This window comes from Hakea prostrata, unplaced genomic scaffold, assembly GCF_041222555.1.
Source record: "Hakea prostrata isolate BN-2017 unplaced genomic scaffold, UWA_Hpros_2 contig_12, whole genome shotgun sequence".
Taxonomy (NCBI): Eukaryota; Viridiplantae; Streptophyta; class Magnoliopsida; order Proteales; family Proteaceae; genus Hakea; species Hakea prostrata.
In genome coordinates this window covers 232,823-304,911 of record NW_028291131.1, presented here as the reverse complement: position 1 = coordinate 304,911, position 72,089 = coordinate 232,823, and the positions used below count along the sequence as shown (strand labels likewise).

Here is a 72,089-nt window from a genome sequence, read left to right as displayed (position 1 = left end):
GAAAAAGTCAATTTAAGGACAAATTATCGTTTCTATGACCAGTTTGCCCTTATTCTTTTTTTTTTTAGGCAAATTTCATATGGACCCCTGAGGTTTGGTTTATGTCATTTTAGTCCAAAAAAGCTTAGACTTTGCATTTGGCTCCCCTATACTATAGAAAATGCCAATTTAAGGATAAATTATCACTTTTATGACCAATTTGCCCTTATTCTTTTTCTAATTAAAATTTTTTACATATACATCTTACCTAACATGAAACTTGTGACTCCCTTTTTAGTCCAAAAATAAGGTTTAAGCTAAGGGGTACTTGAGTGATTTTAACATATAAAGGTATTTTGGTCATATTTTAAAATTTATTTGAATTTTAAGAAATTTCTATAATTTTTGAACTAAAAGGGGAGTCACAAGTTTCATGGCAGGTTGGATGTATATGTAAAACATTTAAATTAAAAAAAGAATGAGGGCAAATTGGTCATAAAAGTGATAATTTGTCCTTAAATTGACATTTTCTATAGTATAGGGGAGGCAAATGCAAAATCTCAGTTTTTTTGGACTAAAAATGACATAAACCAAACCTCAGGGGGTCCAAATGAAATTTGCCTTAAAAAAAAAAAGAATAAGGGCAAATTGGTCATAGAAACGATAATTTGTCCTTAAATTGACTTTTCTATAGGACAAGGGAGGCATATGCAAAATCTCAATTTTTTTGGACTAAAAATGACATAGACCAAATCTCAGGGGGTCCATATGAAAATTATCCTATTTTAATTGGATACATTTTCATGTGTTCGTTATTGTTTTGTATTATTTTACCCTAATCTCACATGTAAATGAGCATAAGATGCACTCTCCCCCAATTTAAGTAATTTTGGCCAGTTTACATTTATCTTGGTAAATACTAATTCAAATTCATCTATGTTTGTAGTGAATCATCTTAGTACTTGCATTATTTCAACAACAAGAAAATGCTTGGAGCAACTAGTGGTATATGAAGGTTGATTGAAGAAGGGGAAAAAAGAGTAAAAAGAATTCTATTCAAAGAAGGAAAAAGGAAGAATCCCATTTTTGAGCGTGCTCTATCCAGTTTTGATCAAGTCCTTCATTGGATACTCATCTAGCGTCCAATCGAGCTGATTTTTTGGCCAGGAGCTTCACAACTTCTTGATATTCAAATCCAACGGTAGAATTGTGCATTTGAGCTCTTGTCAATGCGATGAATTTCTTGGTTGAGTCAAATTAGGAACTTAAAGTTTGTTTCAAATTATGTTAAGAATCATATCCCATGTAATCTAGGAAATCACTCTATAAAAAGGGAGCATACTCCAACCAAATATTTCTTTTTAGCTTTGGAGGACTGCAGAGGACGAATTTGGAGAGTTGCAGCTGCTTTGGGATGAATTTTGGAGTTATTGGAGTCTCTTCTTCAACCCTAGAGTGATGTTTCCCTTAACTTTTCTTCTTCTGTAATGTTCTAGGCAGGGAACTATACATCGCCGAATTTCGGTGATATCAGGAGGGGGCGAAACGAAGCCCCCTCCCGAAACGAGATATGCAAGATATCGCCAATTTCTCGGTGATATCTCGCGATATATCGAAAAAATCGATATTATATTATTATTATTTTGCAATTTTTATGTTATTTCTTGCATTTTTTAGACGATTTCTCTCAAGATTCTATCCCAATCTTACCAATTCTATCCCGATGATTCAAGACTCAAAAGTTAATGTACTAAATATAATTAGGAAGAGAATCTACATAGAATAATTTATAGATAGGAAGAAATTTTATAGCAAAATCTTCAAGATTAATGAGCAATCTTACCAACTATATTCTAGTGATTTAGTCCTCAAAAGTCAACATGCCTAATGTGGTTAGGGAGGAGTATATACATGAAATAATTTATGGAAACAATTTAAATTGTGAAGGAATTTTGTAGTAGAATCGTCAATTAATCATTCAAATTATGTCTGCATGATTTAGACCTTAGAAGGTAACATGTTAAATGTGGCTAGACAGGAGATTTAAATGGAAATATTTATAGGAAATAATTTAAATTTACCACATATTTGCATCAAATTAGGATATAGCATCAAATTTACCAAAATTATTGACCAAAATAGCTCCGAAACAGGGGGCGAAATTTTTTGAATTGAGAGGGCGAAATATCGCCGAGATTTCTTTGATATTTCGCCAGTTCACTCGGTTCGCCGGGTAGCGAACCTGGCAAACTTTCGTTCCTTGGTTCTAGGTTTCTATTGCTAGGGTTAGATGGATTTTTACATGAGATAATTATTAATTTTATTCCTCTTTCTTATAATTCAATTCTTCCTTCCTTCTTCTTCTTCTTCTTCTTCTTCTCTCTCTCTCTCTCTCTCTCTCTCTCTCTCTCTCTCTCTCTCTCTCTCTCTCTCTCTCTCTCTCTTTTTCTTTTTCCCCTTAATGTTTGAATACCTAATCAACCTTAATGAATCCCGTGGTGTGTTTTCGATCATGTAACAATGAGGAATGCATGTTAGACTACCATGTTTTTGGCATTGTCGGGGATCAACAAGCGTTAAATTAACATTAGCTGAATTGCACTTAATATCTTATTACTTTCTTCTGCACTGCATGCATTTTAAATTGGGATAATTATTGTTGCCCCCCTATAGTTTGATTTTATTACTAATAAAACCCTGTTCTTTACAAAATTACTGTTGCCTCCCTTATAACGGTGTTAAGTAGCCATTAAATATGAATATGTAATGTCTAATTTTCCCTTCATTAAGATTAAGAAATCAAAAGATGATGTTATCCGCCCATTTATAAAAACCAGATTAATATCAATTTTACCATAAACTTCATTTATTTTGAATTAATGAAATGGGCAAAATCCAAATCCGACTTGGTTTCCCACCTTCACTAGCCTTCATTTGTTTTGAATTCATTTATTTGAATTAAAGAAACGGGCAAAATCCAAATCTGATTTGGTTTCCCGCCTTCACTAAGCTTCATTTATTTTGAATTAAAGAAATGGGCAAAATCCAAATCCGATTTGGTTTCCCACCTTCACTAAACTTCATTTATTTTGAATTAAGAAAATAAACAAAATCCAAATCCGATTTGGTTTTCCCACCTTCACTAAGCTTCATTTATTTTGAAAATATTTTAGATGATATTCAGTTTCCAATTTGAGTTGAATTCGATTTTCTTTCCTCTTCGGTTTGTATTTGAATTTTATTCAATCATTCTTTCTTTATTTGGTGTTTTTTTTTAGAACAAAACGGATTATAATTACTTTTTTCTCCACAGTTAATTAAGGGCACTACTGTAACTTAACAAAAGGGTAAATAAGTAAAGAGATAAGTATAAGGGTATGTTGGGATTTTTGAGAAAATATAAAGATGCCACATCATTAGTAAACTAACGGAACTTAATGGTAATGGGGCAATAGTAATTGTAGATAAAGTTAAAGGTTGGATTAGTAATTTTGAAAAGTACAAGAGATACAATAGTAATAAAATCAAAGTACATGGGGGCAATAGAAATTATCCCTTTTAAATTCTATTTTTTTTGCGGCATTGAGAACAATGGTTATCTTCAAGTTGGGGGTGGATGACTAAGATTACTATCTTTGGGATTAAACTCATTATGCTGAAATTTTTAAGAAATTTTTTTGTTCAAAAGTAGAATTTTTCAGATCTTTTCAAAACCTTCTCGTGGTTGAAGCTTAATTTTCTAGTCAGTGGAGTAAATCTCTAGTCTTATTTGGTATTTCATGTTTTAGTTGTATTCCTCTACAAGGAGTGTAGTGTTGTTATCCATTTTCTGTGATACGGAGTGTAGTGTTGTTAGGAGGGCCAAGTACATGCTTCCATCTACCAGAGTCATCTCACGCATTGTCAGTAGAAACGGCATGCCTAAGGAAGGGCACTAGGACAATATCTCTCTGATGGAGGCCCTTGTCACTTTCACTCTCTGCATCAAGTTTTCCATAGACTTAGCCTACATCATCCAAAATGCCATGATCTAAACTGGGCAGGGCACACTCAAAAATGGGACTTGAGCTCTTTAATCTCTATTTTGGGATTCCTTTCTTTCTTGTTTCCTCCCCCAATGAACAAGTGATTAGTCCCCCTTTGACTTCAAAAGAAAAAAACTAAATTACCCATCCATAAACCACATGGGACAACTCAAGTGATGAGCCATCCTTTGCATGGAGGGAAACCTAAACCAAACAAATTTCTAAAATTTCTATTTAACTAGTTAAAATATTCACTAAAGCAAAATAATAAATTACTGAACATGTGTTGTACCAAAGAAAAAAAAGTACTAAGCATGTGTAAGGCTTCTTCTATACAATAGTTGAGTGATCATCCATTGGACATTCAGGATCTTTCTTCCACGTGTACTGGGGTAATCCCTAGTTGTCGAATTGGTGAGCTACATGGCACAATAGAGGATCCAAGTCCCCAAATTTATCAACAATAACTGAAAATTGAACATTATTATGTGGTGACATCTAAGCACCGTGGAGAATCAAGTCTCTGAATAAAACTTGACCACATAAACTGACATATTACACTTTTTTTCCCTTCATTATTTTTTTTTTATTTAAAAACAGCTTTTTTAGAAGAGGGTAAATAAGATTACAAGGAACAATAAACACTCAAACCTGCAACAACACTAGCTGCAATACACCCATCACTCATGAGGTCCTTATCAAGTGGTATACTCAGTTGGGGGAGAATCCCCCTCCTTGAACCCTATTTAAGAAAACTGATGACCACTCACTCAAAAAGGGAGAAAAGCAAACTACAAAACAGCAGCACCATACTCACAAGCCAAAGAAGACCCACATATTACCTTTTCTTTTCTTTTCTTTCTTTCTTCTTCTTCTTCTTTTTTTCCCCCAAAAGAAAAGGGCAGCCAATCCATATTTGAATGTCAATCTCCTACCGCACAATTAATATCAACAAGAACAGTGAGTTAAGATCTCTCTTGCTAGATGCACTTGTAAAGTAGCCCAAATAAGGATGGGAATTCAGAGTATAAATATCTGTTGAATCAAGTCCACTAGACATCTGTTGGAGTTGGGATCAACCAAGCCTCTTGTCCCAAGCAAGGTCTCTAAGGCTCTTCCTCATCCTAGTTTATGATCACAGCTCATTCGCTTTTCTCACTCGTTTTTTATTTTTAGTCTTCATTTTCTTAGGAGAAATTAATGATGGGTTCAAGCAAGCTTCTTATGTTAATATGTTTACTAGGCTTCCTTGTATGGAAGGCTGAAGGTAGAATTATTGAGATTCAGCTTCTCGAATCAAAACACAAAAAAGGAACATCAGATGGTGAAACTTTAACAGGAACACCATCACCAGCATCGGCACCAAGAGATGGTTCAGCATTAGCATCAAGAGATGCTTCAATGCCGCCACTAGGAAATGCTTTAGGATTGGCACAAGGTGACGATTTACTGGGTACAATGTCTGAGTTATATTTTTTTACATGAACACAATTGGATCCGTAATATTTATTTCCCATTTTGAACTTTCACTTTTGTTGCAGACCTTGTGCTTTTTTGCAATTGCCGGTGGATCATTAAGCGACATCGCTTTAGTCAATAAAAAGGGTTTTCACACAGCTATTGTTGAAAGTGGTGACTTTACTGTCCATGATATCAAGATCCAAGCCCCTGTGATGAGCTGAAACACTGATGATGTGCACATTGGCGACTCATCTAACATCACTATTACTAATATTAATAATGGAACAGATGATGATTGTGTTTCCATTGGAGATGGTAATTCCAGAATTTTAGTCTCCAATGTAAATTGTGGACCAGGCCATGGCATTGGGGAATGACATTTTAATCATGCTTAAATACTTTGATAAATCTCCTAGTAATTAGTACAGCTGATCCAAAACAATAAAGGGGGTGTCAGAGAAAAACTCAACTAGCACAAGCCCCTTGAGAGCAAATAGGATTAGACTGGGCATGTATTTGGAGTTAGGTGTGAGAATGAATTTGTGTAAAAAACATTCAAGTAAGAACTTAAACAAATAGAAGAGAAGATAAAGAACATAAAGAGCATACTAAAGAGCACACAACACACTGGAAATTTCTTAATTTCATCCAAACTTATCCAAACTCTCCAATCACACTCCTTTATCTTCTTTTATAGACAAAGAAGCTAAGATGAAATGCAAATGCATCTCAAACATACATGAAATACAAATTAAAGTCACTCAATAATGCAAGGATGACATCAGCACTTGCATCATTATTACATCACACTTGTACAATATTATGCAATATCCTGTGGGTATATAATACCATAGAAATACACAATACAATACCGTAAAGGTACAGAACATAAATACTCAATTAGAATCTAAGTCCCATTCATAATGTCCATCATCCAGTTGGCTATCCAGGAAGTCTTCATAGTGATCAATCAAATAGTTATGCCATACAGAGAGTATGTATGCAACATTAGGATCATTAACGGCATGGTTTAGTTCCCATGCATCATCAAGGCCTATTAAACGCTCTAGGATACTGGTAAGATCTATGTTGTTGTATCCAATCATATCAACTTGGAATTGATGCTATTCTTCATGATAGTTCCGATCACGCCGGTGTGAGTACAGATCATGGTCTATAATGGCGTAAAGAAAATGGCTAGCATGATAAGCAAAATAATGGTTACAATCGGGGGAATTTGTTTCCATGAAGTTTGGATAAATATGGTCTAGGTCATGATGGAGTACGATGATTGCATTTTTACCATAATGGGACTTGAAGAAGGTAAGCCATTGTTCAAGTGGTTGGAATTCTTCAAGAAGTCCAGAAAGAATACTCTTCTTGAGGTCTCGGAGGAGGTTTGGGAGAAGGAGTTCCATAACACGGAGGACCTTGATAAGCTAGTGGAAAGGGATAAGTATCCTAGAGACAGTATTGGAAGGTAATATGTAACGGCATGGCAAGGGAAGAAAATGGCTATTTTGTGCACAATGAAGATATTTTGAAAGAACACATAATATTCCTTTTGGAATGACCAAGTGTGATAGATAGTGAATAGGGTGAGAAAAGGAAAAGCCGGATGGCACTTGAACCAATCTTCCCTTATGCCATAGTTAGAGATGAGAACTACCAAAGTATCTTGATAAGTGGTTCTGCATCGGTTGATGATAGTATGACAAGAGATTTCACTATAAATGGGTGGAGGTAGGTTAGAGAGATGAGGTGGTCCAATGTCATTATCAGAAGGAGACTTGCCATTTGGGGAATCCGGAGTTGGCCTTGAGGATGAAGTACCAAGAGTGAATGGGAAACAAAGAGGGAGGACAGATTGGATGCCTATCGGTTTGCTCCAAGACCAAGATACCATTCTCTCAAGGTAATAGTAGCATGAGCAAGAAATTTACAAATGGTTGTGCTATTAGTGGAACCTTCATGTAAGCGTCCTACTCTAAGCCAAGCATGGAATTCTCAAAATCTAGCAGGCCATTCAATGAATGGAATATTATCAAGGGTAAAGAAGTGCTTAGGCTCATAATTGCCAAAGGGAGCATAAGCAAATGTATATGGTACTTGCGGAGGAACTTATTCTTCAGCCATAGGATCTTCTATATCATTTACAATAGGAGGATCTAGTATAAAAACATCTAGATTGGCTGTAAAAAGATGTTCTAAAATATAGGTTTCGAACTCAGTGTTAGATTCAGCTCGGATGCTGTTTGATACCAAAGGTTTTGGTGTGGACAAGAGGGGGAGAAGTCAACACATTTTTTGTTGGGCTCGGCCCACGGGGTTAGAGATGTGGGGGGCTTCTTTTCCTGGTTCGGTTGCACATCTTCAACAGAGTAGTGAATCTCTTCTCGAGAGGTCACTGAGTTTGTGTTTGATAATGGGTTTGACAGCTTCTTATTTCCATGTTTGTGCTTAAAGCTTGCTTGTCCTGTGGTGCCTGGTTGGTTCCGTCTAAATGGCGCTGTTGGGGTGATTGGTGGTCGTTGGGAACCCTCTGGGTTGGCGCGTTTTGCTTGGCCCCGGGGGTGCTGGCCGGTCTGTTGTTCAATCCCCGCCCGGGTGCGTGTCTTTTCATTGTTTTCCGTTTTGTTCTTTGTTTGCGCTTGGGGCCTTGGGTGTTTGTGGGGTGGTTTCATTTTGTCTTTTCTTTGGCTCGTCCTGTCCGTACAGTTTGTGGTTTATATTTTGGGTCTTATCTGCATGTGCCCCTCATCTCCGTTTTGTGCTCTGGCCTTGCTTTTCGTGTTCATGCCGCGTTTGTCACTCTTCCCCTTTGTTTCTCTCTTTACTCTTCTGGCCTTGTTGTTGGCCTTTTCTCGTTTGTTGTCTTAGCTCGTTTCTGTTTGAAAATGGTTTTACAAGTTTGAAGAGTGATGCCTCTCTTTTCATATGCAACAAGGTTGATGCGATGATCTATATGTTAATGCATATTGATGATATCATTATCACTACCAATAATGGTGCAGCACTAACCCATTTCAACAGCATCATGGCATCTACCTCCGATAACAAGGACTTGGGGCCTCTACATTATTTCTTGGGAATTAGAGTGCTCCCTGCTTCTCATGGCCTTGTTCTTACATAATGCCAATATGTTCTAGATCTACTAGCCAAGACAAATAAGTCTCATTGCAAACCAATGTATACTCCAATGGCTACATCTGCCCAATTATCCATGTTTTCTAGTACTCCAATAAGTGATCCTACTTTGAATCCTAGTACAGGCGCCTTGCAATATGGCACATTGACTCAGCAAGATATCTAATCTGTAGTTAATCTAGTGTGTTAATTCAGGCATTGCCCAACTCTGGATCATTAGGCGTCCATATAAGCTTTCCTAAGGTAAAGAGATTCTTTTATCGTGAATCATATTTTAATGTGACTTGTAATCAAAGCTTAAAGCACTGATCAAACCTAATTATCATGGACGTAAGTTGAATGCCAAACCATGTTAAAATCTCCGTGTGTTCTTTATCTTTTCTTCTCCCTTTTCATGTACTTTTAGCGATTGGCAACATGCTGCCCTTTTCTCACTCTCTCCTCATTTTCTTTTATTTGACATCCATATGGCATCCCGTGGAGGTCGTTAGGAACCTATGAAGAATCATGCACAAGAGCCCCCAAATGTCATTTCTCTTTAGGTTGGTGGAGGTGGAGGTGGAGCAACTCTATTTTGCCGCTTCGGGCATGCACCCATCGAGTATAGATGATCCCTCACCATTTAGGAGGGAGCGGCATAGGATTGCTGTTGGATTTATGCCTTGGAATGGGGTTGCATGCTTCATCTAACAAAGCCCCCTTGTCGAGAGTTGGTCCAGTATTTCTATAGCAACCTAACTTACCATGAGGAGCTAGATGGTGAAGAGGACTGATGATTGGTGAAAGAGAGCAAGGTGTGGGACATCGACATCCCCTTCTCCACCCCATAGCTAGCACACATACTGGACGTCCCTCATGTCCCAGGTGAGAGGAGATGGATTGCGCTAGGTAGAGAGCTTGTTGACTTACTATACTTGATTGAGCACCACTTGATCTTATCTGTTCTCTATAAAAAGGACTCCATTGGTGTTTTGAGGGCCTAGAGCATGCTTCCATTTGCCACTTGTCAGAGTGATATGGAGAGTTTATGATCAGACCGGGTTCATACCTGGTCCGACCCTCGACCCCGGTCGAGACGGAGAAAACCGAATCGCTCCCGAGCGAACCGGATCCGGAAGATGGCTTGCTGAAGAAGAAGGCTTATTCGGCTGCAAGCGTGCCCTAATCTTACTTATGGATTAGGGTAATCGCCCTGATGACAAAGCAGACTCAAACTGACGGCTGCGGATAATCATCATCAAAGGGATAACTATCGCATAACCTAACGGTTATCTCAGGAGTCCTCTACTAGCCCAAACTAGTAGAAGTCTATCGCTCAACGGATCTCATTGATAAGATCCAACGACTACCCGAAGAAGGCTCAAGTGCATCCAACGAAGGAGTTTCGAAGGTACACTCTATATAAACCTCACTACCATACAAGGTGAGGGAGGGATCAATGGATCAAAAAGAATACTATCTGAGACTCAGGTTCAGATACATACTGATAGACCTAAACTATCAACGTTCTGCTATCTAGATCACCTTTCCCGTTTCTTCATTCATTAGCTCGTGCTTCTAGCGAGCCGTTTGTGATTAAGTTCATCAACTGACTTAGCCTTCGGAGGTGGACTCCCGACCGCAGCGGTCGGGCCACATCTGACGCTTTCGTTTTGCAGGACATCACGTGCAGATCCAAGGGCTGAGCAGATTTTGGACGCATCATTTGGCGCCGTCTGTGGGAAACGACTTGAAAAAGCCATGGTGACTAAATCAGCAGCCGCAGCAGCCGCTGCACAACGCAATTCCGGTGTTCAGATACCTGAGGTGAATAATCCAGATATTCCCCAGGAAAGCCTAAATCCTATCGAGGTGGATGATGGCTGGGGAGGACGTAATCCTCCTCCTAATACAATCCAAGATCAATTGGATCAGGTAAAGATTCAACTCTTGGAGGTGAGCCAAGCACTCCGCGCGCTCACCAGACGAGTGGTTTTACCACAAGAGCCTGATCAACGTGATTCAGGGAGACGTGCATTGCCACGTGACCAGAGAATGGCTGAAGACCGGAATGTTGATCAGAATTTCCGCGAAGGAGACCGAGGACTTCGGAGGATCGATGATCAACCGAGGCGAGGCGATCGGTTCAACAGACCGCAAGAGAGTACAACTGATTCAAATACAAGGTTGGATACTAGGGTAAGAACTCACTCACCCACTATCAGAAGAACCGTTCGTGATGATCGAGCAGTTCGTGACGAGAGGAACGCTCGGGAAGGACGGGCTGTTCGTGATGATCGAGTAGCACGAGATGATCGTGTTAATCGAGGTCGTGATCATATTGCTGAAGATCACCCGACCCAGATTGGTCAAAAATTGGCCAACATCAATGAGAAGTTAGGGCAGTTGGCTAAGGGAAGAATAACTGAGGATATTTACTCAGTCATTCGGAAGACTCCTTTTGCTTAGCCAATTGCGGGATATCGGTTTCCCCATAATTTCCGTTTGCCTACTTTCTCAACATTCGATGGCTCTAGAGATCCAACAGCTCACATCAGCTATTACCAACAGACCATGGCGGTTTCGGTAATTACGATGAAATTTTATGCAGGGTTTTTGGTTCATCTCTAGCTGAGCGGCACAAAAGTGGTTTTCTAACCTCCCCTCTGGAAGGATCGTAAACTTCGACGAATTGGCGTGCCAATTCATAGGGCGATTCCGCAGTGGGATACGAGTCAAGAAAACGGAAGAAACCTTGTTTATTGTCAAACAAGGAAAGAACGAATCGATCGAGAGAGTTTCGCAAGAGATTCAACAAAGTGACGATGGAGATAGAAAACTTGGATGAACAAGTAGCCGAACCGCTCTATTCACAGGACTCACTAATCGGAAACTCCTGGAGTTATTACTACGGGATATACCCACGACTTATGCTTGAGTTGGTACAGAGATGCCGAAGCGGCTGAAGTCATGGAGATTCTAGATGCGCGCCAAGGAGATAATAAAGTCTCCAATAAGGAACAAAAGGCTCTCGAGCGTGACGTAAGCCAAAGAAGAATGTTCGTGATCGGGTTGGAAAATCCCAGCCTTGGCGCCAAAGATCCCCCGGTAGAAGTGAGTACACTCCATTGAATGCTCCTCGGGCTGATATTTTGAATATCCTCAAAAGAAAAAATATTTTGAAGTGGCTGCCTAAATTCTTTTGAAACCCGGAGAGCAGCAGGATCGGGAAAAGTATTGCCGATTCCACAAGGACTATGGTCATTACACTAATGATCGTCGTCATCCGAAGGCGGATATTGAGAGATTGATATCTCGGGGACATCTGTCCGGTTTGTTAGCGAGGAGAAGGGAGGAGCCACGTGGGCCACGTGCGGCTGCTCCAAAAAGGGATCGTTCGGTTAGTTCAGAACGATCGAGGGAGGCCCTGAAGTCTAAAAAAGGCAAGGAGGTGATTAAAGCTGCTACTCGGTCACCGATCCTTACCGTCTTCGGGGGTCCAGAGCCCGAATCATTCCGGAGTCTAAAAACAAAATCCAAATTTGTTGGAGCCGGAGAGGCGCAGAAGCGGAAGAGGCTGAATGGTGAAGATTCTATCACCTTTAGCAAAGAAGACGAAAGAGACGTTTGTTTACCTCATGATGATGCTATAGTCATCAAGGTAGAGATTGCACGGCGGGAAGTGCATAGAGTTTTGATTGATACAAGGTCTGCAGCTGACCTAGTTTTCTACGAAGAGTATCAAAAATTGAAGGTGGATCAGGACTTGATGAAACCTTCATCTACACACCTATATGGCTTTGCAGGGTCATCTGCAGTGGCGGAAGGATCGGTTCAGTTGGATTTATCCATTGGAAGTTTTCCTAAAGAAACAACTGTCCGAATCAATTTTTTGGTGGTTCGAGAACTACCAGCCTATAATATGATTCTCGGGCGACCATCTTTATCCAAGATAGGTGCTATTGTTTCGACAAAACACTCGAAGATAAAATTCCCGATCGATATGGGAATTGGTCAAGTCTCCTCTCGACTGAAGATCTCTCGGCGGTGTTATGTTGCCTATTTGAAAGACAAGGAGGGTCCGAGGAAGGTAACTGCCCTCCCCATAGAAGTTCGAGATGATCGGGAAGAGACAGAGTTGCAAAGGCCCGAACCAGTGGAGAAATTGGAGCAAATCCAGCTATGTACCGAGGATGAGAAAAAGATTACTTATATCGGGTCTGAACAGCTGGAAGAGTTTAAAGATGAGTTGAAGTTATTTCTTCAACAGAATAAAGATGTATTTGCATGGTTTGCTTGAGGACATGCACAGGATCGATCGGGCCATTGCAGAGCACAAACTCTGGATAGACCCTAAGGCTAAACCAGTGATACAGAAAAGAAGAAATTTCTCTATTGAAAAGTACGAAGCCGTTCGGAGCGAAGTTGAAAAACTTAAGAATTCTGGTTTCATAGAACCAATCGAGTGCCCAACTTGGTTGGCCAACGTGGTGATGGTGAAAAAGGCGAATGGGAAGTGGAGGATGTGTACAGACTACACGGATCTAAACAAAGCTTGCCCAAAAGATTGCTACCCGTTGCCTCGAATTGACCTCTTGATAGATGCGACTGCAGGATATGAAACTTTAAGTTTCATGGATGCCTACTCAAGGTATAATCAGATCCTTATGAATAAGGAGGATGAGAAGTATACGGCTTTCATGACTGATCGTGAGAGCTATTATTACAAGGTCATGCCTTTTGGCCTAAAAAATGCAGGAGCAACATATCAGAGGGCCGTCAACAAGATTTTCAAGGAGCTGGTAGGAAAGAATGTCGAAGCGTATGTTGACGACATGCTTTGGTGAAAAGCTTTACAAAAGCAAATCACATTACAGATTTGATCGAGGTTTTCTCAGATCGAGGAAACATCAAATGAAGTTAAACCCCGAAAAAATGTGCCTTTGGAGTCTCCTCGGGCAAATTTTTGGGTTTCATGGTATCACGAGAGGGGAATTGAGGCTAATCCTACCAAAATACAAGCTCGATTGATATGGAGGCTCCCAAAACCGTTCGGGATGTACAATGTTTGACAGGGGAGAGTTGCTTTGCCTTAAATCGATTTATCTCCAAGTCCGGAGAAAAATGTTTGCCTTTCTTCAAGGCACTTAAAGACCTGAAGGGCGTAAGGAAGCAAAGTGGATCAAGAGTGCCGAGAAAGCTTTCGAGGAATTAAAAGAAGCACTTGGACAACCACCGATTCTGTCCGGAGCCGAGAGAAGGGGGAAATATTACAGCTATATCTAGCGACATCCCTTTCGGCGGTCGGTGCGGTACTTGTTCGGGAGAAAGATAAGAAACAGTGGCCGATTTACTATGTAAGCCACGTGTTGCTAGATGCGGAGACGAGATATTCGCAGATTGAGAAGCGGGCTCTGGCTCTCATGATGGCCGCCGGGAAGCTAAGGCCATATTTTCAGGCTCATCCAATTGAGGTATTTACAACTTTTCCTCTTAGTAAAGTTCTTAACAAACCTGATTTGTCCGGAAGGATGGTATCCCGGTCGGTTGAGCTCGGTGAGTTCCAAGTGAGCTTTAAGCCCAGGAACTGCAATCAAGGCTCGGGCATTAGCCGACTTTGTAGTAGAAACTCTGCACCGATGGAACCCACCATTGAGGATCCCATTATACCAACTACTTGGGAGGTATATGTGGATGGTTCGAGTAATAAAGATGGAGCAGTAGTTGGAATTCTATTAAAAAGTCCAGCGGGATTTATTATTCGATATGCTTTGAGATTCGCATTTGATGCAAGTAATAACGAAGCGGAATATGAGGCCACGATAGCGGGACTTCGGTTGTCAAAAGCATTAGCTATTGCAGATGTTACTATCTATAGTGACTGTCGACTTATAGTCAACCAAGTTCGTGGGGGAGTATGGCATTAAAGAACCACGCTTGCAAAAGTATCGGGAGATAGTGCGGGCATTTCAAAACCAATTTCGGAATTTGAAGATATCTCGGATTTCGAGGAATGAAAATTCGGTGGCGGATGAGCTATCCCGACTAGCCAATGCCAAGGAAAAGAATCTAGACCCTTCGGTCTACATTGAAGAGATAACTTTTCCAAGTTATCATGAGAAAGAAATTTCTTATATTGAAGCGAGACGTTCTTTGGATGGATCCAATAATCGAGTATCTAAGAGATGACAAGTTACCCGAGGATCCGGTAGAGGCAAGGTTGATCAAGATTCGATTAGCTAGATTTGTCATTCGGAATGGGAGACTATACAAAAGATCTTATGCTGGACCCCTTATGAGATGTATAGGCCCCGAAGGAGCAAAATCAGCTTTGGCTGAGGTTCATGAAGGAATTTGTGGCGCTCACATGGGTGGCAGCGCCCTGGCCCACAAAATTCTAAGACTTGGGTTATATTGGCCTAAGATCCAAGAGGCTGCTATGGACTACGTTCGTCGATGTAGTAACTGGTCAAATTCATGCTACAAGATGTCGAAGCGCCCGGCGGAAATTATGACTTCAATTCTAAATCCCATTCCCTTTGCAATGTGGGGAATTGATATCATGGGCAAATTCACCAAGGCATCAGGCGGACGAGAATATCTTATAGTAGCAATTGATTACTTCACAAAATGGGTAGAAGCCGATTACTGGCGACAATTACTGAGAAAAAAAGTGGAGAAATTTGTGCTTGAATCAATCATATATCGCTTTGGGATTCCAAAGATTATTGTCACCGACCATGGTACTCGGTTCGATTGTCCACAATTTGAGCAATTCTCGTGGAACATATATGATCGAGCATCGTATGTCCTCGGTGGCATACCCCCAAAGCAATGGCCAAGTAGAGGTTACTAACCGAACGCTACTTTGGAAGGAATAAAGAGAAGACTTGAAGCCGACAAAGCTTCTTGGGTCGAAGAAGCCGCATAATGTACTTGTGGGCTTATAGAACTACGGTTCGAACACCTACAGGAGAAACTCCATTCAGGTTGGCATATGGATCTGAACCATTGGCACCTGTGGAGATAATGGCGGGGACGTTACGGGATCATGAGTTCGAGGAAAAAGCAAATGAACAAGGACTGCTTGATAGTCTTGATTTGTTGGACGAAGTTCGGGCAAAGGCAATAGCACGAACTCAACATTATCAAAGAAGGATAGCGTCTCATTATAATACTCGAGTGAAGAATCGTCGGTACTTAGCCGGAGATCTGGTGTTGAGAAACACCCTAGCCTCCGACCCGCGTCACCAAAGAAAGTTGGACCCCTCCTGGGAAGGACCTTATATGGTTGTGAAACCGGTCGGTTCAGGAGCTTACAGGCTGAAGAACATCGATTCCTAGAAAGAGTTGGATCGTTCGTGGAATGCTAGGCATCTCAAAAAGTTTTATCCTTGAGGATGATTTCAATTTTGTTCGCGATGTAATCATTTTCAACTCAATCAATGCAATTTTTGGCCTTCAACAAACTATCTTTTGATTGGGGGGCATCATACACCACATTCAAGAACAAGATCCAACTATAAGGCATCGGATGAAAATTCGTGTGGGTCCTTCAACACTTCAACGCTTATGGAAAATCTTTCGAACTTTCTTAAGTCGGGGCATCGGATGAAAATCCGAGTGAGTTCCTTTTGCAAGGCGTCGGTTTGAAACCCGAGTGAGTTCCTTCGAGACTTATTGAATATTTGAATTATCCTTAAGTATAAGGCATCGGTTTAAAACCCGAGTGAGTTCCTTCTCAGACTTATTGTATTTCTCCAGAAATCCTTAAGTAGAAGGCATCGGTTTAAAACCCGAGTGAGTTCCTTCTCAGACTTATTGTATTTCTCCGAAAATCCTTAAGTAAAGGCATTGTTTCAGACAACTAAGACCTAATGCAACGGCGATTCAAGTGGCTAGCAAAGTTCAAGATAAAGTAATTTCTTATTTCTTCAGAAGATCCAAAGAGGCCAGTATCAAAACAATTACAAGAGCTGGATACAATCTCTGATCAAAGAAGAAAGTCATTACAGGATCGTTAACAAGTTATACAAGATCGACGCGACTTTGCTAGAACAAACATATGAGTCAACCATTGGTGGGGAGTCAAGGAAAAGAAGAGAAGAAATGAGGATTACAAAAATATTTCGATATTCAGAAAATCCTCCGCAATTTCATACTCTTTGTCCAGCTTGTCCAGGAGAAGAATGGTCCTTGACCAAACTCGCATTCGGTACAAGCTCGTCATAATTGACTTCTTCCAGCGGAGAATAAACAGGAGAATCTTCCAGATATTGCATAATGTCTGGATCGGAAGGTGGAGGATCAATCTTATCCTTGGTCCAAATCGGGAGAAGGAATACCCGTGTCGGTAAATACTTCGGGATGGCAAACAAGACCGTAGGGAGTCATATCAAAATGAGGATCTTTCCTTAATATTGATTCCCATACTTCGTTCTCACCATCCCGATGCGCTTGCAAGTTATAAGCATTCAGCATATCAACAAAAGGCTTACTTGTGTAAATACTTGAAGACGCAGGCTCTGCGAACATCGATTGGAAGGGATTCGGCAAAGGAACGACAGCTTGCCTTTCGGGTAACGTTTCAGATCCTTTGGCTCCTGACTTTCCAACTGTTCGCTCCAGTCGCCGGATCTTCTCCCTGGCATCATCCAAGTCCGACCGAAGACGACCAATCATCGAATTTTTTTCTCCTGCCACCTCCCAAGCTAGATTCCGAAGGCGAGCAATCTCAACATCTTTAGCTTCAGAGATTTCCCGAAGCCTAGAAACTTCATTGCTCAACCTACTGAGTCTAGTAACTTGCTTCCACTTGGTTGTGGAAGTTACCAAGAAGACTCCCGCAAACAACTTTCGAGTTAGCGAGGAGCAGAAAAGTAAATTTTCAAAATCGAGAGGATAATGAAGAAAGACTTATATCACCAAGTGACTTCGTAAAGACTTCATCTGGAAGTTTGGAAAGAACTACGCTCTCAAAAGTCATTCGAGCAGCAGTACACCATTCCAACGCTCTGTCAAACTCGTTTGACACTAATTCAGGCGAAGGATGAGAAGGATGAACTACACCAAGCAAAGGATGAGCTTCATCACTTATCACCCGACGGCGCTTCCTAGTGGCAAAATCCTCCAATTCAGAAGGAGAGGAGGAGGATGCCAAACAAGCACTGGAGTTAGAAATAGGAGCAGCACCTGCTGGGACCACACCTTCATCAGACGCCAACATAGTTGCCTCGGATGCCTGAAGAGTCTCCTTCGGGGGTGCACCAACAGGCTCACTAGCAGGAGTGCCGGCGGCACCATCGGCAATGGAGTGATCAAGATCTTCCTGGGAAAGACGAGCGATCACTTCGAGCAAAGGAGGCGCAGGGACGGCATCAACAGAAGCTGCAGGAATCTGACTTGAAGATTCACCGCCAGCAGTCGCCTTACGCTTGGAGGATTCAAGAAATGTCTATTCATTAAATTAAGGGTAAATCTTTACAAAAGAACAAACTCCCTAAGCCTTTTCTTCATTGTTGCCCGAGGGACCCTGGTTGGGAGGACTTTTCTCAGGACCGTGAGAAGAGCCTTCCTCAAGAGTGGCATTGGCTGAACTCTCTACAACAACTTGAGACTCGGCTTGTGATTTCTCCTCTAGAAGTGCCGGCTCGTCATTGAGATATGCCTCATATTGAGGGTCAGCTGGAAAAGGATCATCTTCTCCCTGAGCCCAGTCTGGGAGATCCATACCAACTTTCCCGAAGACCTCTGGGTGGCATACCTCACGAAAAGGAGCAGTGTCGAAGTCAGGGATCGTTCCAAGGATCTGCTCCCAAACGTCGTTCTGCCCCATGCGATAGGCTTGAATGTTGTAGAAACCTAGCAATTCGGAGAAAGGTACGCTGTTCAAGTATTTCCGAATGCACTCCTTCCGAAGGTCTGGCTATATATGCTCAGGCTTGCTAGGGATCGCCAACTTCAGATGTTCTTCGAGCTCCCTACTTTTGATTTCAAGGCTGTCACCAAACAACGTGGCAGCTGCCTTTTGCTTCCTGGCCTCGCACTCGGCAGCAGAGACACGAATTTTCGAAGCTTCAAGGGCTTCCTTGATGGAGATCACTTCTTCCTCATGCTTTTTCTGCAGCTCCACGGTAGCTGCAATCAGCTGGTCTATTTCAGAATTGGCCTTGGCCAATTTCTCTTCACAAGTTTGCGATGAGGAGCCGGTGCGACCAACTCGGCTCAATGCTTCCATGTGTTGATAAAAGCTCAACACAAAGCATTCCCCGGGAAGACGGAAGATATCGAGAAGAAGTCATAAGAAATTATGAAAACATAAGTAAGCAAGAAGACCGGTACCTTGTAGATTGACTAACAAGGGAGGTGTCATCCAGGGCTTCGAACTCCTGGCGATCAGAAGGAGCAAGACTGAGGCAGCTCCATTCTGCAGCTTTCCCAGGATCCCGAGTAACCCTGTCGGTAATCTTCAGGGTCCACTGGGGGATGAAGACCTCCTCACCATCCGTCGAAGCTTTGGATTTTTTGTTGGAGGGAGCATCAATTGTGTCATGCCTCCTCTTGGTTCGGGCGGAGGAAGAGACATTAACCCTCTCCACCATTGGTTTCTTCCCTTTACCCGAAGCATCAGCTACAGGCCTGATATTCCTGATACCCCTATAAGAGGGGTCGGGAGAGGGAAGAGAAGCCTCTTGATCTATGGTCAAGACCCTGGGCGATCGTTGCTCGGCTGTCACAACGGCCCTAGCGGCCTTCACCTGCAGGCTTTCAGGGTTCGTTCTGGGAGGCACTGCAAAGAAAAAGGACAAGAATCAAAATTCAAAACATATCACTTCAGTCAAATCAAAGGATGATGGTTAGAAGCTCACAATGAGCCAAGCCCCAAGCTTCGAAGGATGGAGTTATACTCCACTTCATATCCATGTATCTCTTGATACCACGGAATGGATTTGATCTTCCTGATGGCCGCCTCGTCTTCTCTGGATAAGGGAAGGCCCCGGTTACTTTCGGACGAAGAAGTAAACCTCCTCCAGGTGGTCGGGAAGTTAAGATCTGATGGAGGCGCTCGATAGAGAAAGTATCGTTCGCGCCATCTTTTGTGGTTAGAAGGGCAAGTTCCTTTGACAAGGATGCTGCCCCTCCAATCAAGTTCAGCCTTATTGCGTTTGGAAAGAAAGACCCATCCGGGAGGAGGGGGAGGGGGAAAGAAGAAAAGGATGTAGAAAAAGAGAGAGGGGGGGGGGGGGGGCACCCCAACCAAAAAAACACCCCAAAGGCGGCGGTGGGGCCCCCTCCATTGGGGAGAAGCATTCCGGACAAATGTTCCGGTGATTCAAAACTGCGGAGAATAAAGGATTAAAAAAGGGAAAGCGAACCCCGCTTTCCAGTGCATCTATGTACAGAGAAAATTCACCCGAAAGGGATGAATCAACCCTCTCATCAGGGTGGGGAGCCCTAACCTGATATGAGGAAGGAAGGTCAAAATCTTGGATAGCTGAAAGAAGGGTTTCTCCATTGTAAATGGAAGGAACAGAGCAAGGTCCATGTTGCTTGTATCTCAAGATATCACGCAAGTATACGTATCGCAATCAAGTAATAAATGATAAGTAAAGTATCGATCCCACGGAGAATTATATCCTTAACTTTCAATGTAAAAGTAAAATTGATTTAAATGAAATTGACAAGGTTGATTGGTGATTGTCTAACTAATTAACCAAATGACAGGTAAAGAAAACTAAGGAACTAAAATGTAGATTTGAGCAATGGAAGAAACTTAATGAGTGACAAGTGAGTTAGGAATCAAGTTTCCCTTCCCCTGAATTTTATAACACAAATACTAAAGCAATACTACAACCCCAAGATAAATCAAGAACTTGGAATGAATGGCAATATGGTATTTTCCAATACACATAAGCTAGCATCCTAAATCAACATCTGCATATTCCTATGAAGAATTGAATTAAAAATGCAATTTAAATCCAATCCAATCAATGGTAATGTGAGGTAATTGGGTATTCCTACCCAACCTACTAATTAGCACAACCTAATTAAAGATTATGCTAACTCACACAATTCAACAAACACCTAGACTTCATTAATTTTCCAATTAATGAAATCATAACATTCATTCAAGAAAGATCATTCAAGAACTGAAATTAGTCAATATAACATGCTGAATTCATTAACAATAAAGTGGATTGCAATAAAACTAAAGAACACATGATTAGTTACATATCAAAATTCAGGTTTAGGTACTACTATCATCCCAACACAGCTAAGATTTATCCCATAACAGAATTCAAATGCATAAAACCAAGTATAGTTGACATGAGACTAGAAAGTAAGAAGATAGAGTTATAAAAACAAGAAGAAACTAAAGCTTCAATGCTTCCACACGAGCTCCAACCATCTTCTCCAGCAAATCAGCAACTCCAGCAGCTCCTTGCTTCCACAAGAGCTCCAGCATTCGTTCTCTACCTCCTTCCTCTCAGCCGAGTCTTCATTCCCCACCTTAGCCCAATGTCTCTCCTCTTCTCTCTTTGCCTCTCTTCTCTTTCTTCCATAAATGTCTTCAATCATTAGGTTAGATTCTGGCCATAGGATTAGAACTTTCCTCCTGAGATCAAGGGCTGAAAACCATCATGTATTTACAAGAATTTTGTCCACTTAAGTTAGCCCTTTTTGGTCAATTCCATTTGAATTGGATCTGAGAATATTCTGCTCCGTTGTTGTAGCAATGCAGCAACAACTCTACAACAAAGTTAGAGGACAGGTTCTTCTATTATGAATCTTCACCTACATTTTCAAGAGAAAGAGAAACAGTCAAATTCATCCATAAAAAGAAGGGAAATTCATGTAACGGTGACAATAATGAACTAAACAAAATGCAACATGTTAAGACTAAATAAGACAACACCTAATGAATACTATTACTAAAACAAAGACAAAATACTCCTAAATCAAGCCATCTCAAGTATAAAAGTTATCAATCTTAACTCTATTTCATAGAGTTATCACACCCCCAAACTTAAGACATTGCTTGACCTCGAGCAATAAAGACAAATGAAAACAACAACTAACTACTAATGAAAGCATGAGGAAATCAAAAGAAAAGAAAAGCAAATAACCTGGCTTAAGCATGCAATAGGATGAGTGTTAGACAGAAGTTGCCTCTCAATCTTTTTCTAAATTTTCAGATCCAACACATCTGGCCAATAACACTTAGATGTCATACTTTACTCATCAAGATGCTCTCAAGTGTGTGTGTGAAAGTTAAGGATCTTGCCCCATATCACCCTAGTATAGCTGAATCATGGTCATCAAGTTTAGTTCATTGATCTAATATGTTGACCAAATGATTACCTCTCCACTAATTAGGAATCCGTATCTTTTTACAACCCCAAGAACTTGTTTCATACTCTTTTGAGCATTTGACCCCCAAACTTATTATTTATGAATTTTTTTTTTAATTTTTTTTTTATGTTGTCATCTTGCCTTTTTACGCGAATATCGCTCATTTGTGATGAAGATACCCGGTTACTCAACAAGATCACAAACAAGAGTGCCTTGCATGCTCATATTTCGGGCCACTGTTGACGTCAAAAATACACATGGGTTACATGCATATTCCTGGTTACTAGGTTGCCCAAAACAGCGGAACATTATTCTCTTTTTCTTTCTTTCTTTCTTTCTAATTCTTCTTCTTCTTCTTCTTCTTTTTTTTTTTTTTTTTTTTTTTTTTTTTTAATACTCATATTTCGGGCCACTATTGACGTAAAAAATACACATGGGTTACATGCATATTCCTGGTTACTAGGCAACCCAAATCAGCGGAGTATTATTCTTTTAGGGAAGGGAAGGGGTCAAACCTCAATCAATATTCACAATGCACAAAGTTCTTGGAAACAACCAAATGGGGATCCCTAATGTGTAAGTCTTGAGGTTCTCATTTAACCAATTCTAAAATCCTAAAAACTCTCACATTGATCCAGCTTTCCCCAGGTTCTCTAGAGCTTGAAACATCACTTGGTGCATCAATAATATAGCATCACAAACATGAGTAAATGCATACATCAGATCATTATAGCAAAATTGTGCTAAGATTTCCAACAAAACCAGAGTAAGAGGCACTGACATTCACATTACTTAACAACCATCCAAATTTCATGAAAAGCCAGATTAACTACACAAAACATCTACCCAAAACAACTACTCTAAAACTGGACAGCAACTTTAAACTATACAAAGATCACAAAAAAAGCTGAAGAAAATTAAGTAATCCTCACAGGGACATCCATATCATGAAGATAACATATGCAATTATTGGAACATTGCAAAACTTACCCCCAAACTAAAGATGAGCAGTGTCCTCACAGCGAAAGAAAGGAAAAGAAAGTAAGGTAATAAAAGGAAAACACAGTAAAAGAAGAGAGAGAACAGAACTTCCCTGAACAAGCTAGGCCTCATCATCATCACTATGAAGAAATTTCTTGGTGGAGATGGATGTGAAGCGGTTCTCAGCTATGGGAGAGGCAAAATAAGAGGGACCTATTGAAGCACTAAAACTAGGGTCGGTTCTGCTCTTCTTCTTAGGGGCCATTTCGAATGGAATGCACAAGGTTGGCCCCTAACAACAAAAATTGAATTCAAACAAAAACACTATCAAACTAAACATAAAAAATAGAAACAGTAAAAGATAAAAAAACAACTAATCAAACAAACACTAAAACAGACCATATCTACATATCTAACAAAAACAGACACACCATACAAGTAGAAAACAAAAAAAAAAACAAACAAATAACGAACAATTAACTACAACTAATCAGACAAATAGCAAGAACAAACAAATAACAAAAACAGAGATGAGCATAGGGTAATGATGACCCAGAAATTCTGTGTTGGTGTGTGCGAGTGATGGTATCTCCAAAACAACACCTAAAACAAATGAAAAACTTTGCATATACCCTAACGAAAACAGACACCAAGACAATTTAAGAGCAAACACATAAACCATAAACCAAAAGTGAACATTCGACAATAACAGCAGCCAATCAGAAATTTCACAAATATGGAATGAAAGAAAAGAAATGGGGAGAACACTTAGCTGATGTGGTGTAGGGAAGATGGAAGGTCGAAATACCACAAAAACATGCTCGAAACCCAGTACAGCACCGGTAGTCCTCTGAGAAGTGATTCGATGATGGAATGGGGGAAAAAGTTAGGGTTTTTGTGAAAGATGGGCTATCGGTGAAGAAGAAGGTTGCTTTGGTGGGTGAATGTAGGTAAATGGAGGTGTGAAAGTCTTTGAGAAGCAGAAAATGGAAGAGGAGAGGAGAGTGAGTTGCAGTGGAGAAGAGAAGATGGTGCCGTGAAGGTCAAAGAAGGGAGCTGAGTGTTTTTGGATTTCGGTTTGAAACAAGAAGGTTAATGGGTTGGGGTGGGTATTGGTTCAGAATCAGTTCGAATCAGTATTGGTTCAGAATGGTTTAATAGAAGTTTTGAAGTGCAATTGTGATGGGTTGGTTGGGTTTAAGGTTAAACCGGGTCAAGTGAGTGGTTTTATCGTTGTTGTGGTGTTGCGGCAGCTTTGCTATAACAATGAACACAGAATGTAATTTTCAACAGAGAATGTAATGTGTCAACAGAACATGTAAGACCCGTAGCTGAGGATCAAAACTTTGTAGTAGCATTGTGGCCACATCGCTACAACAAAGATAGTGAAATTTGCTGGATATTGAAACATGCTCTGTTCAGCAGTTTGATTTAATGATAAGTTTGGCAAAACACCCAAGCACTCTCTGTTTGTTCCCCACACTTCCTGCACATCAAAGACACCTGTTAGCAAATTATCTGTCAGTGTTTTTTTTTTTTTCATCACACATTATGAAATACCCATGACTTTATTAAACGCCTAATGAACTACTAGCACACAGTTAAACTTAAAATAATGAAATTTAAGTGACCTCCCTTCTTTTTAAGCCTCTTGAAAGATGATTGAAGATTTGTCCCGCTCCAATGGTGCTTCCAATAATGCTTGATCCACTGCATGCTCTAGTTCCCAAGGCCATTTAATGATTTCTTCTTGTGCACCTTCCATAATTGGACTCAAACTCCTCTGTTGCTTCATGTACCTGTTGCAACATTCCTCCAACCAAATTTTAAGCTTGTACATTGAAGGATTGATCCCGTTGATCTCTACAATACTCCACCCCATTGCTCTTCTACACTTATTCAGCACTTCAAGTAGCATATCTTCTTGCTCTTTTGTTAGCAGTGCTGAAACAAAAACATAGAGTGTTTTGGCTGCATCCAAATGGGCATACTGAGAGTGTTTTGAAAGAGGTGTGAACTCTAACATAGGTGGCTCTTCAATTGATGGTTTAGGGGCTTTAGTTTCAAACTCAGATAATACAAGAGACTCAAATCTACTCCCACTCAATGCTTTAGCTGGTTTTGCCTCTAACCAATCCATATATCTACTTGCTTCATCATCCACTTGTTCAATTTCTATTGCTAATGAAAGCTCTAGTGGGTTTTTAATACACTCTGTCTCCAACTCTTCGGAAGCCAGCTCTTCAATGACATCCACAACAAAGCACTCTTCTATTGCATCTGGAGATCTAGGATTTTCTGTATCACTTGGCAATGATCCTTGAGATCGATTACTTAAAGCACTAGCCAGCTGTCCAACTTGATTCTCCAAATTTCTCAATGAAGATGCTTGACTCTGAATCATTGCATAATTCTTTGCCATATACTCCTTCAATAGAAGCTCTATTGATGAAGAGGGTTCCACAGGCTGAATTTTCACTTGCTGTTGAGCACTTGGAAGCTGGTGAGGTTGGGGTGGGATGGGAGATGGGCCTACATGCTGTCCTTGAGCATTCCAAGAGTAGTTAGGGTGCTGCCTCCAACTAGGATTATAGGTGTTGGAATATGGGCTATTGGCATTGCTGAAATTACCAACATAGTAAGCAAATTCTGGGTTAGATGGACAGCTATCAAAGACATGCTCCCCACCACAATATGTACACGAGACTGCTGTATTTTGTTGAGTTTGTACAGCTGTAGGCAAGTTTATGGATTTTAACACAATAGTTAGGGATGACACTTGTGAAGTTAAAGCTGTCACTGCATCTAACTCATAAATCCCTGCCACTCTCTTATTTGCAGCACCTCTCTCAGCTAGCCATTGGTAGTTGTTGTTGGCCATTCTCTCCAAGATCTCATAAGCTTCATTGTAAGACTTTGCCAATATAGCCCCATTTGCTGATGCATCCACTATGGATCGAGTTTGTCCACTTAAACCATAGTAGAAAGTCTCCATTTGAATCCAATGAGGAATACCATGGTGAGGACATTTACGCAAGAGCTCCTTAAATCTTTCCCATGCCTCATACAAAGATTCACCATCCAACTGTTGAAAATCAGTGATATCATTTCTGAACTTGGCATTCTTTGATGCAGGGAAGTACTTCATCAAGAACTTCTCTACTAAATCATTCCATGTGGCTACTGATTGTGGAGGTAAGGAGTTCAACCATGCTCTTGCTCTATCCCGCAATGAGTAAGGGAATAGCTTCAATCTCAAAGCTTCTTCAGTTGCTCCCGGTATCTTGAAAGAGTCACTTACTTCCATGAAGAGTCTAAGATGGAGATGAGGATCTTCTGTTGGCATCCCACTGAACTGTCCTATAGTCTGAAGCATTTGGAACATCACAAGCTTAAGCTCAAAATGTAATGCATGAATTTCTGGCCTTACTATACTTGGATTCAGCTCATGCAACCTTGGGACAACATATCCTCTAATGGCCCTATCTCTATCATCACCCTCAGCTGCCATATTATTCTCATTATTATTCAACCCATATCTCATTGCTTCAGCCATTGTTTGACCTGCTGCTAAACCTCTCTGCTCCCTTCTTCTAGCTCGAAATGTCCTTTCTATTTCGATGTAAAAGGGTGCCAACTCTTGATCGGGCAAACGTGTTCATACAAGGGTAAAAGCACTGAGAATAAAAGAAGACTAATATCAAAGCAAAGAAATTTCAGTAGATAAAACAAAAACTTACTTCTACACTAATTATCAAAGACAAAATTCCCCGGCAACGGCGCCAAAAACTTGTTGCTTGTATCTCAAGATATCACGCAAGTATACGTATCGCAATCAAGTAATAAATGATAAGTAAAGTATCGATCCCACGGAGAATTATATCCTTAACTTTCAATGTAAAAGTAAAATTGATTTAAATGAAATTAACAAGGTTGATTGGTGATTGTCTAACTAATTAACCAAATGACAGGTAAAGAAAACTAAGGAACTAAAATGTAGATTTGAGCAATGGAAGAAACTTAATGAGTGACAAGTGTGTTAGGAATCATGTTTCCCTTCCCCTGAATTTTATAACACAAATACTAAAGCAATACTACAACCCCAAGATAAATCAAGAACTTGGAATGAATGGCAATATGGTATTTTCCAATACACATAAGCTAGCATCCTAAATCAACATCTGCATATTCCTATGAAGAATTGAATTAAGAATGCAATTTAAATCCAATCCAATCAATGGTAATGTGAGGTAATTGGGTATTCCTACCCAACCTACTAATTAGCACAACCTAATTAAAGATTATGCTAACTCACACAATTCAACAAACACCTAGACTTCATTAATTTTCCAATTAATGAAATCATAACATTCATTCAAGAAAGATCATTCAAGAACTGAAATTAGTCAATATAACATGCTGAATTCATTAACAATAAAGTGGATTGCAATAAAACTAAAGAACACATGATTAGTTACATATCAAAATTCAGGTTTAGGTACTACTATCATCCCAACACAGCTAAGATTTATCCCATAACAGAATTCAAATGCATAAAACCAAGTATAGTTGACATGAGACTAGAAAGTAAGAAGATAGAGTTATAAAAACAAGAAGAAACTAAAGCTTCAATGCTTCCACACGAGCTCCAGCCATCTTCTCCGAAGAAATCAGCAACTCCAGCAGCTCCTTGCTTCCACAAGAGCTCCAAAGATTCGTTCTCTACCTCCTTCCTCTCAGCCGAGTCTTCATTCCCCACCTTAGCCCAATGTCTCTCCTCTTCTATCTTTGCCTCTCTTCTCTTTCTTCCATAAATGTCTCCAATCATTAGGTTAGATTCTGGCCATAGGATTAGAACTTTCCTCCTGAGATCAAGGGCTGAAAACCATCATGTATTTACAAGAATTTTGTCCACTTAAGTTAGCCCTTTTTGGTCAATTCCATTTGAATTGGATCTGAGAATATTCTGCTCCGTTGTTGTAGCAATGCAGCAACAACTCTACAACAAAGTTAGAGGACAGGTTCTTCTATTATGAATCTTCACCTACATTTTCAAGAGAAAGAGAAACAGTCAAATTCATCCATAAAAAGAAGGGAAATTCATGTAACGGTGACAATAATGAACTAAACAAAATGCAATATGTTAAGACTAAATAAGACAACACCTAATGAATATTATTACTAAAACAAAGACAAAATACTCCTAAATCAAGCCATCTCAAGTATAAAAGTTATCAATCTTAACTCTATTTCATAGAGTTATCAGTCCACCATTGGACCCGGAGGTTTGAGGCTGCCTAGAAGACTCGACAATCTTGGAAGATCCAGACTCGAGAAGGACAGGAGAAGTTTCGGTTTTTCTTTCAAAACCTTTTTGAGAAACTTCAGCGAACTCCTGCCAGAGGACGGTTAGGGTTTTGTTATCACTATCCGACTGTTCGGGAGCAGGAGAAGCAAAAGCATCACTGCTATCACCAACATGGGGTACTAAAGAAGCCCTATCGTCCGCCATTACTCGTTTCAGTAAACTACAAAAAGAAAAGACCGGTGAACTTACTGATTCAGTGAGACGGAAGCTTGAGAGCAGGAAGGCGCGAAGCAGACGACAAAGGTTCAAATTCCAGACAGGAAGAATGAAACCTACGAAGACAACGAACCGCTTTTTAAACTCCCGCACGAGTGTTCGGGAATCTGAACGATCGAGATTGATTCAAAATCAATGATCAAGATCGAAAGACGTTTTGAAAGTTTGAACTCACGAATCCGAAATAGGCGTTCGGAAACCGTCGCTTGGATGACGTGAGCCACGACAGATCAACTGCAACGGGACATGTGGCCTTACACTCACAACGCTCGAGGAAAAGTGACCACCGCATTAATTGTGATATGACATTTAATGAAGCACGCGAGAGATCATCACTCGACGACGAACCCGAGTTAAAAACCAAGCCCTCGGGATCGACCGAACGCTGTGCAGGGGGCTCGTGATATGGAGAGTTTATGATCGGAGACCGGGTTCATACCTGGTCCGACCCTCGACCCCGGTCGAGACGGAGAAAACCGAATCGCTCCCGAGCGAACCGGATCCGGAAGATGGCTTGCTGAAGAAGAAGGCTTATTCAGCTGCAAGCGTGCCCTAATCTTACTTATGGATTAGGGTAATCGCCCTGATGACAGCAAACTCAAACTGACGGCTGCGGATAATCATCATCAAAGGGATAACTATCGCATAACCTAACGGTTATCTCAGGAGTCCTCTACTAGCCCAAACTAGTAGAAGTCTATCGCTCAACGGATCTCATTGATAAGATCCAACGACTACCCGAAGAAGGCTCAAGTGCATCCAACGAAGGAGTTTCGAAGGTACACTCTATATAAACCTCACTACCATACAAGGTGAGGGAGGGATCAATGGATCAAAAAGAATACTATCTGAGACTCAGGTTCAGATACATACTGATAGACCTAAACTATCAACGTTCTGCTATCTAGATCACCTTTCTCGTTTCTTCATTCATTAGCTCTGTGCTTCTAGCAGAGCCGTTTGTGATTAAGTTCATCAACTGACTTAGCCTTCGGAGGTGGACTCCCGACCGCAGCGGTCGGGCCACATCTGACGCTTTCGTTTTGCAGGACATCACGTGGAGATCCAAGGGCTGAGCAGATTTTGGACGCATCACAGAGTCATCTCAAGCAATGACAGTGGAAACATCATGCCTATGGGTGGGCACTAGGACAAGATCTCTCTAATGGAGGCTCTTGTCACTTCCGCTCTCTACATCAGCTTTCCATAGACTTGGCCTACATCGTCCTGAATGCCATAATCTAAACTGGATGGGGCACAATCAAAAATGGGATTTGAGCTCTTTCTTCTATATTTAGGGATTCCTTCCTTCATTCTTTCTTCCACAACAAACAAGCAATTTTCCCCCCTTTAGGCCTCTAAAGAGAAAGTAGAAATTTTCCATCCATAAACCACATGGAACAACTCAAGTAATGGGCCATCCTCTACATGGATGGAAACCCAAACCATACAAAATCTTAACTTCCTATTTAGCAAGTGAAAGTATTCACTGAAACAAAATAACAAAATACTGAACATATGTTGTACCAAAAAAATTACTAAGCATGTGTAAGGCTTCTTTACTACAACAATTAAGTTATCATTCAGTGAACATTCGGGATCTTTTTGTCATGTGTACTGCTATATTGGGGTAATCCCTAGTTGGTAGAGTGGTGGCTTGCTTTGCACCTTAGACCTCTAAGCACCGTAGAGTATCCAACTTCCTAAATTTATCACCCATAGAAAAAATCACATAAACTGCAAAACAGCAACACCAAACTAACAAGCCTAAAAATCACATAAACTGCAAAACAGCAGCACCTTCCTAATTTTTTTTTCTTTTTTTCTTTTCCCATTATTTTTTCTAAAGAAAATGGCAGCCAATCCTTATTTGAATGTAGATTTATACCCCACAATTAATATTAACCAGAACAGTGAGTTAAGATCTCTTTCACTAATTTCACGTGTAAAATAGCCCAAATAAGAATGAAAATTCATAGCATAAATATCAATCCCCCGGATGGTCTTATCCCTTTCCTTTTTTAATCAGTTGGGTTCCCACCCATATACCACAAAATGTTGCTCAAATGTTTTGATTGCATGGTGCATCCAACTTATGATCACTTACTGGCATCTGGATGTGCATAATACATTGGCATGCTTCAACCATCCCCAACGCATCATCATTTCGCAACACCTCACCAATCTCTCCACCTATTTCCCCTTCACCTAGTACATTGACTTCGCCCTCTCCTTCCCCAACCACACCCATTCCCGCTAATGACCGTGTGGTTGACCACCCTCCTCCTCCACATCCTCCCAAGTGTCATCCCATGGTAACTCATCAATAGGATGGCACTCACCGTCCCAAATTTTATGTAGCTATCTCAGCCCCTCTTACCATTGAAACCAACTCCTTCACTATTGCAAACAAACATCCGGAATGGTGTCAAGCCATGGACTATGAGTTTAATGCTCTCACAAGCAATGGTACTTGGGCCGTCATCCCAACTTGTCCGGGTTTGAACATCATTGGTTGCAAGAGGATGTTTAGTAGTAAGAGAAAGTTTGATGGTAGTCTTCATAGATACAAAGCACGCTTTGTTGCCAAGGGTTACAATCAAGAAGGAGGCCTCGACTATAATGAAACATTCAGTCCTGTTGTTAAACCCACTACCACTTGGACGGTCTTATCCCTTGCCTTTTCCAAATCTTAGGCTATTTGCCAATTTGAAGTCCAAAATGCATTTCTCCACAGAGTTCTCAATGAAGAGGTCTTTATTTCCCAACCTCCAAGGTTCATCAATCCCCTTCGTCCTAATCATGTATGTTAACTCTGATGCTCACTTAATGGCCTAAAGCAAGCCCCACATGCTTGGTTTGATCATCTTAACTCTTTTCTTTTTTTGAAAATGGTTTTACAAGTTTAAAGACTGATAATTCTCTTTACATATACAACAAGGTTGATGCGATGATCTATATGTTAATTCATGTTGATGATATCATTATAGCTACACTAACCCATTCATCAACACCATGGTGTCTAACTTCACTAACAGGGAATTGGGGCCTCTACATTATTTCTTGGGAATTAGTGTGCTCCCTACCTCTCATGGCCTTGTTCTTACACAACACCAATACATTCTAGATCTACTGGCGAAGACAAATATGTCTCATTGCAAACCAATGTATAATCCAATGGCTACATCAGCCCAATTATCCAGGTTTTCTAGGGTTCCAATGAGGGATTTTACTTTGTATCCTAGTATAAACGCTTGCAATAAGCCACATTGACCAGGCTAGATATCTAATCTGCAATTAATTGAGTGTGTCAATTCATGCACTGCCCAACTCTAGATCATTGGGCGGCTGTAATTGAATTATTCACTATCTCACAGCCACCATTGACCATGGCCTCATCTTCATAAAAAAAAACAAAAACCTGAGATGAAGTCATATGTTTATTCTGATGCCCAATGGGCTGGTTGCCTTGATGTTCGAAAATCATTAGGAGGATTTGTAATTTTTCATGGAACCAATTTGATATCATGGAGTTTGCCCAAGCAAGCATCTATGGCTAGATCAAGCATGAAGGCCGAGTATTGTGCACTCGCTGATACCACTGCATGCTAAACTCAATCTCTACTAAAGGAACTACATGTATTTCTCCCCTCCGCTCCAACACTATGGTGTGATGATATAGAGCAACGTATCTCACTACCAACGTAGTGTTCCATGCTCAAACTAAGCATGTTGAAATCAAATTTCACCTTGTCTGTGATAAAGCTACCAAGGGCAATTTGGGGGTCTACTTCACCTCAACTAAAGATGAAGTGGTTGGCATTTTCACTAACCCATTATCTCGTGCTTGCTTCGATCTTTTGGTATCCAACCTCAAGGTGATTTCATCCCTATTGATTTTGAAGGGACATATAAGAAAAAAATGTTCAAGATCCCTTAGATCAGTCTAATATAAGGGGAAATGATCAATATTCCATAGATCAGCATGAGAAAGTCAAGATAAAGTCTCTGCAAATACATATCCATCTTCAATTGGAAAGAAGACATGCACTAGTCAAAATAAGATCCGTGCTAATACAACTTGAATTGGAATGAAGATAAACACTAGCTAAGACAAGATTCCTATTTGTTAAGACAACCTAGAAGGGGGGGGTGAATAGGTTGCAACTAGTGGATTTTCCTAATTTTGCAGTTTATTTGCAAATACAAGATAAATTATAAATTCAAATGAAATTAAGATATTGCAATCAACCACAAGACGAAGGATTTTATAATGGTTCGACTTATCAAGTTACATCTGCTCCTCTCTTGGCTTTAAAAGAGTTTCCACTAGTGATTCTCTTTCAATACGTTAGGTAGAGATCAAACCCTTACAATCTATGTTCAATAGAGCAAGAACAACATTTTTGTTCTAAATAGGCAAGAGCGCTCTTTACAATCTTTTTTTATCCTAGGGCAAGTGCTAACCAATCAACCTAGATTAGAATTGAACAAACACAATACAAGAGATGAAAGATATTAATTAACAAGAGGGTGTGACACTTTACCCCTTGTGTGAATGTGATGCAATGAGAATAAATGCTTAATTGAAAATGGATGCACCACCAATGAGATACCAATAGCTTTCAATCACCTCAAGCTTGGCTCCAATGAGCTTGCTTAAACACCTTGGTATGTTCTTCAAGGTTGAGTGAGGATGGAACGCAATGACAAGTAATTCTTCACAATTTGAGAGCTTGAGAGTTGTAGGGGAGTAATTACACAATAGGCAAGGTAGAGGTTCTCAAATGGGGTTGGTTGGGCTTATAAAGATAGCATTCAATTGCTCGGCCAAACCTCCCAACGGATAGAAATTTCTTTGAAATTTCAGTCCAGACGGATTGCTATTTGATTTAGACTAAGCTTTGTTTGGGAAGTAGCCGTTAAAAAATAGCCGTTAGGCTTAATTTTAATAAGACAGAATTCCGTTTGGGCCACTTTGACCAAATGGATGGTTGTCTGTTCTAGACGGAATTTCCGTCTGACATATTGTGACCAGACAGATGATAGTTTGTGCCAGACGGTCGACCGTCTGCAGCACAGAATGCTTAGTGAAGAAAAATATAAGGACTTTGGGAGGGGAGATTTAGGGATTTCTAGCCAACCCTAAGCCTCATACGCTGTCCTAACATGTCCTAGGTCAGTCTAATGACATGATATATGTGCAATTGAGTACAAGTTTATATGAGTGCACATGGAAGTGTCCTAAGTTCTGAATTTTCTAAACCTTCTTGCATGAGCTTGACTTGATGTTCTTGAATCTTCTTGTGCTTCAATCTTCATGCTCATTTGACTTAGACTTCTTGTTCAAAATTGAGTTGGTCTTGACTTGGGCTTGAACATCCAGTGAGTTGGATTAGGTCCTCTTGCTTTCATATTAAGATGGACAAACATAACTTAGTATAGACATTAGTACTTTATGTTTGTTATCATAAAAACTAATGGAGGCTGATATGGTTATACTGACATGGCATTTCCCAATACTATTGATATGCATCCATCTAAGCTTTCCTTATGTAAAGAGATCTTTTAACATGAATCATCTTTAAATAGGACATGTAATCAAAGCATAAAGCATTGATTAGAAGGATTATCAAGGACGTAGGTTGAATGCCAAACCACGTTAAAATCTTTGTGTGTTCTTTATCTTTTCTTCTTCCTTTTCATTTACTTTAACAGTTGGCAATGTGCTGCCTAGGGGACCCATTTGTGTAGGATAATACGAGAAATTCATGATTATTATGCTCCATGCATTTTTTGCTGTGATTGTTAGGTAAACTTCTTACGTATCTCACAACTTTTCAGATTTGTCTCAAATTCATCCATTTTTACATTTCTTTCTTAGGGACGTGGATTGGTAAAACTCTTTGATTCTAAGCTTCACTTAATAACTGATGACCCCTTAAAACACAAACAACATAACACCCACGCTTTGTCTCACTCTCTCTCTCTCTCTCTCTCTTCATTTTCTTTTGTCAGACATCCACATGGCTTCCTGTAGAGGTCGTCAAGCACTGATGAGGGGTCGTGCATAGGAGCCTCAAATGCCATTTCTCTTCAGGTTAGAGGAGGTGGAGCAACTCCATTTTACCCGCTTCGGGCATGCCCCCATCGAGTGCGGATGATCCGTCACCATCGAGGAGGGAGTGGCATTTAGGATTACCGATGAACATAATGCACTAGGATGGGGTTGTGTGCTTCATTGGATAGAGCCCCTTGTCCATTTCTGGTCAAATATTTCTATAGCAGCGTGACTTACCATGTGGAGCTATTGGTGAAGAGGACAGATAATTGGTGATCCAGAGCAAGGTGTAGAACATTGACATCCCCTTCTCCACACAGATGCTAGCACATATACTAGACATACTTTACGCCCCAGGTGAGAGGAAATGGATTGCACCAGGCAATGAGTTCGATGACATACTATATTGGATTGAGCGCCACCTGATCTTTTCCATTCTCTGTGATGAGAAGTGCGCTGGTGTTAGAAGGGCAAAGTGCGTGCTTCAATCTGCTAGAGTCATCTCACGCACCAGGACAAGATCTCTCTAATAGAGGCTCTTGTCACTTATGCTCTCTACGTCGGCTTTCCGATTGACTTGGCCTACATCGTCCTGAATGCCATGTGGGCACACTAAAAAATGGGATTTGAGCTCCTCTTTCTCTATTTTGAGGATTTTTCCATCATTGTTTCTTCCACAATAAACAAGCAATTTGTCCCTCTTTGAACCTTTAAAGAGAAATAAAAAATTGCCCATCTATAAACCGTGGGACAACTCAAGTATGGGTCATATTCTACATGGAGGGAAACCCAAACCAAACAAAATCATCTGAAATCATCTTAACTTTCTATTACTAAGTGAAAACATTCACTAAAACAAAATATTAAAATGTTGAAGATGTGTTATACCAAAATAATACTAAGCATGTGTAAGGCTTCATCAATACAACAATTGAATGATCATTTAGGGGGCATTTATGATTTTTCTTTCATGTGTGATGCTATATTGGGTAATCCCTAGTTGCCAGATTGATGACTTGCTTTGCACCATAGAGGATCCAAGTCCTCAAATTTATCATCAATAACTGAAAATTGAACATTATTATGTGGTGACCTCTAAGCACTGTAGAGGATCCAAGTTCCTAAATTTATCACCCGTAGATAAAACTTAACCACATAAACCGACATATACCATGTTTTTCATTCTTTTGAATAAATAAATAAAACATCTTTATTAAAAGAGGGTAAAAAGGATTACAAGGAATAATAAACACTAAAACCAGTAACAACAATTGCCCCACTACACCTACCACTCACCAATTCCTTATCAAGTGGTGTACTCAATCGAGGGAGAATCCCCCAACCAAGAACCCCTTTAAGAAAATTGTCATCTCACTCATGAATGGAGAAAAACAAATTGCAAAACAGTAGCACCAAATTAACAAGCCAAAAACCACATTTTACCTCTTCCTTTTCATTCATTTTCCTAGAGGAAAGGAACTTAGAAAGGAAGCCTATGAAAACTCAAAGATTTAAAAGGCAAAAACTAGGACCTCTCATGATAAGAATATTCTTAGGAAATCATTTTCTATTGGTGAGAGGGTTTTTTTTGTACAACACTCAGTTGCATTTACCCCAGGAAAATTGCATACTAGATGGGAAGGTCCATTATTATTCACCGTGTTTTTAATCATGGTGCTGTAGAAATAATTGATCCTCATTCTAACCAAATTTTCAAGGTGAATGGTCAACGTTTAAAGCCATTCATTGAAATGCCAAGTGTTGATAGTGTAGAGGGCATTGATTTATGAACCTTTTTGCACTGATGATTGAGATACTCCAAGGTATGCTCTCGTTTGTCTTGTTCTTGTCCTTTTTTTCAAGCATGCATTGAGGACATTGCATTAACTAAGTGTGGGGGGAACTAAAATTTTTGTTGTAGATTTTGATTTTGGCTTTTGAAGAGTACATATACCCTTTCTATTGCTATGATGTGTGAAAAAAATAAATGAGACTAATTTTGGTACCCATTGAGAACATATAAGAACCCTATTGCGAGAAATGTAACTTGTATGTATTTTGAGATGAGATATCCCTTAGAAAAATAAGAGGCCCTTAACTTAAGGTGTTAGACCATCTATGAGTCTTGTGGGTCTTTGTTCTTTGGTTAAGAGTTGAGACCCATTTTTGTTTGGCATGACACAAACAAAAAAATAATAATAATAAAATAAAATAAAATAAATTGTGAATGTCATTAATGCTTTGGTAGAAATTTCTTGTCAAAAATACTTCAAAGCCTTAGTCATTGGTCCCTTTACTCTATGATTGATTTTTCCTAAAGGAGATATGTACTTGAAAGATATAAGGTGAATGTTTTATTGAGATATGTGCTTGGACTCAAGAGTCAATATGGGGTAATAAAGTTTAAGTGTGGGGGTTTTTTAATTAGTTGTGAGGATAGTTATCATAGCTATTGATTGTGTATGTTTGTTTTTCTATTATCATAATTAGAACTTAAATTATTGACTTTGAGATGAATTGGGATTTTGGGAGCATATTCACTACAAATACCCACGAGACAAAACTCGTCCTCTAGTGGTAACCTAGTGGTTTAAAGGCTTGTTGCACATGCTATGTACAACCGTGATTTCTAAGAAAGTGAGTTAGGATTTTATTTTCTTGCATTTCTTTGTTTCTTTATTTTCGCTTAAGGACAAGCTTAGTTCTAGTGGGAATCTGATAAATGCATTTATTTGCAAAATCTTAGAGCATAAATCATACATTTTACATATTTTAAACAAGTTACCTTGAAGTATTTTATTGTTTTTGTATTTGTAGGGTAAATCTGTAAAAAGGTCGAATGTGGAGCTAAAAGGCATGAAAATAAATATTTTGGAGGATGTTGAAAGGCCATGATCAAGTATGGATGATCAGTCACCATTGAGGAGGGAGTGGCATTCAAGATCATCGATTGATTTAATGCACTGGGATGGAGTTGCGTGTTTCATTTGATAGAGCCCCCATATCCATTTATGGTCAGGTATTTCTATAGCAACTTGACTTACCATGAGGAGCTAGTCGGTGAAGAGGACAAATGATTGGTAATCCAGTGCAAGGAGTAGGACACCTGCGTCCCCTTCTCCACACAAATGCTAGCATACATACTAGACGCCATTTATGTCCCAGACGACAGGAGATGGATTGCGCCAGGCAGTGAGTTCGATGACATACTATATTGGATTGAGAGCCACCTGATCTTTTCCGTTCTCTGTGATGAGTTGTGTACTAGTGTTAGGAGGGCAAAGTGCATGCTTTGATCTGCCAAAGTCATCTCACGCACCAGGACAAGATCTCTCTAATGGAGGCGTTTGTAACTTATGCTCTCTACGTCGGCTTTCCGATTGACTTGGCCTACATCATCATGAATGCCATATGGGCAAGGAGACTTAAAAACGGGATTTGAGCTCTTTCTTCTCTATTTTGGGATTCTTTCCAACATTGTTTCTTCCACAAAAATCAAGCAATTTGTCATCCTTTGCACCTCTAAAGAGAAAGACAAAATTGCCCATCTATAAACCACATGGGACAACTCAAGTAATGGGCCATCCTCTACATGGAGGAAACCCAAACCAAACAAAATCATCTTAAGTTTCTATTACTAAGTGAAAACATTCACTAAAACAAAATATTAAAATGTTGAACATGTGTTGTACCAAATAAATACTAAGCATGTGTAAGGCTTCGTTAATACAACAATTGAATGATCATTTAGGGGGCATTTATGATTTTTCTTTCATGTATGGTGCTATATTGGGTAATCCCTAGTTGCCAGATTGATGACTTGCTTTGCACCATAGAGGATCCAAGTCCTCAAATTTATCAACAATATATAACAGCATTGAACATTATTATGTGGTGACCTCTAAGCACTGTAGAGGATCCAAGTTCCTAAATTTATCACCCATAGAAAAAACTTGACCACATAAACCGACGTGTTCCATTTTTTTTTTTTTTCGTTCTTTTGAAAAAATAAATAAAACATCTTTATTTAAAGAGGGTGAAAAGGATTACAAGGAATGACTAACACTCAAACTGGTAACAAGGATTGCCCCAGTACAACTACCGCTCACCAATTCCTTATCAAGTGGTATACTCAATCAAGGGAGAATCCCCCAACCAAAAACTCTCTTTAAGAAAACTATCCACTCACCCAAAGATGGAGAAAAACAAAACTGCGAAACAGCCGCACCAAACTAACAAGCCAAAAAATCACATATTACCTTTTTTTTTTTCCTAGAGAAAAGAAACTTAGAAATGAAGCCTATGAAAAATCAAAGAAATATAAGGCTAAAACTAAGACCTTTCATGGTAAGAATATTGTTAGAAAATCATTTTCTATTGGTGAGATGGTTTTTTTTGTACAACACTCAGTTGCATTTACCCCAGGAAAATTGCATACTAGATGGGAAGGTCCATTATTATTCACCGTTGTTTTAATCAGGGTGTTGTAGAAATAATTGATCCTCATTCTAACCAAATTTTCAAGGTGAATGGTCAACGTTTAAAGCCATTCATTGAAATGCCAAGTGTTGATAGTGTAGAGGTTGATTTATGAACCTTTTTGCACTGATGATTGAGATACTCCAAGGTATGCTCTCGTTTGTCTTGTTCTTGTCCTTTTTTTTAAGCATGCATTGAGGACATTGAATTAACTAACTGTGGGGGGAACTAAAGTTTTTGTTGTAGATTTTGATTTTGGCTTTTGAAGGTACATATACCCTTTCTATTGCTATGATGTGTGAAAAAAATAAATGAGACTAATTTTGGTACCCATTGAGAACATATAAGAACCCTATTGCGAGAAAGGTAACTTGTATGTACCTTGAGATGTGATATCCCTTAGAAAAATAAGAGTTCCTTAACTTAAGGTGTTAGACCATTTATAGGTCTTATGGGTCCTTTTTCTTTGGTTAAGAGTTGAGACCAATTTTTGTATGACATTACACCAAAAAAGAAAAGAAAAAGATGAAAAAATAAAATAAAATTGTAAGTGTCTTTAATGCTTTGGTAGAAATGTCTGGTCAAAATGCTCCAAAACTTTAGTCATTGGTCCCTTTACTCTATGAGTGATTTTGCTTAAAGGAGAGGTGCACTTGAAAGATACAAGGTGAATCTTTTATTGAGATATGTCAATATAGGGTAATAAAGTTCAAGTGGGGGGGGGGGGGGTTCTTTAATCAGTTGTAAAGATAATTATCATAGCTATTAATTGTGTATGTTTGTTTATCTATTGTCATAATTAGAACTTACATTGTTGTTTTTGAGCTGAATTGGAATTTGGGAGCATATTCATTGCAAACACCCATGAGACAAAACTCGTCCCCTAAGGGTAACCTGGTGGTTTAAAGGTTTGTTGTACATTCTAAGTACAACCATGATTTCTACGAAAGTTAGTTAGGATTTTATTTTCTTGCATTAGTTTCTTCCTTTCATTTTTTTTTTGTTTCTTTATTTTCACTTGAGGACAAGCTTAGTTCTAGTATGGGGGAATTTGATGAGCACAGATATATTCGAAATCTTAGAGCATAAATCATACATTTTTACACATTTTAAACAAATTACCTTGAAATATTATTATTATTATTTTTTTTTTGTATTTATAGGGTAAATCTATAAAAAGAGCGAATGTCGACATAAAAGGCATAAAAGAGATTATTTTGGAGGATGTTTAAAGGCCAAGATCAATCTCTTCTTGTGGGTCCCAGTTCAATAGTCTGGATTAGAAGATATGAAGCCATTTTCGGAAGGACAAAATAGGATTTTCACTTTATTGTATTTTTTATTTTTTATTTTCCCTTCCTCATGTATATCCCCTTTTTTACTCAGTAATATTCTCTTTTGTGTTTAGTCCTAATTGAAAATGTGAAGCATCTTCTCTCGATGTTCTTCCTATAAAAAGCTCAGCCCCACACTCCTCTAGATACACTGAAAATTATTCAATCTTTTTTTCTTTGGTAGAATTCCTTGAGTTGGCTCTTTAAGAGAGTCGGCTACTTTTAGTATAATTTTATTATTCAAGTAAGTATTTCTTTTCCTTTCAATTTTTTTTAGTTCAATTTTTTTCCCTTTTCAAGCAGATAAACATAATCTTTATGCATTGTAATTTTAGAAATAAAATAGAGTTGTTATTTTATTATCAATTCTCGTCTCCGTCTCTTTTTCTCTCTCTCGTGAAACTTCATTCTCTAGATATTCCAATTGCAATGACAATGGTTGAAATAGCTAGATTGGGCTACTGTAGCAAATTTTTATTCATTCAAAAACAATTCATATCTCACGTGAATTGAAGGAATGAGATCGTATTTTCTCTCCCTGTGATTGACCCGTTTGTTGAATGATCCGTGCGCTTGCGGTATTTACTTTTATTTTACAAACAACTTTTTGGTGTTGTTGCTTTTGGGGGGGGGGGGGGGGATAAGTTTCTATAGTCTTATTCTTTTAATTGAATTGTTATGTTTTTCCTTTATGCAAAAATCCCATCCCCCATGAATAAGATTTATGGAGGCAACGCTGGGATGCCAATGAGTTAGCACTAATGATTTGAGAAATTCCCCTTCCTTTTTTTTTTTTTTTCTTTTCTTGGATGAGTTTTGCTAACCCTAAGTTAAAGACAAAATGATTTGAGCTCTCCCCTAAGCCCTATCTTATTCAAATAATGTATCGTGTGGGTACTGAAGAGGACTAACCATGGAGCACATCATTACTTAGGATCTGTTTGTTCAATTAACTTTTTTCTCTCTTCTTGTGTGATTGCTTGCTTCTATTTCTTTTCATATTATTTAATGCAATTATGAACACCCAAAGGAAGATTACCTGCAACATTGGTAGATTGATAGGGGTTACCCCCCCCCCCTTGAGTGTGTTGATGCCACAATTTAGGTGGTGTAGCGCCTTTTAATTGCACACACACACACACGGATAATTATTATTCTTTTTGGGTGTTCTGAATGTCTCAAAAAAACCTCCTCTTCTCTATCCTTTCTTTTCCTTGATATAAGATTTTGGAGGCCCAATCTAATCATTTACGTACGGATGAAGATCAATCTATATGATGAGGAATCCATCACCTCACAAGACAATGGAATGACCTTATTAGTTTATGTTTATTGATGGAGGTAACCAAAGCTTGATATCAAGGCTTAGAAAGTGAGAAGTTAACCTTGGATTCTTGCAGATAATACATAAAGTGAAAAAAAAAAAAAAAAAAAAAAAAAAAAAAAAAAAAAGAAAAGAAAGAAAGAAAGAAAAGGTTTTTAATGTGATTTGAAAAAATAAAATAAAAAAGAGACCAAAAATATTTTCATTGTTAGACCTAGTTAGATTTTTATTTTATTTTATTTTATTTTTTATGGTTTTAGGTAATAGGATCTCCAATTGTGTTTGTTTTGTTTGCTTGGTCATGCTTGAACATTGGGTGGGAAAGAAACTTGACTGGAGGATTAGAACGAATAGAATTGCCTATAAATTCTAAGTCTCCAATCACAATGGAAAATAATGAGACCCTATCTGAGAGTCTTAGAGATAGATTTTATTCAACCCGATCTACACAACCCTCATGTATACATTTGCTTGACGTGAGGGGTAATAATTTTGAACTTAAACCATATTATTTGTGTATGTTACCCCAACTTCATGGGTTACCAAAATAGGATGCGTATTTGTTTCTTAAGGAGTTTAAGGAGGTATGTGTCCTTATGAAAGTGCAACAACTCACTGATGATGCCGTAAGATTATAATATTTTTATTAGAAGACCATGCCAAAAAGTGGTTTTGTAGCTTACCTTGGGATAGTATTACCACATGGGAACAATTCACTATCCTATTCTTGAAGAAATTCTTCCATTTTTCAAACATGAATAAGAAATAACATTTTTCAATTTCGTCAAAAACCCAATGAATCATTTGCTAAGGTAATGGAGAGGTTCTATAGCCTCCACCAAGAATGCACTCACCATGGTTTTGAATTATGAGATTTATGCCAAATAATTTATGAGCGTAGCGATTATCAAACTAAACAACTTTTGGAATCTATGTGCCCCACAGGATTTACATCGTTCACTGATGATTCCAAAGCTTGGGAATTTCTTTTAGACTTAGCAAATAAAACTAGAGAATGGGAGTCAACCCAAGAATCTGAAAGAATTAGTAAGGGATATTTTATTGATAGCCAAGTTCATAAGGATGCACAAATAGATAGTATTTTGAAAAAGTTAGAGCTTAACTAGTAAAAGTTGCACCGCCACAACCAAGTCTATCACCTTTTATTGACAAATCTATTATTATGTTGATCGTGTCGCTAACCAATCAAAAATAAAATTCTATACTAATCTAGCTAGCAGAAAGTATGGGGTCGAACTATGGGGAACTAAAAGACTAAGATACGAAGATTGAATTCAACAATAACTAAATTTGAATTAACTATTAATTAATGCAAAAACTTAAACTATGAATACGTGAAAATCTTTGGGATTTCGAATCCCCAATGCTTTTCACTAATCGATATAACTCTACACTTCAAAGCAAATTAATGATAGTTTTCCTAGGTATGCCCTAACTTCGCAAGACTATCATCCTTTGCCAAAGCTTGGCACGTTTAGTTTGCTGAGCTATAGAACATCTTTGGCCAGACTCAAACACAATCAACTAGAAGATATAGAGCAATCAAATTAATTAAATAAGCATGGTTCATCTACATCCCAAAGAAAAGGAACTAGCTACTCATTATCACAAAGTTAATAAGACAAATAAAGATGAAACATAGGGGGGAGAGAGAGAGAGAGAGAGAGAGAGAGAGAGAGAGAGATATGGTTTTTTTCTTCAGCAATGAGAGAGATGAGAGCCAAGATCCACGTTCACCATCTCTCCTGTTCTTTGTGGCTGGCTTCTCTTTTATGTCTCCCGCACACAATCAATCCCCTCTCTTTACCCGTCAATTCGACCTTTATTCGTTCGGTTTTTGGAAAAACTCAAAACTAGAAAGTTGTAGATATTTTCAATGTCGTTCATAGAATCTTGAATCACAGATATCCGAGCTCATACTAGAAAGATATGGCCAAAATACTGAATGTGGATCTGTTTACATGATTTTCAGATTTATTACCAATTTTGTTCCTTAGACCTCCACCTGTTTCCAATTTGGGTAAGATCTCACTTTTTATGATTTCTTGGGCAGCAAGATTGAATTCTATAATTTAAAATCTACCAATATCTAATATATTTGCCAACTTTGCTTCACATTATCTCTAATAACCAAAATCACATTTTTCTTGAAAAATACACAAAAATAATCAATTAGCTCTCTTTTAATTAAATAAGTATGGAAAATTAAATCAAATAAATAATGATAAATGCATGCTTATCAAATACCTCCACACTTAAGTGTTGCTAGTCCTCAAGCAAACCAAAACAATAAAAGCAATACGGAAAATTAATAAAGAAAAACCTAACTCACTTTTGTAGGAATCACGGTTGCACTTAGCATGTGCAACAAGCCTTGAAATCCCTAGGATACCCTAGTGGACGAGTTGCGTCTCGTGAGCATTTGCAAAGAATATACACACAAAATTTTTAAGTGCTCTTCTAATTATTTTGGCAATAGTAAGAGTAAAAAGATAGATTCCAAGACAAAGACACTCAATTAAAGATTGAAGGGAATATAGGCACCCCCACACTTAAGTTATGCAATGACCTCAGTGTATGCAAGATATAAAAATTAAAAAAATTAAAAAAAAAATGATAGAAGCAAATAGAAGAAAGTGTGTACCCGATGTTTGAAATCCTGATAGAGCACACAACAATAAAACCTAACAACAAACAAAAAAAAGAAAAGAAAAAGAAAAAGAAATAACATTGGGTTGCCTCCCATAAAGCGCTAAGTTTAGAGTCTTCAGCTAGACTCAGTGAGATACAGTCAATGGAGGTGGAGGCTCAAATCTAAATGTGAATGGTGACTGCTTCAAAGAAGTGGAAGAGTCCATCAATGTGTTGACTTCCTCAATATTTAGGTCAGATTCCCCAAATGGCAAGTAATACTGTTGGGGATCATCAATAAACATGTTTGGAGTATAATCAGACACTATCTCATCGATAAGGTTAATCGCAAAGCACTCTTCATCTTATTTGGGCTTAAGGATGCATTGAAGATGTTGGCTCTAAGTTTCTTATTGCTAAATGATATGTCCATGACACCCGATCTACAATTGATGCAAGCATTCGTAGTGGCTAAAAAGGGTCGTCCAAGAATGACTGGTGGTAACTTATTGGTAGTTGTATTGTCTATATCTAGGATAAAAAAATCAACAGAAAAATATAGATCCTCAACCTTTACCAAAACGTTTTTAAGTAGCCCATGGGGTCGTTTGATTGAGTGGTCTGCCAATTGTAGAATCACATCAGTGAATCTCAAATCTCCTAGACCAAACCTATCATAAACTGAATCGGGTAAAATATTCACACTAGCTCCCAAATCAAGTAATGTTTTACTTATTGATAAATCTCCAATGACACATGAAATTAAAGGTGTACCTAGATCTTTAAGTTTAGGGAGCAGTTAGTTGCAAATTACCGAGCTGACTTGTTCAGTTAGGTGCATAGTTCTAGGTGTTTGAATCTTCAACTTACGCTTTTGGGTGCATAAATCTTTTAGAAACTTAGCATAAGCTGGGACTTGCTTAATAGCATCTAATAGTGGGAGATTGATACTAACCTGTTGGAATAAATCAATCATCTCTTGCATCTTAGCATTCTTCCTAGAATTTGAAATTGAGGACTCAAGAGCTTTAGGGAAGATGGCTTTGGGAGTGTAAGATTTAGGAGTAGGACCCTCTACAATTGGAATGTGCAACCCCTTACGAGGAAATTGATGGGGAATACTCACAGGTGGTGTCTCTTTAGTAGGCTTGTGTGCATCATCACCAGTCTCATGGGTCAAATCAACTTCTTCTCGACTCTTAAGATCAACAGGTAATGGCTTAGGAGTAGGAAAAAGTGCATAATATTCCTTCCCACTATGTGTCACAATGGAGACTGTTTAGACTTGTTCTTTCCTAGACCTAGTTTGATGATTAGGGTTACCTATTGGTTGACTAGGTAACTGACCAGCCTCCCTCCTACTGATGGGTTGATCAAGTTGGGTTTCTAATTTGTTAATGGACTGAGAAGGAGAATGTAACAACTTAGTGTTTTGCTCTAGTCCACTAAGTGCCGTACCTTATCCTCAAATGATGAATTATGTGAGGGTTGTGGAGATGATGGTTGCTCATTCCTATAGGCATTTTGTTGCATATAAAATGGAGGTAGCCTATAAGGTATTTGATTAGAGGGATTGGTCATTGAGTTTCGCCATGAAAAATTTTGGGTGGTTTCGCCATCCTGGGTTGTAGGCATTGGAATATGGATCAATGTCCAATTTAGAGACTCCTTGGGCCAAATGTGCATGCTCCTTAACTAACTCAGGATATTGTGTAGCCAAACAGCAATCAGTGACATGATGGGATAGGCTAGAACATAAAGGACATGCTTCAATCTGATTAGGTGGAGAGAAACTTGTAGGAAGTGGGGATGGGGTTTGTTGTCCTAATGACAAGAGATAGTCCAATTTCTTTGATAGCAAGTCAACCTTAGTGGTCATCTCAATGGTAGGATTGATCTCATAGAGACCGCTCCTCTTTGCTTGCCCAATGGATAGAATTTCACTTCTAGCTGCTGAGGCATGATGTTGGGAGTTTTCACTAAGTATCTCAAAAAGTTCTCATGCTTTATTCTCATTCTTGTGCGTTAAAGTCCCACCACAAGAAGAATCAACTATTTGCCTATGTTGGTCTCTAAGGCCATTATAAAAGCATTGAACCAATTGCCATTTAGGAATAGCATGGTGGGGGCACTTTTTAAGTAATTCTTTTAGTCTTCCCCAAGCCTCATGATATTGTTCTCCTTCTTGTTGGAAGAAACTCGTTATCGCTCTGCTAATGCTATTGGTATGGCCAATGGGGAAGAACTTTTTAAAAAATTTCTGTTGCATTTCTGGCCAAATGGAAATTTTAACATTGTCCAAAAAATGAAGCCAATGCTTAGTTTTATCTTTAAGGGAGAATGGGAAAAGAAGTAACTTTAAAGCATCAACTGAGAGGTTTTCAATTTTAACCATGGAGGACAATTCTAAAAACTCATCAAAGTGCTTCTAAGGCTCTTCACTAGCAAGTCCATACAAAGATGTTAGCATTTGAATCACACTAGATTTGATCTCATATTGAGCTGCCTCTATGTCAGGCAACTTAATACAAGAAACCGGAGTATATGTCGTAGGATTGAAATGCTCACTCAAGGGCCTCATTGGAGGCTCATAGTTTGCCATGGTTCTTTGCCTTCTAAAGTTGGCCAAGATCTCTTCTAACTCTAAGTCAAGTGGAGTCAACTCAGGGTTTAGGGATTGACGACCATGCATACACACACAAAAAAAAAAGCTAAATAAACAAAATTAAAAGAAATAACTATAGCAAAAGAGAGAGTTTAGGACGTACCTGAAGTGCAATCTACTTGATTTTTCGAACAAAAATTACACATGTGGGATCGGAGGGATGGGGATTTTTAAAAATTAACCTAAACAACCCAATCTAATGCAAATATTACAATTGAAAAGTCCAAAATAAAATTATATCTAAGAAATAAAAGATAACAACCTAAACTAATTACCCAATCGCTACTCTTGCAGTTACTATAAAACAAAAGAAAAAGAGATTAGTTAAACAATAAAAAATATATATAGAAATTAAAAACACTAAAATTACTCTAAAAATTATGCTTAATTGACAAAAATCAATCCTAGAAACCGTGCTTTGGTTCCCCAGCAATGGCGCCAAAATTTGATCGTGTCACTAACCAATCAAAAATAAAATCCTATACTAATCTAACTAGCAGAAAGTACGGGGTCAAACTATGGGGAACTAAAATGCTAAGTTACTAAGATTGAATTCAACAAAACTAAATTTAAACTAAATATATTAATTAATGCAAAAACTTTAACTATGAATATGTGAAGATCTTTGAGATTTCGAGTTCCCAATGTTTTTTCCTAACCGATATAACTCTACACTTCAAAGCAAATTAAGGATGGTCTTCTTTTTCAGCAATGAGAGAGATGAGAGCCGCGATCGCTATCTTATCCTCTTCTCTGTGGCTGGCTTCTCTTTTATGTCTCCCATACACAATGAATCCCCTCACTTTACCCGTCGATTCAACCATTATTCATTCAGATTTTGGAAAAACTCAAAACTAAAAAATTGTCGTTCCATAGCATCTTGAATCACAGAAATCCGAGCTCATACGAGAGAGATATGCCCAAAATACTGAAGGTGGGTCTGTTTACACGATTTTCAAATTTATTACCAATTTTGTTCCTTAGACCTCCACCTGTTTCCAATTTGGCTAAGATCTCACTTTTCATGATTTCTTGAGCAGCAAGATTGAATGCCATGATTTAAAATCCACCAATATCTAATATATTTGCCAACTTTGCTTCACATTATCTCTAATAACTAAAATCACATTTTTCCTGAAAAATACACAAAAATACTCAATTAGCTCTCTTTTAATTAAATAAGTTTGGGAAATTAAATCAAATAAATAATGATAAATGCATGCTTATCATATGTGTGCATGGTATTAGTCTCCTACACATGTGATTAAGGAATGTCCTAATTATTCTTGAGGCCAACATGAAAATGCCAGTGCGATGTTTCTAAATCGTACAATAACAACCCTGGGTGGAGGAATCATCCTAACTTTTTATAGTCTCAAGAGCAAGACCAAAATGGACTAAGCAATTATTCCACACAAAATCAATTTGGTGCTCCTCAAAAACAAAGTGCATTATTTTCTCATTATCAAAATGCCCAGTTCCTTCAAGCCCCAAATTTTCAAAATGCCAATTTAGCTTGGTCAATCAGTCCATCTATTGTGCCTCATATGCTTCTTGTTGCACAAAATCAATCACCACCTAGTTTCAGTAGAGGTAATAATTCAAAGATTTCCCGTCTCTCTACCTTGGAGAAAAATATGAAATTACTCCTCCAACACTTTCATGACTTCTATGCATAATATGGAAAGAAAAATTTTCACTCTTGCAAGTGTTTGTTTGAGAGAGAAAAAGTTAAAATGCCTAGCCATCTTGAGTTAAATCTTAAGACTCAAATTTACTAAATCAAGTCAAAAAAGTTGAAACACCCCTTCTTCTTTAGAACCAATTAATTTTGTGTGTGCATTGAGAAGTGGAAAAGGGTATTTAACAAATGAGTCTCATATTAATGAAAAGAGCAAATTAGTGATCATTTGATGAGAAGAATGTTGAAGTGTTTCCTAATGAGGGTTTGTTTGAAGAACCCATAAAAATTGAGGATGAGCCAATTGCTTTAAAGGTACCTATGTTTGTTGAACCATTATCTGAAACCTTGAGAAAAGAACAAACTTCAAATGAGAGGTCTTATGTACCTAAAGCCCCTTTTCCTAGTTGATTAACAAATAATAAAAAGAATGCAAACGTCAACAAAATTCTAGAATTTTCAAAAATGTGAGTGTCAACATTCCACTTTTGGATGTTATTTTCAAGTCCCTTTTTATGTTAAGGTGCTTAAAGACTTTACTCAAAAGAGAACCACAAATTGTTCAAAATAAGCCTTTCTAACAAAAAATGTGAGTTCAATCCTCTCAAAACAAGTCCCAGTTAAGTATAGAGACCCAAGATGTCCAACAATTCCATGTGTTATTGGTGATTAAAAAAAAAAAAGAGCATGCTTTAATAGACTTATAAACAATTGGGTCTTGGGAAACTCAAACCAACCTCGTTTACTCTCAAGTTGGCTGATAGGTCTGTTAAAATAACCTATGGAATATTGAAGATGTGTTAATTCGAGTAGGAGAAGTTGTTTTTCCTGTTGATTTCATTGTCTTAGACACACACCCAATCACAAATCTTAAGGACCAAATTCCTGTGATATTTTAGAGATCGTTTTAAGCTACAAGTAATGCCCTTATTAATTGTCGAAATGGTCTTTTGAGGTTATCATTTGGGAATACATTTGTTGAGTTCAATGTCTTTAGGTTGAGGAAACAACCAAATTTTTTTGAATATGTTAATATGTTGCAAATAATTTTTGAGGATATTGATTTCTCCCTTGAAAAAGGTTTTAAGGATTCTTATTATTGTTTCCTTGATGGTTATTCTAGCTATAACCAAATCATTTTAGCACCAAAAGATCATGACAAAACCATATTCACATGCCCGTATGGAACATATGCCTATCAATGCATGCCCTTTGGGTTATGCAATGCTCCTGCCACATTCCAATGAAGCATGATGAGCGTATTCACAGATATGGTAGAGGATTATTTGGAAGTATTTATGGATGATTTTTCTATTCATGGGTCTACCTTCACTAATTGCCTTCACCATCTCCACTTAGTTCTTGAATGTAATAGAGCCAAAATTTTGGTTCTTAATTGGAGAAATGTCCCTTCATGGTGAAGAGTGGAATAGTCTTAGGTCATGTTTTTTCTAAAGAGGGAATTATGGTTGATCTTATCTCTAATTTACCCCCACCTAAGAGTGTTAAGAATATTAGATCATTTCTAGGCCCTGGTGGTTTTTACCGCTACTTTATAAACGACTTTAGCAAGATAGCTAGACAGTTAACTTCATTACTTGCTAAGATATCCCATTTCATTTCACCTTTGAGTGCTTATTAAGTTTTAAACTATTGAAAGAGAAGCTCTCCACCACTCTTATAATACAAACACCAAATTGGTTAGAACCCTTTGAGTTAATGTGTGATGCTTCTGACTAAGCTTTAGGAGCAGTTCTAGGTCAAAGGCTTAATAAGATGCCCATTGTGATTTCTTATGTAAGTTGAATCCTCAATGATGCACAACTCAACTAAACGACAACTACAAAAAAAATTTGGCTGTTGTGTTTGCATTAGATTCCACTCATATTTGATAGGTAGTCAACATGTCATTGTCAACATTGATCATTTAGCTATCAAATATTTGTTAAATAACAAGGATGTGAATCCCGACTCATTCGTTTGGTCTTGCTACTACAAGAGTTTGAATTAGAAATTTAGGTAAAAAAGGGAACTAAAAATTTAGTTGCTGACCATCTAACATGCCTTCCTAATTTTATAAAAGAAGAGAGTCCAATTCTAGAGACGTTTCCAGATGAGAAATTACTATCAGTGAATACATAACCTTGGTATGCAAATATTATAAATTATCTTGTGACTGGTAAAACCCCATCCCATTAGTCCACCCAAGACAAATATAGGTTCCATTTACAAGTGAAATATTTTTCCTAGGATGATCAATACTTGTTTAAATGGATCTAGATCAAATCATTAGGCGTTGCGTACCTAAGCATGAACAAATGTCAATTCTTTCATTTTTCCATGATCATGCTTGTGGGGGTCATTTAGGGCCTAGGAAAAATATAGAAAAAGTGCTTCAATGTGGGTTCTATTGGCCTACAATATTTAAGGATTCCTTCTCTTTTTGTAGAGCTTGCAAAGCTTGTCAATCCCTTCGACAGAATGACTAAAAGGAACATGATGCCCTTGAATTGGATTTAATTGTTAAAAAAAAATTTTTATGGGGTATTGATTTTATTGGATTATTCCCTAATTCCTGTGGGAATCTATATATTCAGTTGATTGTAGATTATGTGAGAAAATGAATAGAAGCTATAGCTTGTAAATCAAATGATCACAAAGTGGTGGTCAAGTACTTGAGGGACAATATCTTCTCTCATTTTGGCACTCCTTGTGCTATTATTAGTGATAGGGGCAGGCATTTCTATAATTGGCCTTGATGAAAAAACTTGGAATCACCCATAAACTTGCTAATGCATACCACCTACAAACAAGTGGTCCGGTAGAGGTTTCCAACAGGAAATTTTAGTAGGTTTTAGAAAAGACAGTTAACCCAACTCGTAAGGATTGGTCAAACCATTTGATTGATCATTATGGGCCCACATAACAACATTTGTGATGAAATTGGGTCAATTTGCATACCGTTTAGTGTATGGTAAGGCTTGTCACCAACCGGTCGAATTAAACCATCGGGCTTTCTTGGCAATCAAGAAGTTGAATTTTGATCTTGTCGATGTTGGTATCCACCGTTGCCTCCAACCATCTGAGTTGGAAGAACATAGAAATGAAGCCTATGAAAACTCAAAGATTTATAAGGCTAAAACTAAAACATTTCATGATAAAAATATTATTAGGACACCATTTTCTGTTGGTGACAAGGCTTTATTGTACAACACTAGGCTACATTTGTTCCTAGGAAAATTGCATACTAGATGGTGAGGTCCATTTATTATTCACCGTGTTTTCAATTGTGGTGCTGTAACAATAATTGATCCTCATTCCAACCAAATTTTCAAAGTGGATGGTCAATGTGTTAAAGCCTTTCCTTGAAATTCCAAATGTTGATAGTGTAGAGTTCATTGATCTCTATGAGCCTTTTTACAATGATGATTGAGATACTCCAAGGTGTGCCCTCCTTTGTCTTGTCCTTGTCCTTCTTTTCATGCATGCATTGAGGACATTGCATTAACTAAGTGTGGGGGGAACTAAAGTTTTGTTGTAGATTTTGATTTCTGCTTTTGATGAGTACATATACTCTTTCTATTGCTATGATGTGTGAAAAAGACAAATGAGACTAATTTTGGTACCCATTGAAAACATATAAAAACCCTATTGCGAGAAAGGTAACTTGTATGTATCTTGAGAGACTTCCCTTAGAAAAAATAAGGAGGCCCTTAAGGTGTTAGACAATTTATGTGTCTTATGGGTATTTTTCTTTGGTTAAGAGTTGAGACCAATTTTTGTATGACATGACACCAAAAAAAAAAAAAATTGTGAGTGTCATTATTGCTTTGGTAGAAATGTCCAGTCAAAATGCTCCAAAACCTTAGTCTTGGTCCCTTTACTCTATGAGTGGTTTTGCTTAAAGGAGAGGTGCACTTGAAAGATATAAGGTGAATCTTTTATTGAGATATGTGCTTGGACTCAAGAGTCAATATGGGGCAATAAAGTTCAAGTTGGGGGGGGGGGGTTCTTTAATCAGTTGTGAGGATAATTATCATAGCTATTGATTGTCTATGTTTGTTTATCTATTTTCATAATTAGAACTTACATTGTTGATTTTGAGCTGAATTGGAATTTTGGGAGCATATTCACTGCAAGCACCCATGAGACAAAACTCATCCTCTAAGGGTAACCTAGTGGTTTAAAGGTTTGTTGTACATTCTAAGTACAACCGTGATTTCTACAAAAGTGAGTTAAAATTTTATTTTCTTGCATTAGTTTCTTTCTTTCATTTCTTTGTTTCTTTATTTCGCTTGAGGATAAGCTTAGTTCTAGTGTGGGGGAATCTAATTAGCGCAATTATGTTTGAAATCTTAGAGCATAAATCATACTTTTGAACAAAAAAGGATTAATTTGGAGTATTTTAAACAAGTTACCTTGAATTTTTTTTTTTATTATTATTATTATTTTGTGTGTATTTGTTGGGTAAATCTATAAAAAGGGTGAATGTGGAGATAAAACACATAAAAATGAATAATTTGGAGGATGTTTAAAGGCCAAGATCAATATCTTCTTGTGGGTCCCAATTCAAAAGTCTGGATTAGAAGCTATGAAGCCATTTTCAGAAGGACAAAATAGGGTTTTCAGTTTAGTGTATATTTTTATTTTTTTATTTTCCGTTCCTAGTGTGTATTTCCTTTTTTTACTTAAGAATATTCTCTTTAATGTTTAGTCCACATTGGAAATGTGAAGCATTTTCCCTCGATGTTCATCCAATAAAAAGCCCAGCTCCACCCCCTCTAAACACTGAAAATTATTCAAGCTTTTCTTCTTTGATAGAATTCCCTAAGTTGACTCTTTAACAATAAAGGGGTGTCAGAGAAAAACCAACTAGCACAATCCCCCCGAGCCGGGCCTATATTTGAAGTTAGGTTTGGGCAGGCAACATAAAAATAGTATGGCTTCAAAAATGGGCTGAGGCCTTTCCGTTGTCTTTTGCTTGCCCAGTGGGCGGTTTGGCGGGCGCTGACGGTGCGGGCGGGCGGGGAAACCCGTTGGTTGGGCGGGCGCCGCGGCCCGCTGGGATGCTATGCTAGGCATTAGATAAAGGCTCCTACACTTGGGTTAAATCTGAAAGCCCCTTCCCGTGCCCAAAAATAAAAGTAAGAAAAAAAAAGGAGGGATGATGAAAATTGTTTCAATTGGCTTTATCCAAGTTTTGTTCTTTGTTTTGCAGCTTGAGAAGCCTTGGGAAGTATCAAAATGAAAAGGAAGTGAACGGTTTCATAGTGAAGAATTGTACTTTTGCTGGAACTAATAATGGCATTTGGATCAAAACATGGCCAGCATCAAAAGATAACAAAGTTTCTAATGTCGTTATATTTGAGGATCTTACCATGAAAAATGTGAGAAACCCCATCATCATCAACCAAGAATATTGTGATAATAACCAATGTGAATCTTCGGTAAGTTCAATAAGCCCAACGAGTAAAATAATGTGACATGAATAAAATACTACCCAATCTGATTATACAGACTCATGAACAATCTCTTTCCAAGCACAACTAGCACTTTGTTAGAATCACTCTCGTTTCATCAAGTTAATACATATGTGCTCCCCACCCAATTAGACTTCATGTGTAAGCACACCTTGGCTAGGTTGGCATAAGTATGTTTGGACAACCATCCCCTTTTGTGTTTGATAGAAGGGAGGTAGGTCGATCAGGTCATAGGAGAGGATCCTGATTGCTCTACCTTGTCTTTTTCACTTGAAGGCTGGTAATTATATATTGGTTTGGTAAACCTTGTCTCTAAGATTACTAATGGTATTATTAACTTTACCCTATGCACAGCCTTTACGTGTGAAGCTCACAGACATTAATTTCAAGAACATCAAGGATACATCTGCCACCAAGGAAGTAACTACCCTCATATGCAGTGATGCTGTACCATGCGAAGGAGTAGAGCTCGTTGATATTAATTTGAAATCATGTGATCGTGACAGCACCTCTGTTTATAAGAATGCAGAAGGGGTTGCTTCTGGTGTTCAAATGCCAAGTATGTTTTTTTTAGTCCATTCAATTGTGATTCTCCTCCACCTGTGTACTTGGTTTCTTGTGTATTGCTTTTAAAGAGTGACTCCTCAAGTTGGAATATCAGGTTGTGCTTGGTTCAAGTACATCAACAAAGTAGGGACTATGGAAGGAGAAAAGCATCTAAGACCTTCTTCATTTAAACATAACTACCTACTAGTATTAGTACTTTCCTTTGACTCGATTCAATATTCAATATAATGAAATTTAATTTTCTTACTAAATATTCAATCTTTGATGGTCAATTTGTCTAGTTGCAATGAAATTGAAGGAAGGGAAGGGAAAATTTCATACTTAAAAAACGACTTTTCTAATAATTTGTAATCATTCCTCTAAGGTACAATATAACTAACTTCGAATCCTTTAGAATTTGATTATTAGATTTCATTTTACTCTGTATCCGATCCACTTCGATTTCAAGAAGTGAATCATACTAACATACTACTTTTTATACAAGCATGAACTCAAGGAGGATGGTAACATTTTTAATCCTAGAATACCCTCAATTGCTTGCCAAAAGGGTTTGATTACTTATGTCTAAAATTGTTATTCTACATTCTCATTAATTAGTCTTTTATTCTATATTAATATTAATTGCAATTAATACTCTCCATTAAAACCCAAATTAAAGTCTCCTTGATATTCTTGCATAGATCCCCACGGTCTCAAATCCCATTAAAGAATTAAACCTATTATAAACAACCCTCACCCCCTCCCCCCATCAACCCCAAAAAAGGAAAGCATCACTATGGCATTACCAATATATCATATCGTTTATTTATGGAAAAGGGAAAAGAAAAATATATTCATTTGCAAATTAGTATTATTTGAAGTTAATCATCTCCACTAAAGCCCAACTACTTGTTATTCATGCCTACAACCCAACCATCTCAGTACTCATAAGAATTGCATATACTACAATAACCTTCATAAAGAAAATTATGCGAAAATGCCACTACCAAATAAAACCAAGTGATCAGCACAACTATAAATTTTAAAAAACCAACAAATACTCACTTGCTCGCTTCATTTACGAGCCCAAGGAGTACCACACATGCAGCCCCCCCATATTTGATTCACGTAGACTTATATGGTCCTATGAAGATAGAGGTTATTGGAGGTGAAAGGTACTTCATGCTTTTCATTGATGAACGCACAAGAGATATTTTGGTATCATTTCTAAAAGAAAAGACACAAGCACTAGACTGCTTTATAGATTTCAAGAAAAGAGTTGAAAATGAAACAGGGAAGACTATAAAATGCCTAAAGTCATATTAAAGTAAGGAATATACATGGAGAAAAGTTTCAAAATTTGTAGTGAATATGGCATAGAGATCCAACATTCAGCTACTAGAACTCCACAACAAAATGGAGTGGTAGAAAGAAAGAACTAAATTGTTCAAGAGATGGCAAGAAGAATGCTCCCTAAACACAATGTATCAAAAAGGTTTTGGAGAGAAGGAGTCTACAATTTACTTCACATCTTAAATAAAGTGCATGATGAAATCAAATGAAAAAAAAAATTCTCTATGAAACGTGGCACAGAAGAAAGCCAACTGTGAAGTATTTTAGAGTGTTTGGATCCAAATCAAGAGAGAGAATAAAATTTTGGAAAGTTTATGAAAGGCTAATGAAGATATCTTTTTGGGTACTCTTCTAAGAGCAAGGCATACAAATGCTTCAACAAAGGACTTGGAAATGTTGTAGAAAGCTCAGATTTGGCGATAGATGAAAATCTACCTCAGCCCAAACTTATTGTGGCTGAGGATCCTATATTTGACAATGTTGAAGATAATGAAGACTTTCAAAATGAGACACCACATGTATTAGAGTCTGATAAACATGAGTTTGATGTAGAACCAGAAAGAGATGGCAGATTCAAGGGTAACAAATGTAGAAAAGTGTATCATCCTAATCAAATCGTTGGCACTCTATTAGATAAAGGGATACAAAGGAGACTACTTTCTCACTAGTATCTCAAGAAGAGCTCAAGTCAGTCCATGAAGCTTGCAAAGATGAAAATTGAGTGAAAGCAATGAATGAGGAGCTTGACCAAATAGAAAAGAACACTTCGGAATTAGTTCCTAGACTAGCTGATAAGAATGTTATTGGCACCAAGTGGGTATCTAGGAACAAGATGAGTGAAGAAGGTCAACTTGTTAGAAACAAGGCTAGATTGGTGTGAGAGGGATATGCTTAATTGGAAGGGATAGATTTTGATGAAACCTTTGGCAGGCTTTAAGGGGTTCAAAGTTTATCAAATGGACATTAAATCAACATTTCTAGATGGTGATTTAGCATAAGAAATCTATATTGAGCAGCTGGATGGATTTAATAGATGATGATCCAAATATAATATGCAAGCTCAAGAAAGCATTATATAGTTTGAAGCAAGCTCCAAGAGCTTGGTATTCAAGACTTGATAATTACCTGTTATAGTTGGGTTTAAGGAAAGGAACAATGGACAGAAACTTCTATGTCATGGTTGTTCATGCTTGTAGAGTTATTCAACTTTTGGGGTTTACAAGTAAATCAAATGGAGAGTGGCATATTCATATCCCAAGTGAAGTATGTCAAGGAAATGTTAAAGAAATTCATGATGAAAGATTGCAAACTAGTGGGAACACCTAGAATGGGTGGATGCAAGTTGAGCTCATGTGATAAGTCCCCTTCAGTTGATTAAACTTAATATATATTTGTGATTGGGAGTCATTTATACCTAACAGCATCAAGACCAAACATTTACAAGCATTGTGTCCAATAAAAAGATTTCAAGCAAACCCAAAGAAGACTCATCAACTAATAGTGAAAACAATTTTCAGGTATTTAAAAGGTCTATGGAAGACTTCACACTCACAGCCTTCTTAGACGCAGATTGGGCTGGCAGCATTGATGATAGAAAGAGCACTAGTGGAGGTGCATTCTACTTGGGAATAAGTTTGGTTGTTTGTCATAGCAAGAAGCAAGATTGTATATCTTTTCCTACATCAGAAGTTGAGTACATAGAAATTGTAACTAGCTGCACTCAGGTGATTTGGATGAAGGGGCATATTTATGATTTTGGCATCCAATCTAATGAATAGAAATTGTAACTAGCTGCACTCAAGTGATTTGGATGAAGGGACATATTTCTGATTTTGGCATCCAATCTAATGAACTAGTTGTCATCAAGTGTGAGAACAAGAATGCTATCAATATCTACAAGAATCCTATGCAACATTCTAGGACCAAACATGTTAATACAAGATATCACTTCTTGAAAGAAAATGTGATGGAAGGTGAAGTGAGCTTAGAATTTTTTCCTACGGAAGATCAAGTGGCTGATATTTTCACAAAATCACTATCCAAAGACAACTTTGAGAAGTTAAGAGTAAAGCTTGGAGTGGTCGCTCCAAATGGAGCAAGTGAGAGAGTACATAGGACATCATCTCTCCTACGATAAGAAGATGTGGTGGGCACTTCTATAGTAGAGTCTATGTAGAGGGAGCAAATGCCCACTTTGTACTTGTTGTCAAAGGAGGAAAGAAAGAAGAAAAGGAGCTTGAGTTGCAACAATTTCAAAGGGAGAGATTGTTGATCCATTGGCAGAGATTGCAAGTGTTGTTATTGTTGGCAACTAATATGCAGTATTTAATAACAATGTATGGCTTGTACCGAAGTAAAGGTCCCATTGAATATTTTGGGTGTTTACTATTCTTTTAGAAGGTTATTAGCATTACTACAATGGTTTTGAGTGCTTATGAGAGGATTTAAGAGTTCTAAGTAAAGTAAAGATTCCTTAGGATACTGGATTTCACTAGTCATTGTGCAAAGGTCATCTTATATGAGATTTTGGGTGGCCATTAAGTTGTTTTCTGGGTTCAACTACAACTAAAAAAATGTAGTTTGTGAATTCTTCTTTCTAGTGCACTTTTCAGATTGTGATTCCAATATTAAATGAAGAAGCTATGGTGTTTCTTCTGAGGGTGTGATATGGAAGCAAATCTAAATAGTGTGGAGATCAAAGAGAAATTGCTCTATGTGATGCTATTTTTCATCAGGGATTAAATGTAATTTTGAAGAGTCTTAGGGGTTTTTTTTTTTTTTTTTGAAAGAAGAATTACATTTCATGGAGGAATGTGTGATTATGAAAGCTTGAGTGGTGCAAATCCAACAGTTATGAGAAGGCCAAGTATAAAGATTTGATTTTAAGGGCCAAGACAGATGTGCTTCGAATTTTAATAATTAAGATGGTAAAGATTCTATCACGTGGATTTTGGTTAGTCAGGGGCATGTATAAATGATGCACTACAAAGCATGATGGCCAAAATGATCCAATGTGTCTCAAGTTAAAGATGGAATTAGAAAGTATTCTATTTGAAATAATCTTGTGAAGGGTGCTATAATCTTACATTACTTAATGGATCAGACAGCGCAGATGTGACCTGCTACTTTAAAGTGATTATCCAACGGTTTTGAGGTTAGATTCTATTTGGAATGCATCTAGAGGCTGTAATCGGACGGTCCCTATATGTTCATGCTCTTTCTCTGCAAAAGCTAGAATTTGGGAGAAACAAAAGATGATTTTTGGGGTTTTTGACTTGTTGAGACCAAGAAAAACAAGGACGAAAAGCCAAGAAATAAGATTGGTATGGAAAAGAGCTCAAAGGCATACTTTGATGAAAATGTTGAAGAAAGTAAATGAGTTTCCTATGTAACCTCCTTCATTTGAATATTTTTAACTTTCAAGTAGTTACTTGTTTGGTATGATTTGTTTGAGATTGTAGCCTCATTTTCTTGTAGGTGCAAGAGTTCATACTGGAAATGGGTACTCTATGTATTGAGTGTGCGGAGAGTGGTGATTTATGATCATTGTATTAATCAAAATTTAGTTGGAGAGTATTGAGTAAATACGAAGCCCTATTTTGGGGCATTACTCCGTGGATGTAAGCAGTTTGGTTGAACCACATAAATTTGGTGTCTTGTATAGCTAGTTTATTTTTTTGTATCAGATATATTGGAGTGTTTCAATTGCAGAGTGGTGGGATACCATTTGATAGACCCAGCTACATTGTGGTGTGTGGTGGACATGTCTGTGTATGTTGATAAATACAGGATTGTCATCAATCTTGTCTTGAGATTAAAGATGTGCCCCCATATTGAAGAGAATTTCACAACCCCTGGCTGGTGTCAACTTGAGAATAAAACAATATACCCGATTTGATAAGTACAAGTGACAGCTGAACATATTTTCCTACACTGCCAATTCAGAAAACTCGCCGAAAATTCGGCGAAAAATGGCTGAAGTTGTTTAAATTCGGCGATATCACAACAAATTATTCCAAATAACTAGAATATGCTTCCTAGATTTACTGAAACCGCTTCTTCTCTTCTCCGACAACCATTAGATTTTTAGTCCATCCATCTGATGCCATTTTCTTAACTCCAAAGCACAAAACAAGAAAGGAAAAAAAATAATAATAAAAGCTCAATATGCTTCGAAGATAAGCAGAAGAGAAAGAGGAAGAGCAGGCTTTCGATATGCACTGCAAACTTCAGAGTTCAGAGAAGGAGGCATCCCTATAGATCCCAACAATCTCTTCCAGTGATAGCAGGACTTCTAGTGATTTGACCACAAAACAAAGTGATGGTGGTGAAGAGCAAGATAGAGAAATCAAACGAAGACACAACAACGCTTTCTTCCTATAAATCTCTAAAAAAATTGCAAGTTTGCAACACATAAATGAAGGGAAGGAGAGATCATTTATGAGTTAAATCCACTATTGGGAGTAGCAGGTGGTAGCCATGCCCTGAACCCAGAGAGACGTGCTCTACAAAGTCAAGTATTCCTCACTCAATTTACTTTGGTGGTGGCCATCACACTCTTTATGAGAAGTCGAGCCTAGTTATGGCGGTTTTCTTTGGGGCCTGAGAATCTGACAGCATTGAGTGGTTTCCAATTTTCCATCAACATTTCAAAATTTGAAAACCCTACAAGCTTTCGTCTGAAATGTCAGTGAAATTCGTCAATTCGTCAGGTTCGCCAAAGAGAGAACCATTGAATTTTGCCAAAGTTTCACACCTTGGGTATTGAAATAGAAAGTATTGTATTAAATGAATATTTTGTAACTGTGTACAAGTATTTATAAAAGTATTATATACCCTACCTATACACGTGTCTCTATATCCCCCCTCAAACTAGGCCAAGGTAGGAGACCTAGTTTGGCACATATAGAAAAAAATTCACAACGAGGTAGAGGTTTGGTAAAAAATCAGCCAACTGATGATTAGAAGATACAAAACGAGTGACCAAATGAACGAGTGCCACCTTCTCCCAAACAAAATGATAATCTATCCCAATGTGTTTTGTACGAGCATGAAACACCGGTTAACTGTCATATGAAGTGCACTAAGATTGTCACAATATAGAATAGCTGGAGCTGATTGTGGGATACCAATATCTCGTAACAAGAAACTGAGCCAAGTTAATTCCGCTGTGGTAGACACCATAGCCCTATATTCTGCCTCCGTGCTAGATCTAGCGACAGTCGGTTGCTTCTTGGCACTCCAAGAGATACAATTGGTTCCCAAAAATGTACAAAAGCCCATGGTAGACCGTCTGGTGGTTGGACAGCCGGCCCAATCCGCATCCGAAAAGCCATATAATTGAAAAGAACTATTCTGATGAATATGAAGCCCATGATCTAAACTACCCTTAACATAGCGAAGGATACGCTTTAGAAGCATAAAGTCATCCATTGTGGGCTTGTGCATGGCCTGACAGACAGTATTAACTGAATAGGAGAGATCCGGTCTAGTCATGGTGAGGTATTGTAACCCACCTACTAAGCTTCTAAAATGATGCACATCAGAATGCAAGGCTCCAACAGCAATTTGGGAAAACCGAGTTACCATTGGTGTTGGCATTGGTTTGGCATCTTCCAAATGGGCTTTTTTAAGAAGATCATATGCATATTTCTTCTGAGACAGAAAAAGCCCAGAATTGGTAGAAGAGACTTCTATGCCCAAGAAATAGTGCAAAGACCCCAAATCTTTGATGGCAAAAGGAGCACCAAGCTTGCTAATAAAGTCCATGAGAAAGGAATAGTCATTCCCAGTCAAAACTATATCATCGACATATAAAAGAAGAAGTAGAATTCAACTATTGTCCCGATAAATAAACAATGAGCTGTCAAAAGCACAACATAGAAAGCCAAACTCTAACAAGAAAGTGCTAAAACTGTCAAACCAAGCCCGTAGAGCTTGTCGAAGTCCATAGAGTGACCGGTGTAATTTGCATACAGCAGTGGGCTTGTGTGGGTTAGTAAAACCAGGGGGTTGAGTCATATAGACTGGTGTCTTTAGCAAACCATGTAAAAAAGCGTTTTTAACGTCTAATTGCCGAATAGACCATCGCAACATAGTAGCAATACTAAGCACAAGCCAAATTGAACCTGGTTTAATAACGAGACTAAATGTCTCATAGAAATTTATTCCTTCCTGTTGGGTAAAGCCTCGTGCAACAAGACGAGCTTTAAGTCTCTCAAGTGAACCATCCGCTTTGAGTTTAGTCTTAAAAATCCATTTGCAACTAATCACATTCATATCAACAGTTCTAGGCACTAAAGTCCATGTATTATTTTGATCCAAAGCAGTCATTTCTTCTTGCATAGCAGAAAACCAACTTGGATTTGCCAAAGCCTCTTTCATAGACCGAGGTTCACATGGAACAGTAGAAACATGAAGTATATACCGTGGATTGGGCTTAACAACTCCAACTCTAGACCATGTAACCATTTTATGAGTGTTACAAGAGATGGGCTGAACATTTTGAGTGGGTTGAGTAGCAGAACAAACAACAGAAGACCCATGTAAAATAATTTCAGAATGCAAAACATCATTCAATTCAGTAGAACAATTATGCCCAGCAGAGTCTAACATGTTTCCCTCAACTTGACTTGCTGAATTATGACCTATACTCTTGTCTCCAGGATCAACTTGAACAACTTGGTCACCACTACTATCAAACCATGGTTTAAGTAGTCTAGAACTAGTAGAATCTTGCTGCTCATTAACGAGCTCAACAGAAGCAAAATTTTTCTTCCCATTAACTAACTCAACAGAAACAGAATTTTTCTGCACATTAACTAACTCAACAGAAGCATCCTCAACAGAATCAGAATTTTTCTGCCCATTAATCAGCTCAACAGAATCAGAATTTTTCCTCCCATTAACCAACTCAAGAGAAGTAGAATTTTTCTTCCCATTAACTAACTCAACAAAAGCATCGTCAACAAAATCAAAATTTTTCTGCCCATTAACTAGCTCAACAGAATCAGAATCTTTTCTCCCATTAACTAACTCAACGAGCACGCAACAAACAAATTTCGCCCATAACTAGCTCAATGTCTTTTCTCCCATTAACTAACTCAACAGAAGCATCTTTATATGCAGCCTAGCCATCAAAATTACTAACTTGCACTGTTGGAGAAGAGACAGCAATACTAGTTGTAGTAGACTTGAATGGAAAGAGAGATTCATCAAAAATTACACTTCTTGAAACATATATTTTACGAAAAGCACGATGATAGCACCTATAACCTTTGTGCTTATCACTATAACCCATAAACCACATTGCAAAGATCTGGGTTCAAACTTGTTAGTAGTATAAGGCCTCAAATAGGGAAAGCATGCTGTACCAAAAACTCTTAATGAAGAATATGCTGGATCTTGACCAAACAGTAACTGTAAAGGTGTTTGCATATTAAGTACACTAGAAGGCAACCGATTAATCAAGAAAACCGCTGTAAGAAATGCCTCAACCCAGAAACATAATGGAACAGCCGCATGATATAACATTGCAAGACCTAGTTCAACTAAATGTCGATGTTTTCTTTCCACAATACTATTCTAGGTAGGAGTCCCTCTACAAGAAATATGATGAACTATACCATTATCACCAGAGATTGTTGAAAAACACCCAACCTGAACTCACCACCTCCATCAGATTGAAACACCTTAATATGAGCATCAAACTGGTTCTCAACCATGGCTTTAAAATGAAGAAAACAAGTATAAAATTATGATTTCCTTCGAAGAGGATACAACCAAGTGTAACGAGAGAAATCATCTACAAACAATGCATAGTATTGAAACTTCTAAACACTAGAAACTGGTGATTTCCCCCACAAGTCACAATGAATCCTATCAAGAGGTTTTACAGATCTAGTAAAAGAACTAACAAAAGGTAATTGTGCACTTTTACTCATTTGGCAACTATCACAGATATGTTTTGATTTACAGGTTACAGTAATAAGGCCCTTGGACTTCAAAAAATCAGTGATACGGGGATATGGATGCCCCAACCTTTGATGCCAGAGGTCTTCAGAAACAGAAGAGAAATGAGTGGAAAACAAAGCCGTAGAACCTGAGACAACACCAACATCATCAAAAACATAGAGACCATCACTCTTACTCCCCAATGCCAATGTCTCCTGAGTTTGAGCATCCTTGACAGAGAACCAAGAATTAGTAAATTCTACTACACAACCAAGATCCGAAGTTAATTTGGAAACAGAGACCAAATTCTTCTTTATATCGGGAACAACCAAAACATCTTGTTAGAGGCAAAACCGAATCATTAACAACCAGAATACCAGAACCCTTATGAGTGATTGGAAGAGAAGAGCCATTACCTACCATTAACCCAGAAGAGCCTTTGAAAGAAACTAGACGAGAGAGCTTACCTGGATCTGAGGTAACATGATCTGTTGCTCCTGAATCAGGAATCCAACGATTATCTTGATAATTTGTTAACTGAACAGCGACTAAGGCCTTTGGTATAGAACTAGCCTGATATGAATGATCAAACCGAAACCAACATTTGAGAGCATTGTGCCCAATTTTCTTGCAAACTTGGCACCTTAGAACATGATTAGGTACAGAAACATGAGTTTCTTTCTTAGAAACACTTGATTTTGTTATCGGAGAAAATCTGCGATTCTGCGAGGAGAAAGAGTTACCACCGATTGAACGGCCTCCACGGCCAAAACGGCCTCCTCCTCTGTATCGAAAAACCCCATGACCATCATCTTGCCGCACAATCTGGGCAGTGAAAGCAAGAGTCGAACCAGGGGCTTCACCAAGAATACCCTTACTTCGCAAATCGTGGCTTTGAAGTAGAGGAACAATCTCATAATAAGAAGGTACAAGGGGTTTCAGCATCGTTGTAGCAAACGACTCATAAGAAGGCCCCAAATTAGTTAGTAACAAGAAAACTTTTCGTTGATCAGGCACTGGTTTGTGAATCCCGGCTAACTGATCGCAAAGAGTCTTGAATTTAATCAAGAAATCAGCAAGAGATTGCGAGTCGTTCTTGCACAAGAAATGGAGACGAGAAAGAATCTCAAACTCTCTAGCCTCAAAAACTTGAGAGAAAGCATCTGCTAGAGTTTTCCAGAGATTGAAAGAAGAAGACGCACCCACAGCCAATCCAAGAACACCGTCAGCTAAGGTCCCTGTGATCCAAGGCTTTACAAGCCTATCAGTACGAATCCAGGCTTGATAAGAGGGATTGACGTATTCTTCACCAACATCGTTCAATAGCAGACGAGCAGGGGCTGAAACCGCTCCAATGATGAACCCATCAAGATCTTGGCTCTCGATTAGAGTACGGATCTGAGTATCCCAAAGGAGATAATTCTCTGAGCTTAACCTAATTGTTACAAAATTTGTAACATTTAGATTACAAGGGTAAGGAAACGAAACAGAGGAAGACGAACCAGCCATGTCCAAGAGAAAGAAAGAGAAAAGCTGCTGTTTCAAGAGAAAGAAGTTGTTTCTAGAAGCTGTTTCAAGAGAAAGAAGTTGTTTCTAGAAGCTGTTTCAAGAGAAGTCTACGCTCAGAGGGATGATACCATATTGAAATAGAAAGTGATACGGAAAGATGAGCACCAAACGGGTATAACCCGAAGTCTGTATATTATCAGATTGGTCGGGTTTTACCCGGTCTTATGAATTGACCCGAACTGGTCATCTCACCAGTTCTTGGGTCAGCAGACTACACCCGAATGGGGCTCCACATCCAATCGGGATTTGACCGACCCTGTTGGTTAATACGTACATCACGCTACACAAATAAGGCAGTCACTCTTTTTCAAGAAAGTCAACTCAAACGGCTACCTCGTTGGAACCAATAACGGAAGGGCATAATCCTAAGGGATTCGACGGTTCCTGTCAGACGGAAATTACCAAATACACGTAAGGTAAGTTAATCACTATAAGATAGGGGACGCATCTCCTTGGTAAGTAATTCAGGACACACTAAGCCTATTCTTGTGTAGTTTTTGCACGAGACCTCTCGCCCTTCGTTATCTGACTTCATCATCAGAGGCGGCTGCCCGGCACACAAGCCAGCCCGCATCTAACCTTTTTTGCAGGACCCATCGTCCCGAATACGAGATGAGGCTCAGTCGGATCCGGAAGCATAATTGATCCGCATCAGTTTTGCGCCGTCTGTGGGAACGACAAAGCTTGGAAGCCATGGTGCGACTAGCCAACGGACGTTCCCGACAAGAAAGTACTGGGGATGATCGAGTAATTCCCGAAGAAATGGTTGATCTGTCAATCCACGAAGAACAAGAGGGACTTCCGGACAACCTGGTTCTGGAAGATCCTAATGAAGAAGGAACATCGTGAGCTCCTCGGGACCAAGCCATTATGGCAGATATGGACGAGATACGAAAAGGCATGCTCGAAATGCAGGGGGTATTACGAGGTTTGGTGCATCAAATTGGGGTCGAACAAGGACCCAGGCGTAATACACATCGGGAAGGCTAATGAGAGCCTTCGGGACGTACGAGACCCGACATCCAAGGCGTATCCCAAGAGTAAAAAATACTCGGGAACAAAGGGAAATACATCCCGATCGTAGCAAGCGCCAAACCACACCCAATGGGATAAGGATCAGTGCTTTAGAGCGCATTTCGTTGCCGCCTAAAACAGGATCCTTGCCCCCTAGGAGCCGTCGGGAGGAGATCGAGGAGATTGTGGATAAAGAAGAGGAAGGGGAAAGCCAACCCCGACCTTCAAAGTCGAGAATTTCGACATCTCGGGCGCCATCCCAAAGGAAGGAAGCTACGACTCCTCGTTCGAAGGGGGAACGTGTCGAATCTGATGAGGACGGCGCAAGCCAGAACCGGCTACGAAGGCGAGTAGCAGAGGTCGAACGAAAGTTGGAGGATCAAGATCGTGACGAAGATCTTGATGTGGTAGACCGGGAGCCGTTCTCGGACGAGATCATGAACATGCCTCTCCCTAGAAATTTTATCATGCCAACCTTCACCCCTTTTGAAGGGAAAACAAATCCAAAGGAGCATATCAGTTACTTCAAATCAGTAATGACCGTACTAGGTCGGGAGGATGAATTGCTCGCGTAACGTTTCCGGTCACTCAAGGGCCCAGCCATTAAATGGTTCAGCGTCTACGACCGCATCAATAAATAATTTCCGGGAGTTGGCCCGGAATTCATAGCCCAATTCCGCAGCGGGATCGGGAGTAAAAAGACATCCGATAGTCTCTTTGGCATACGACAAGGACGGAATGAGTCTATTCGGGATTATCTGAAAAGATTCGACGAGGTTGCCATCGAGATCGAGGAGCTTGATGATCAAGTAGCGTACAGTGCGCTTTGGAGTGGCATCACGCACCAAAGACTTCGGAAGTCCTGTAACGACAAGCCAAGAACGTACGGGATGCTGTTACGCAGGTGTCGGAAGCAAGCCAGTGTCTATGAAGTGATAAACGCCCGAGTCAAAGCAGATCAGGACAGAAGGTCTGATCGGGATGTAGATAAAGCCTCCCTGAGTGAAAGGAATCCAAGATCAAAAAGTAAATGGAAGCGTGACCAAGAGAGAGTAAGTTATACTCCTCTTAACGCAAAGCCATCAGAAATCTTGATGAATATTCGGGATAAAAATTCATTAAAATGGCTCGGGAAGCTACGAGCACCACCAGAGGATTGGGATATGACAAAATACTGCCGATTCCATCAAGATTACGGCCACCACACGGACGGGTGCCGAAGTCTGAAGTTTGAAATTGAGAAACTGATCCAACAAGGTAAGCTGGGTCAGTATGTAAAACATTCAGGAAAAACCCGGACACACTCACCTGAATCAAAAAAGAGAGGCCGATCCCCAAGTCCGAAGGAGGTTGCCAAAAAAGCGGACAAGGGAAAAGAAAAGGTGGATCAGGAAGAAACGCCTGTGTACGTGATTATGGGGGGACCAACTGTGGAATCAATCAGAAAAGCAAAGCAAAAGGCTCGGTTCGTAGGGGCTATTCATTTGCCTAAGAAAAGGCAAAATCCGGCATGTCCCGAACCAATAACTTTTACGGACGTAGACTTAGATAATGTTATATCGCCACATGATGACGCGATTATCATCAAAGTCAAAATAGCAAATCGGGAAGTTCACCAAGTTTTGGTGGACACAGGGTCCTCTGTTGATCTAATCTCGTACGACGCCTTCAAAAGATTAAAGTTGGCCGATGATCTGCTGACACCGTCGTCAACACCACTATATGGTTTCGCAGGATCTTCCACAGTGGCAGAGGGAACGATCCATCTGGATCTCAAAGTCAAGAAGTCACCCCGAGATACATTGGTTCGGGTAAATTTCATGGTGGTAAGGGAGCTGTCGGCATACAATGTCATTCTGGGACGACCGACACTAAATGCACTTGAAGCAGTCGTGTCTCCCAGACATATGAAGTTAAAGTTCCCGACCGAGTCAGGAGTCGGGAATGTTGTTCAGACCAATCGCTTCCCGCCAGTGCTACACAAGTTACTTGAAGGAAAAACGTAAGCCCGAGAACTCGGGAACTGCCATGAACGTTGAGGTGCGGGACGATCGCGATGAGGAAAGCATGCAACGGGTAGAGCCCGTAGAAAAGTTGGAAAGGATACAGCTGAGTCAATCTCTTCCCGACCGAGGAACATTTATCGGCTCCGAGCAACCAGAGGATTTCAAGGAAGAGCTTACTCGGTTCTTGTGCGACAATGCAGATATCTTCGCATGGTCGGCAAATGACATGCCCGAGATAGACAGGCGAGTAGCAGAGCACAAACTCTGGATACAGAAGGATGCTACCCTGGTCATCCAAAGATGAAGGAATTTTGCAATAGAAAAACATGAAGCAGTCAGGGTCGAGGTGGAAAAATTGGAAAGATAGGGTTTTATAAAACCGATTGAATGCCCAACCTGGCTGGCCAATGTAGTTATGGTCAAGAAGGCGAACGGGAAATGGAGAATGTGTACTGACTACACAGATTTGAACAAAGCCTGCCCAAAAGATTGTTACCCCCTCCCAAGGATTGATCTTCTGATCGATGCCACTGCTGGCCACGAAGTCCTTAGTTTCATGGATGCTTACTCGAGATATAACCAGATTCGATGAGTCGAGGATGAGAAACATACTTCATTTATGACCGATCGGAAAGTTATTATTACCGAGTGATGCCTTTCGGTTGAAAATCAGCAACTTATCGAGAGCTGTCAATAAAATTTTCCAACGACAGATCGGGCGGAATATGGAGTTTTACGTAGATGACATGCTCGTGAAGAGTTTGGTTCGGGCAAAACATTTGACTGACTTGGAGGAAACGTTCGACGTGCTTAGAACGTACCAAATGCGCATGAACCCTGAAAAATGTGCTTTTGGGGTTTCCTCAGGAAAGTTCCTCGGGTTCATGGTTTCCCAAAGAGGAATCAAGGCTAACCCAGAGAAGATCAGAGCACTGATCGAGATGGCATCACCCGGGACTATAAAAGAAATCCAAGTGTTTGACCGGGAGGGTGGCCGCTTTAAATCGGTTCATATCCCGAGCAGGAGAAAAGTGCAATACTTTCTTCAAAGCTTTGAAAACTACGTCAAGCTCGGGAATAATCTCTTGGACGCAAGAATGCCAACGAGCATTTGATCAACTTATAGCGTATCTTGGGACACCGCCTGTCTTAGCACGGCCCCTAACCGGGGAAACCCTTACAGTTTACCTTGCAATTTCACCAACGGCGGTCAGTCCAGTGCTGGTTAAAGGTGACATAGTTCAGAACCCGGTCTACTATGTGAGCCATGTGCTTATAGATGCTGAGACACGATACCCAGACGTAGATAAGCAGGCGTTGGCACTTTTGGTGGCATCACGGAAACTAAGGCCCTACTTTCAATCACATCCGATAGTGGTCCCGACTAACTTTCCACTAAAGAAGATACTTCAAAGGCCTGATGTGGCAGGAAGGATGGTCGGGTGGTCCGTGGAGCTAGCGAGTACCAGATCGAGTTCGACCAGGACGCCATAAAGCTCGTGCTAGCCGACTTTGTTGTTGAAAGCACTTTACCACAAGGGAACACCAAATACCAACGGCTGGAGTATCCGACTGTGGATTCTCATGTTGATGGTTCGAGCAATATTTCGGATCGGAGCAGCCCGACCCTCCGTAGTCCCGAGAACTTCACCATTAACTATGCTATAAGGTTCAAATTCCCAGCCTCGAACAATGAAGCGTATACGGCTGTCATAGCAGCTTACGAGTGGCCCGAGCCCTCGAGTTCGAATTAGAAGTAAGGTGATTCTCAAGATTGTCAATCAAATCAAGGGAGAATATGAAGCAAAGGATGAAAGAATGGCTAGGTACTTGGTCAAAGTTGGCGTTACAAGCTTTCTTTGATCGGGTAACATACCGACAAATACCCGAAAAGAAAATAAACCGGACGAACTCTCCGATTGTCTATGGCTAACTACAAAAACCCTGGACCCGCAGTTTACATTGAAGAACTAAGCAGCCCGAGCATCCAGGAGGCAAACCTTTGAAGTCATGAGGAACCAGATCGACTACACCCTCATAACATATATTCGGGACGATATTCTCCGACCGATCCAAGGAAGCAAAAGAGTAATCACAGCCCGGTTCACCATGGTTGAGGACCGATGTATAGGAGGTCGTTCACAAATCCCCTCTTGAGATGTGTTGGACCGTCCCGGCAAGCTATGCCCTAGCCGAGATCCACGAGGGCATCGTGGCCTTGGGAGGCTTCGGTATTACGGTCGGGCATCTATTGGCCTACAGTGTAGAAGGACGCGATTGAATATGTCCGCAAATGCGAACGATGCCAGAAACATGCAAGCGTCTCGAAGTTGCCAGCAGTCCCCATGATGTCTGTCTCAAACCCGACGCCATTTGCAATGTGAGGAATGGACCTTGTCGGGAAACTACTGAAAGCTCCAAAGAATTGAGAGTATATGGTGGTTGCAATAGATTACTTCACAAAATGGGTCGAGGCTGAACCATTATCTTCCGTCACAGAGAAACAGATGGAAAAGTTTTTTGAAGAAAAGATAATATATAGATTCGGGATACCTCGGATCCTGATGACAGACAATGGCAAACAATTTGAAGGTGCAAGATTCAGGTCCTTCTGTATGAGATACCATATAGAACATCGATTCGCCTCGGTAGCCTACCCCCAGAGCAATGGGCAGGTAGAGGTCACCAACAGGACACTTCTTGATGGGATCAAGAAAAGGTTGGAGGATAATCGGGCAATGTGGGTAGAGGAACTCCCGAGTGTCCTCTGGTCATACAGAACTACGGTACGAACCCAGACTGGCGAAACTCCTTTTTGTTTAGCCTATGGGACTGAAGCCTTAGCCCCTATAGAAGTACTGGCCGAGTCATTGTGATATGATGTATTTGATGAAGGCCAGAATGACCAGGGCCTGAGGGAGAACCTAGATCTTTTGCAAGAAGTTCGAACAAAAGCACAACAAAAGAATATGTTGTATCAAAGGAGAGCAACACAACACTACAACTCTGGGTCAAAAGCCGAAGGTCGATCGGAGATCTAGTTTTGAGACGTCCCGGGGCTTCGGATCCGAGAAATCAAGGAAAGTTAACTCCAACGTGGGAAGAACCTTATCTGGTAGAAAAAGAAACCAGGCCGGGTTCATACCTACTGAAAGATGTGGAGAGTGGAAAACCAATCAATCGTTCATGGAATTCCACCAATTTAAGAAAGTTCTACCAATAACCACCAGCATCGGTTCTTCTTTTTTCCTCCCGTTTTTCTTTTATAAGGCCATATCTTTTTAAGAAAAGATACAATAAAACCGGGTCCATCCCGTTTACATTTACTCCTTTTTTAAAGGACTTACATCTTTCAAAAATACTAGTCATAAGTTTATTAATAATTTGCTTTCTTCATTGGTCCCTCCCGCTTGATTAATTATTTCTCCCTTTTTAAGGACTTACATCTTTTCTTAAAAGATAC

At 39.1% G+C, this 72,089-nt stretch overlaps 1 protein-coding gene and 2 non-coding genes across 3 annotated transcripts; all 3 read left to right on the top strand.

Moving 5' to 3' along the window:
• The first annotated feature begins 25,936 nt into the window (after positions 1-25,936).
• LOC148999372 (small nucleolar RNA R71) lies at positions 25,937-26,043 on the top strand. Its single transcript, XR_016170959.1, has one exon. It is a non-coding gene; the product is annotated as a small nucleolar RNA R71 (small nucleolar RNA).
• Positions 26,044-46,473: 20,430 nt separating this feature from the next.
• Positions 46,474-46,580, top strand: LOC148999371 (small nucleolar RNA R71). Its single transcript, XR_016170960.1, has one exon. It is a non-coding gene; the product is annotated as a small nucleolar RNA R71 (small nucleolar RNA).
• Positions 46,581-67,510: 20,930 nt separating this feature from the next.
• LOC148999370 (uncharacterized) lies at positions 67,511-68,626 on the top strand. The gene has a single exon (XM_089141191.1). It carries the CDS (start codon positions 67,511-67,513, stop codon positions 68,624-68,626), a length of 1,116 nt encoding a protein of 371 aa, XP_088997317.1.
• Positions 68,627-72,089: the final 3,463 nt, after the last annotated feature.

What these genes read in the sequence shown, in the direction of transcription:
- LOC148999370 (XM_089141191.1), top strand. Translation starts at nt 67,511, where the DNA reads ATGCTGTTACGCAGGTGTCGGAAGCAAGCCAGTGTCTATGAAGTGATA.